Source organism: Zea mays, chromosome 4, assembly GCF_902167145.1.
Source record: "Zea mays cultivar B73 chromosome 4, Zm-B73-REFERENCE-NAM-5.0, whole genome shotgun sequence".
In the NCBI taxonomy this organism is placed as follows: Eukaryota; Viridiplantae; Streptophyta; class Magnoliopsida; order Poales; family Poaceae; genus Zea; species Zea mays.
This window is the reverse complement of record NC_050099.1, coordinates 59,004,743-59,076,831: the sequence shown is the minus strand read 5'-3', so window position 1 is coordinate 59,076,831 and position 72,089 is coordinate 59,004,743. Positions and strand designations below refer to the sequence as shown.

Here is a 72,089-nt window from a genome sequence, read left to right as displayed (position 1 = left end):
CAGATGACGAAGCTTATAACAGGAGGATAGAAGCAAGAGCTCGACCATATGTCATAATAGAAGGGGAATTATACAAGCGGGGGTCTGTTCCCCGTTACTCAAGTGTTTATCCAGAGCCGAAGGCATATAATTGATGAAGGAAATACACGCAGGCCCGTGTGGATCTCACATTGGATCTAGGCCTTTGCTCGGAAAAGTTTTTCGTCAAGGATTTTATTGGCCAAAAGCAGCTTCGGATGCAGCGGATTTAGTTCAAAAGTGCGAAGGTTGTTAGAAATGTGCAAGAGATCAAAAACAACCTTCGTCTTTAACTCAATTAATACAACCCACTTGGCCGTTGCAAAGGTGGGGCCTTGATTTGCTAGGTCCATTACCACCAGCACAGGGGAACTTAAGATATGTTGTAGTGGCTGTGGAATATTTTTCTAAGTGGATTGAGGCAAAGCCTTTAGCAATAATAACTTCGGTTACTATTCAAAAGTTTTTCTGGCAAAATATTGTTTGTCGCTTCGGAGTGCCGAAGGCCATTACTGTGGATAATGGGACACAGTTTGATCCTGAAGCTTTCAGAGAATTTTGCGATCAAATTGGCACGAAGATCCATTTCGCATCAGTTCGACATCCGGAGTCAAATGGACTTGTTGAAAGAGCTAATGGGATCATAATGACAGGAATAATGAAGTTAATCTTCAATCAGCCCAGGGGAAAGTGGCCAGACGAATTAATCAAAGTGGTGTGGAGCCATAACACAACAATGTCAAGATCAACAGGCTTTACGCCATTTAAACTATTGTTTGGTGACGAAGCAATAACCCTAGAAGAAGCCAAAACAGAATCAATAAGAACAGTAGCTTCGGCAGAAGGCGAAGATGAAGCTGATTATTCTGTGGAAAAAGATGCTATAGAAGGGATCAGGCTTCAAGCTGTGGAAAACATCAACAAATATCAAGCTGAAACAATAAAATGGCGTGACAGAAAAGTTAGGTTGAAGAACATTGAACCAGGACACTTGGTGCTTCGAAGAGTAGCCAACCCTGAGACAGTGGGCAAATTACAGCTAAAGTGGGAAGGACCTTTTTTGGTAGTGTCTTCGTCAAGACCCGGTTCCTACAGATTGAAGGATATGGACGGCAACGACATTCCTAGATCATGGAATGCGGATGAGCTTCGGCAATATTATGTTTAGCTTGATGTAATTTTTTCTATTATTTTTTGTGGCACCCTTTTCCTTTCCAAAGGGGGAGAAAGGTTTTTAATGGGGCCACAACATGTAATTTTTCTTTTCCTCATTTCAACTCTATAAGAGTGATATCCCCCCAAAAATGTAAATGTAAACGCAAAGGAAAAAAGAAAAGAGAACAGGGAGAAGCTCAAAAGTCGTTCCTAAGGGAATGCAGAGCTTACAGCGAAAAATAAACGCTGATTCCGCTGAAAGTAAAAGGCGAAGAAGCTCCTAAGGGAGGCTTACAGCGAAAAATAAACGCTGATTCCGCTGAAAGTAAAAAGCGAAGAAGCTCCTAAGGGAGGCTTACAGTGAAAAGTCAACGCTGATACACCGAAAAGTAAACGGTGAAGCCGAAAAGTAAACGGCAAAAAGATTTGAATCATTCCCAAGGGGATGAAGGGCTATGATTATGGTTTTTGAATATGTATTCCGATATTCATTTGCACGATACATTACATCATGTCATTTGCATTCATAAACATTCATTTAGACACATATAGAATCATCATCATCATACCACACAAAAAAGACAGATGCTTCGGCAATGAGGAAAAACTTCGAAGAAAAAGGAAATTTTCATGCTTCGTTGTGTACGAAAAGAAGGGAAGGTGTTTTTCGCCTTCGGCTCAAAGGAGAAGTTTTGTCCACAACAAAGCAGATTGTACACGGGTAAAGGAGACAAGATACATTGCAAGGTATGTACAAATTTACATAAGTTTTTTCCACAATTATATTACAAAAATCTCTCTAGAATTTTTTACAGGAAAGTCTATTATAGCAACTATTAAGCTTCAGGCCGTCATACTTCAGCTTCGTCATATTTCAACTTCGTCATACTTCAGCTTCGTCATCCCGCACATATTAAAGAACAGAATAAGAAAGGTGCAAATGTCAAGGAGAAGGTAAAAGTAACAAATATAAGTTTCTCACTGGCTTAAGGTGGCTTCGAGCTTCGTCACCAGCCATTTTTCGCCCGCCATTTACCCAAATTTGGGTCATAAATCTATTTCCGATGCTTCGGGCTAAGCTTGGGATATCAACCAAATCTGCTGCTGACAAGCTGAAGTTTGGCCTATTCACAATCTTTCCGTGTGTACAGCCAGCCTTCAGAAAAGCGGTAGCTGTGCCTCGAGAAGCTACCAGGGCGCAGAATTCGGCAAGCCAATAACTTCGTCAAGAGCATCAACCTCGCCTTCAATATGTTCCAAGGTGCTGGGCAGGTTTTCGGCTGAAGGTGAAAATTTTTCAGAACTGGCTCCGATAGAGTGAAATACGTCCTTCAGCCGCTGCACGCATCGGCTGCCGAAATTTAGGCATTTCTCTTGGAGATCCTTCAATGATTTTTGCAAATTTGAATTTTTCTCGACCTCAGTCTTGAGACTTGCTTCAAGCTTCTCCTTTTCTTGCTCATATTTTTCTGACTTTTTGAGTAATTCATTCTTTAAACTGTCATTTTCGGCTTGGACTTCAACCAAGGAGCCTTCCATAGACTGAATAATAAAGTCTTTCTTTTCTAAGACACCTTCGTGTTCTTTAGCCATGATTTCAAGGTCTTGAATGGTGAAGTCTTTCTTCTTCAGAACAACTTCGTAATTTTCAACTTTTTCTTCTAAATCCTTGATGATAGCTTTATTCTTCTCATCTTCAAGATCTTGTTGCATTTTTAGCACTTTACTTAACAGTATACTCTGCCAAAACAACCTTCGTCAGAAAGCGACATAAAAATAATAATAATAATAAAATAATAATATTTTTTACCTTAAAATTAGCATAGAGCAGGCTACCGGCGATATGTTGTCGCTGGTACCTGCAAAGGTCAGCTTCTATCTTCGGTAGGCCAACGCTTTTGGAGAAGGTCCTAACAACTTTGGCTTCGGTGCGATTCCGAAGGCATCTTAGCTTCCCTTCGTTGACCCCACCAAATAGCATAGACCCTGGTTTATATCCGCAGGATATGGCATATTTCTTCAGCTCTTCTTTTTCAGCACTTGTTAAATCTTGTCCAAGTAAATCTTGAAAGTTAAAATTTTCTTCCTCCAAAATGTCTTCAACCTGCTCTTTTCCCTTTTCAGTAGCCGTGTTCACCGTAGCCACAGCAGCTTCTTCTTCAGCCATTTTCAGAAGAATATTGTCAATAACTTCCAGTGTGGTTTCCAGGTTTGAATCTTCGGTGGCCTCGGCTTCGGCTCTGGTAGCTTCGGCTCCGGTAGTTTCGGCGGCTTCGGCTCCAGTAACTTCGGCTCCGGCAGTTGCAATTTCAGTGGTTTTAGCCCTGGTAGCTTCGGCTGCGGCGGCTTCGGCTTCGGCAGTCTCGGCAATAACAATTTTTGACGCCGATACCGGTGGCGGCGTCTGATGAATCACATCTGTCACTTGGATAATTCTGCGTTTTTTCGGCTTTGCAGGACTTTCTGCTGCCGAAGCTTTTTTGTCCTTCTGAAAAAACTTTGTCAGTTCCGGTGCCAGCGGACTTAGCTTGACAGGCAAAGATTCAGTCATTACCTTCAGAATTTCTTCTACTTCGACAGCAGAAGGTGTCGCAGGAACTTCCTCATCTTGGACCAATCTCTCTGGTTCTGGAGATGCAGGCTTTGGAGATGCAGGCTTTGGAGATGCAACTTTTCTTTTTCTTGGAGTAACTACCTTCAGTTCAAACTTTTCTTTCTTATTTTTTAGTTGATCTTCGTCGTCTTTAATTAAAGTGCTAGCTACTCTTTTCCTTTTCTGCCCTTCGGCACCCTTGTCTAGCCGCTTGTAGTCAGGGTATTCAAAGCCTATAGCATCAAGCACTCTGTTTAGCCTTCGTTTCGGCCGGGTGCCGAAGGCTGCTGTCATCAATTGATCCTCTTTTTTAGAATAATTCCCAAGAATTTCAGTACTCATTACTTCGATTGTTTCGAGCCATTCTTGGCAGGGTGCTTTAAAATATTTCTTGAACTTATAGTGGTAGGGCAAGCGGACAAGCTCCCCCTCCTTCTTCTCTCTTTCGAGCTTCGGCATACCCCATTCCTTCATAGTTGGAAATATCTTGAAAGCCAAAAATTCCTGCACTAAATCTCTAGTGCCAATGTGCTCTGCAATAATCCTGAATTTAGCCAACGCGATTTGCGTTGGACCTTCTGGTGTCATACTGCATCGGGGTCTGGTCTCTCCGAAGATTAGTTCAAGCGGACTCTGTACCAGCTTCTCCTTGTCATCGTCAACCTTGACGTAGAACCATTCCGATTTCCAGCCTGCCGGCCACTTGCTTCGGTAGCTGATCACAGGAAATTTTGTACTTTTCCGAAAGGCAAAATTATAACAACCAAAATTTTCATGTAACCCATCTTTTCTGGCTTTGGTTTGGTAATGTAGCTCATGCACCCGGCAGAAACCTTTGGAAAATGGTTCCACCCCCTGGCTTCGGAGAGCCCAAACATAAACACTAAGCCTAACAATAGCGTTAGGAGTTAGTTGATGAAGATAGATCCCAAACTTCTTTAGCACATCAGCAATCATCCTATTCAAAGGAAATCTCAAACCAGCTTTGAGGAAACTCTTGAAAATCACTATTTCATCTTTCTGTGGCTTCGGGGTAGTCTCTTCTCCACCAAAGCGAATCAGCTTTTTCTCATCTTCGCTAAAGTAGCCCGACTTCACCATCTTAGGAAAATCAGCCTTAGAGATGGTTGATTTTCCGAAGTCCAGGTGGCTAGGCTTGCTTGGTACTGCGATACTGTGATCACCTTCAGAATCAGTCTCTTCAATATCTGCTTGTTCTGCTTCGGCAGCAGGGGTGTCTTCCGATGTCACCAACCCAGATCGCCTCATTGCTTCCGAGATGGGAACAGTTTCCACAGCTTCGACTTCGTCTCCTTCGCGCTCAGCTCTAGCAGTAGAACACACTCTGGCCATTTGATTTTGAATTTCTTGAAAATTGCTTGGAAATTAATAACCTTCCTTCTGAAGCTCTTCTTCTGACGAAGCAAACACTAAACTGGAGCTTCCTTTGAATGCGAAAGTCAAGCTTCGGCTATGGTTAAAATTTTTGGCAGCAAAATAGTGCAATAGCAATGAATGCTGTGGTAACTTCACACCTACCCGCCTGTTTATATAGTGCTGCAGGTAAGAAGGTGAATCGTCAGGATTTTTACACCAGGCAAACAGTTGCTCGCACCCGCTGCACGGTGGGCCGCAAAAACCAAAAGAGTGAACCTGCATGGTGGGACCGCTACGCGCTCGAAAACTGTATCGTTTCTCGACAACGAGCTCAGGGAAGGTGTTTTTCGGACCTTCGGCTTCCTGAAGCCTAAGAGACTTTTTTCACGGATCAAGCTCGTTACGAAAAACAATCTAGCACCGCGAAGGGGCTACTGTTGGGACCATGCTTCGTCGCCGAAGGCCCTGCGGAAAGGAAACAACTTCGGCTGAAGCTGCTTGAACGTAATGACGAAGGTATCATTCATGAAGCTTTGGTATTACAACATGTCCGAAGGTGAGGGATCGAACCGACTTTGAGATAGAATGACCTTTTAGTCCATAAGGGTCTGAGTCAATGTTGTAAACTTTTATGAGGGGCATGATTGTAATTCCTCACAGGCCGTGTCCTGTGCCTATAAATAGTGAACAGTATTCCTTTACTGTTCACGCATTCCTGTAATTGCAACCGCATCACTCGGGAATTATTGTTTGTCAAGGCAAAGGTATAAATGTACCTAAACGTTATATTGAAACATCTTAGATTCATATAATAAGATATGTGAATGATGTCATTTATTTCCAATATATTTATCTTTAATGTTTCACGTTTTACATTACTTTGTATTATCTTTATAAGTCTAATTACGAAGGTGAAACCTTCGTAATATTATGCTCGTGACCTTCGTCCGAAGTTCATTAAATCCTTGTGGAGATAATGCTTCGGCGGACGAAGGGCATTGATATTTAACATTTTATGTTGCCTTGTTCTTAATTCATAGCATTTGAAAACAAGTCCCCAACAAGGTCTAATTCAACTTCGTCTTTTGACACAAAGTTTGCTACTAAGCAAGGCTTTGAAATTGCAACAATATGATGAAGATAGAAAGAACGAATTCGTTCTCAACGGTTTAGAGAAGAAGATTGAAGAGCTTGAAAATTCTTTGAAGTAAAAAGACACCTTGCTTAGCTCAGTCGAAGACTCTCTTGCCAAAGCTCGGCTTCAAAATGAGAAGCAAGGAACCTGATTTCAAATCAGGATATACGAATTGAAAAGTTGAGTAAAGAATTGAAGGAAACAAAAATAATTTTGGAAGAAAATACAAGACGATTTAGTCATGAGTCCGAAACCTTAAATATGAAAATCAAGGCCGAAGCTGATAAAAGTTTTAAGCTTAGTGAAACACTTAAAGCTCTTCGGGATAGATGCTTTGGTTTTGCAACGCAATGCTCTGCTCGACTGAAAGATATTTTCAATTCTATTGGAGCTACATCTGAGGAAGCCAGCCATTCTGTCGAAGATATCCGAGGGGCAATCAGAAGGATTGAGAAAGAGATTGAAGATCATGACAAAGTCATAATCGACTACGACGACTTTTGCGCACTAGTCGCTGCCCGTGGAATAGCTGCTACTTTTGCCAAGGCTGGATGCAACCACCTCAAGACCGTTAACAAACCAACCTTCGGCCTTTCATCATCAGATTTAGTCGACATCCCGGCCGAAGCAAGAAGCATGGGCAATAAGTTTATTGCTCAGATCTGGACTAAGGGTGACCGAGAAATTGCTGGAGACGAAGCATGAGCATTAATTAACAAGGTATGGAGATTTTCTTACTTTCACACTTAGCTTCTTTGAGTTTTCTCACATTATGCTTCATAATACCTTTGTCTCATTATTTTTAGGGCGATGTTGATGAAGACTAACAAGCCGTATTATTCAACAACTTTGAAGAATGCCTTGAAGCTGTCTTTTCTTCTGCTAGTAGTCCTCAAAGATGCTATTAAAGCTCTTTGTAAAAATCATTATATTTGGCAAAAAATTTGTTGAAGAATGTAAAATCTTTGTAAACATTTATTAGTACCTTGTAATATTACCTTTCTTCCAGTGTTACTTGCTTTGCTGTGGACGAAACCAATGGTTCCAGTTTTTTAGCTGAAGGCGAAAAACACCTTCCCTTCTTTTCATTCACAACGAAGCATGCTTGAGCTGAAGCATCCACTAATTATCTCGTGCAATGTATCATGGTGCGATGAAGCTAAAAATGTCTAATGAATGTTTGTATGAATGCAAAGTATAATGTGATGAAGTATGCAAGTGCATGCCAAAGATAGCAAAACCAACACAAATACACACACAAACTTTGTATCCCTTAGGAATGACTTTGGAGTCTCTTCACCTCTTACTTAGGTAGTATTTTAGCTTTGCATCCCCTTAGGAACGACTTTGGAGCTAAGCTCTGCATCCCCTTAGGAACGACTTTGGAGCTTCTTCACCTTTTACTTAGGTGAAATTTTAGCTCGGTATCCCCGTATGAATGACTTTGGAGCTAATTCACCTTTTACTTAGGTGGCATTTTAGCTCTGCATCCCCGTAGGAACGACTTTGGAGCTTCGTCATGTTTTTACACTCGATGGTGTAATATCAGATCTTTACATTTTACATATGGGGGAAATTTGCCCTTGTATTGGTCAGGTCTTGCGAAAAGAAAATTAAAATTACAATCTATGGCCCCATTAAAAACCTTTCTCCCCTCTTGAAAGGAAAAGGGTGTCGTAGAAAACAAATTACATGACTGTTACACATAGTATCTCTGAAGCTCGTCTGCATTCCAAGATCTTGGAATATCATTCCCATCCATGTATCTTAACCTATACGATCCTGGCCTTGACGAAGATACTACCAAGAATGGGCCCTCCCACTTGAGTAATAGCTTCCCACTATTTCTAGGTTGGCTATTCTTCGAAGCAACAAATGCCCTGGCTTAATATTCTTTAATCTCACTTTCCTGTCCCGCCACTTTGCTTTTTCGGCTTGGTATTTATTGATATGAACTATTGCATGAAGTTTGATCCCTTATATGGAGTCTTTTGATACTTTGCAAATGTCTTCGTCCTCTGCCGAAGCTAAAGTCCTTATTGATCCTGCATTTACTCCTTCCGGTGTTATCGCTTCATCTCCGAACAAAAGCCTAAATGGGGTGAACCCTGTTGATCTTGAAACATGTAAAACCCAAAATTGGTATGTGCAAAAATAATAAAATAAATAAATAAATAAATTTATAAGTGGATGTTTTGGGGATTCCTTGACTTCCTTTTTTTTCTTTGCATACTCAACTAATGACATTACAATATGCAAATAACAATATTAAAAACAGTAGAATCCTTATTCATATTAAGATTGAGAGTGGAATCTGAAATTTAAAACAAGGATTTAAATTGAGTCGGAATTAACTTTATTAAAATACATGTTTTGTGGATGCACATTAAGAAAATATTTGCATAAAAATGGTAAATAAATAGCTATCATAAATTATATTGTGCATGTTGGATTTTTATTGTGCATCTAGTCTAAATTAAACTCAGATTTAAATTTGAAATGAAATAGAAATGCAAAATAGGGAACATAAAATAAAATAATAATAATAAAAAAGAGAGAAATACCCTGTGCCTGGGTCGAAACTCTCCACTGCGGCCTACCTCACTTTTCCCTCCCCTTGGCCCATCATGGCCGGTCGACCCCCACTCACCATTTTCGCGCCGTATCTCTGGTTTGTGGGCCCGCTCGGCTACCGTCACGCTCATGCGCGCGGGTTGCTCCCTAGGCCACTGAGGTGTGGGCCCTAGTCGTCAGCACTGTCGTCCAGCTCGGGTTGGTTGCGGCAAACTCGCCATGCCTGCTACCGAACTCACCGGGTGGTTGAAACAACCTGGCTCGGACTACCCGTTCCCGTGCATAAAACTCGAGCACCGTGCCGAGCGTGTGTGCAGAGTGAAAACAAGGGAGGGAGCAGAGAGAGAGAGAGAAGCTACGCCACAACGGGCGAAACCATAGTGCGCCGCCGTTTAGGGTCCAGATTCATGCCAGGGAGCTTCGTGGTGATGTAAGGAAGATGGGCGAGAGAAATTTTGGGTGCTGGGTCATGGGATCGACGCGAATTTGTCACTGAAGCTCGTGCACCGCCATAGAACCCCACTTTGCCGTGGCTGGTGTGTTTGGGGGCGTGAGCTACGGTATGGGTCCCATTGCCTCAAGCTTCTAGTCGTTCTCTTTGTGTTGCACCATCCACGTCGAGGTTAGGAATTCTAGGTGGAGATTTCATGGACTGCGGTGTAACACCCCGGGGTCCACAAACACCCCGGAATACTACTGAACTACACATCTGACATCCATATATAAAATTTCGGCAGCATCTCCTTTGAAAGATTGCATAAACGAGGGGCAACAGTGTATAAACATATATCATGACAAAAAACATACTAAGCATTATTAATCTGCTAGCAAAGGAAAGTTAAACATAATGACATGAACTGAATTAACCAGTGCACACGACTAGAAAAAAACAAACATCATTTGACATCAAGTTTCTAATTAAATCATGGCTGCAACTAGGCAGTGTTATTATAATTGTGAAGGTGGACGTGCTGCTACTTCACTCATTCCCAACATGAATCAAGTACCTGCATTGAGTAATGCAAGAGTGAGATGATACATCTCAGCAAGCAAATTGTTTTGATGAGATATTTAAACCACAAATTGAATTAAACAACATTTTAAAGGAATCACAATTGAGATCAGAAATACTTGTAGATATAGAACTCAATAGTCCCAATATAACTAATACCATCTCATTTCCTCGAACAACCATAATAGGTTGTATAACCCTTCCTTGCTTCAACAATACCTGCAGATATCACTTCAATGTATGCATAGGAATGAAATGTGTAGGTCCTCTGCCCTCATACCTCTGAGAGTATAAAACCACATCATTTGCTAATATCACTTCAATGAATGCATATGAATGCAATGCATATGTCCTCTGCCTTCATACCTCTAAGGGTATGAAGCCGCATCGTACCCCTCCTCGGGCAACGTACGATGCTAAGTTGCACCGGTACGGTCGGACCATAGGTCACGACCAAACTTTAGACACAAATGAATCATGTAATGCATATGCCATGCTGCATTTATCAATATACTTCACTTCCTTCGGATACAAAACAAACCTCAAATAATACTTCATCTGCCTTCAGATACAATAGAAATCTCAAATAATACTTTATCTGCCTTCATGGGTGTAAATTAATCTCATGGGTCATACTTGAACCATAATCATCATCAATATATGATTGAACATCAGTATAATACAAGCAAGTAAAGCATCACCATAGAGTTCAATTATGAAAGAATTCCATAATTCTGAATATTAGAGTGTAGGCGAAAAAAACCAACAAGTCAAAACGGTAGCAACCACCGCTACATTCACTTGCCTTCATCGAAGAAGAAAAATGTACTAGGCATGATCCGGAGTGTAGCCACCTGCTAGAGGGCATAAAACTTAGTACAAATATTTCACAAACATTTGCCAACAATCAACAAATCGCTCCTACACTTGAAACCAAGACCCGTTGGAAAGACTCCCACCCTGAACCACATGCCAAACAGCAGGAGCGCTGTTTGTTAATTTTGTATCTTTAAAATTATAACAGTGGTGATATCAAACAAATATTGTAGGAGTATCTACACAAAATACTCTACAACTTCGGTATTCAATGGATAATTAAGTTCTGCCATCTATAAGTTCTAAAACATCTGATAAGATAACTGTCTGAATCTGTTTCAGACAACAACATAGTTAACTTCAAAATTCAATATCTCTCAAACTACTCAACAAACAATTATGAAATTCTGCTGGCAGTAAGAACTTTTATCTATCTACAAATGTCTCCATAGTTGGAACAGCCAATTCTGCTATTTACTATATGCAACCCACCAGTGAACAACCCCACTCATTTTTATCAGACAAACAGGAACAACCACAGTAAAACAAACATAACTGGAGTTTTATAATTCATATGAATACGCTCTTTAACAATCTGGAAAGCTTATAAAATTGTATACAACTTCTTTTAGAATCCTAAAGTTTAATTCTGTTGATAAAATTGTCTAAATCTTAAGAGAACAGATTCTGCACAGAATTATGAGACTAAAAAACTGCTATAATTAAACTGCAATAACTTTCTAATCTGATGTCCAATTGAGGTGTTCTTCGCAGCCACGGAAAGATCTACAAATTATCTACGACTCATAGATAGACTTTTTATTTTTTTGAGGCCACTAAGACCACGGAAAACTGGCATGAACAGAAACTGTTGAATCTGGCATTCTACAGAAACTAATTTCGAGATCAAAATCTAATCCCCCATCTAATCCAACCAAAAAATGTTAATTGCAGGGCCTAAAACTCATCCAAAACAAGGGAAAACATTCATCAAGTGGAGAAAAGAGAGAGGAAAGGAAATCCAACCAATTCTTGGAGAGGAACGACGATGATGGGCGACGGTATGCCCTCATCTCCCCTCTCTTCTCTCCCTTTTTCTTCCTCTCTTCTCTTGGGGCAAGGCACAAAAGGGTGATGGCTGCTAGGGGTGGGAGGACGTGGATTCTAGGGTTAGGGAGGTATAAATAGAAGAAAACTTCTACAATCCTAATATCCAATGGCTCAGATCAACCGACACTCGAAAAGACTCATCCGGACTCCAAACAAGGCAAACTAGTGATTGATCGGAATCATCTTGATGAGATCTATACATATACGACCTCCGATCATCCGTAGGACACTCCATATTTGGATTATAAATATGGTTTAATTTTTAGGGCGTTACATTCTACCCCCTTAAAAAGAATTCATCCTCGAATTCGACCACTCCAAGCAAAACATCCAAGATACCCCAAATAGCACCACCATTCAAAACATGGGTCCATTATTGTTATTAATAAACACAAGAACTTCTAGCTCGAACTAATGGTCTAAGGAAGCTACACAACCAGACAACAAACATGAAACAACCTGCAATGAAGCTCAAAGCAAGTCATAGATGCAACCAACACTACGATTTCACAACATCGAATTTGAATGCAACCATACATCAACATCAATGTCTTAAAACGACACTCTTTTATGAAGGGGTAATATGCACTAAGCACAACCCTTACTAACTTCAACAATTCATTTTAATTCAATGGTGAAACATCCACACCAGATGAACGTATAAGAAGATCAAACACCTCACCTCACAGCACCACAAAACAAGTAGTTCTATTGAAACAAAACTCCTAATCTTCCTAAACCCCGTTCTTGCCATCATAAAAAGATAATCATGTAATCTAACATTCTTTGCACCCCACAAAAGGGAGAAAGTCTACAGAACTAATGGAGCAATAAAGCCAACAAGAAGCCCATAACATTCTGCGTGGCACATTTCATCGAAGAAATGCCAAAAACTCCACAAAGAGCATTGATAGCATAACAACAACACAATACTTGCTTAACCAATGTCATTATACTTCATCCAACAACTCAACTAAGAAAAATATCCAAACTAGTAAGGTTAACCTACACATAATATAAGTCTTCATCTACTGTGGTTCAGAAACTTACATTTCATTCTATCATACGATGCACTCAAAGTACCAGACATACAAGGTCAATAATAACCCTGTAATCCTTCACACATTTGACAAACATCTCAAGTTGATGTAAAAACCACATCATTTAGGAATAGGTGACTAACCACACACAACCAACTCTAGGCTAGGCAATGACTTCATTCAAACCAATAGATAGGTGGTCCAATAATGGCTCCACCAGCATGCATCAGGGAGAGAACCATCTGATCCTCAACATATTAATACATAATCAATGGATCAAGAAAAACAAAGATTTATTCTACAACTAGCATGACTAACATGCAACCACTTTAAACCACCTCTAGGCTTTGTGGCTACTAAAACACACAATAGGAGACAGACATGTAAGCCATTCTGGCTATGTAAAGACTTCCCAAAAATTCATATAAAAGTACCAATATTCATTTCTTTCAGAACTGGTTTCTCGACATAAATAATCATTCTTTGCAAAGATAGATGGAACTATCCACCAACCGCTCAACAACTTAAATTCAAATTGATGGTTACCTTGTAACCCAAAACACGCAATTCACACTCCTCTTAGGAACATCCTCAATCAAGCATATATAACAATATTATTGTAATAAAACTCAACCATGAAAAACATGATGAAAACAACATAGACATACTTGTATATCACAAGCATAATAACAACTTCAATCTCACCAAAGACCAGCGATATCAATCGCATTAATAAAACAATATAAAGATTTAGAGATAAATCATATTAGGCATTAAGTCATAAACAACTTACCACATCACCGTAAAGGAATAGGGAGGGGTGAAATTATTGTCATCTGCACTTCAAAGACACTAATATATATCAAAGATATTTGAACCCATACAATTCCTATATGTGCAAGTATGTCAAATTTATCTTCAAATTACCAAGAATCTAAAGCCTATGCTTTGATACCAACTGTAACACCCCGGGGTCCACAAATACCCCAGAATGCTACTAAACTACACATCTGACATCCATATATAAAATTTCGGCAGCATCTCCTTTGAAAGATTGCATAAACGAGGGGCAACAGTGTATAAACATATATCATGACAAAAAACATACTAAGCATTATTAATCTGCTAGCAAAGGAAAGTTAAAAATAACGACATGAACTGAACTAACCACTGCACACGACTAGAAAAAAACAAACACCATTTGACATCGAGTTTCTAATTAAATCATGGCTGCAACTAGGCAACATTATTATAATACTGAAGGTGGACGTGCTGCTACTTCACTCATTCCTAACATGAATCAAGTACCTGCATTGAGTAATGCAAGAGTGAGATGATACATCTCAGCAAGCAAATTGTTTTGATGAGATATTTAAACCACAAATTGAATTAAACAACATTTTAAAGGAATCACAATTGAGATCAGAAATACTTGTAGATATAGAACTCAATAGTCCCAATATAACCAATACCATCTCATTTCCTCGAACAACCATAATAGGTTGTATAACCCTTCCCTGCGTCAACAATACATGCAGATATCACTTCAATGTATGCATAGGAATGCAATGTGTAGGTCCTCTACCCTCATACCTCTGAGAGTATAAAACCACATCATCTGCTAATATCACTTCAATGAATGCATATGAATGCAATGCATATGTCCTCTGCCTTCATACCTCTAAGGGTATAAAGCCGCATCGTACCCCTCCTCGGGCAACGTACGATGCTAAGTTGTACCGGTACGGTCGGACCATAGGTCACGACCAAACTTCAGATGCAAATGAATCATGTAATGCATATGGCATGCTGCATTTATCAATATACTTCACTTCCTTCCGGTACAAAACAAACCTCAAATAATACTTCATCTGCCTTCAGATACAATAGAAACCTCAAATAATACTTTATCTGCCTTCAGGGGTGTAAATTAATCTCATGGGTCATACTCGAACCATAATCATCATCAATATATGATTGAACATCAGTATAATACAAGCAAGTAAAGCACCACCATAGAGTTCAATTATGAAAGAATTCCATAATTTTGAATATTAGAGTGTAGGCGAAAAAAACAACAAGTCAAAACGGTAGCAACCACCGCTACATTCACTTGCCTTCATCGAAGAAGAAAAATGTACTAGGCATGATCCGTAGTGTAGCCACCTGCTAGCGGGCATAAAACTTAGTACAAATATTTTACAAACATTTGCCAACAATCAAAAAATCGCTCCTACACTTGAAACCAAGACCCGTTGGAAAGACTCCCACCCTGAACCACATGCCAAACAGCAGCAGCACTGTTTGTTATTTTTGTATCTTTAAAATTATAACAGTGGTGATATCAAATAAATACTCTAGGAGTATCTACACAAAATACTCTACAACTTCGGTATTCAATGGATAATTAAATTCTTCCATCTATAAGTTCTAAAACATCTGATAAGATAACTGTCTGAATCTGTTTCAGACAACAACATAGTTAAATTCAAAATTCAATATCTCTCAAACTACTCAACCATAAATTATTAAATTCTGCTGGCAGTAAGAAGTTTTATCCCTCTACAAATGTCTCCATAGTTGGAACAGCCAATTCTGCTATTTACTATATGCAACCCACCAGTGAACAGACACACTCATTTTTATCAGGCAAACAGGAACAACCACAGTAAAACAAACATAACTGGAGTTTCATAATTCATATGAATGCGCTCTTTAACAATCTGGAAAGCTTATGAAATTGTATACAACTTATTTTAGAATCCTAAAGTTTAATTCTGTTGATAAAATTGTCTAAATCTTAAGAGAACAGATTCTGCACAGAATTATGTGACTGAAAAACTGCTACAATTAAACTGCAATAACTTTCTGATCTGATGTCCGATTGAGGTGTTCTTCGCAGCCACGGAAAGATCTACAAATTATCTACGACTCATAGATAAACTTTTTATTTTTTTGAGGCCACTAAGACCACGGAAAACTGGCATGAACAGAAACTATTGAATCAACCATTCTACAGAAACTAATTTCGAGATCAAAATCTAATCCCCATCTAATCCAACCAAAAAAGTTAATTGCAGGGCCTAAAACTCATCCAAAAACAAGGGAATTCATTCATCAAGTGGAGAAAAGAGAGAGAGGAAAGGAAATCCAACCAATTCTTGGAGAGGAACGACGATGATGGGCGACGGTATGCCATCATCTCCCCTCTCTTCTCTCCCTTTTTCTTCCTCTCTTCTCTTGGGGCAAGGCACAAAAGGGTGATGGCTGCTAGGGGTGGGAGGACGTGGATTCGAGGGTTAGGGAGGTATAAATAGAAGAAAACTTCTACAATCCTAATATCCAATGGCTCAGATCAACCGACACTCGAAAAGACTCATCCAGACTCCAAACAAGGCAAACTAGTGATTGATCGGAATCATCTTGATGAGATCTATACATCTACGGCCTCCGATCATCCATAGGACACTCCATATTTGGATTATAAATATGGTTTAATTTTTAGGGCGTTACATGCGGCCATGGCACCACCGCCGTGGTCGGGCGCACCACCGGGGCTGGCGACCGGAAGAACATGGTCGACTCGGACTGTCGATCCGTGTGCATGTGGCCTGGATTTGAACTTCGTACCGGCTCGGCTGGGCTCAATCCTGACCGCTGATCGCTGTGTGGGCGGGCTAGGTTAGATTTGGCACACTTTGAATCTGGTGCGTTCATCTGGGATCGTGCGGTCAGGAGGGGCGTACCGGTTCAGGCGCGTGGCTGATAAGATCTATGCGGTTTGATGATGATCGGACAGCTAGGATTGGCCGATACCTCTTCGGCGGGTGATTTTCATAAAGAGCCCCTGCTCTTTTTTGTATTTAACCCTCCGTCCACATCGGTAAGTGTATCCTTGCATCCAAGTCCTTAGTTTTACGCTTTAAACCCTACCCTCTCTCTGAATTTTGTACCCGATGCCCCTAGACCTTAGTAAATCATTTAATTAAATCTAGAAAAGTGATTCTTAGTAGAAAAATAAACTCATAATCTTGCAAAATTCATATCTTCTTCGTTTTTACTCCGATTTGTCCCGTTCAAGTTGCGATAGTCTCATAATAAAAATACCTACGCATTGATAGGCATAGTTTTGTTATATAACATACTTTTATAATTAGGAAACTAGTTTGATCAATCTATGTTTATTGCATTAGCCTCTCTAACATTAATATAATATTCTAATCTTACAGATATAGTTTGACTAAAAGATAACATTCCATGTGTTACTTAGGGTTTCTCCTCAGTACCCACATTGTGACCTATTATCACATGTGCTTTAGTTGGAGCAAAAGGGCACCAATCTTGAGGAGCTAAAACTTAATCGAGTCTTTTTCACCTTAACAATCATACCCTGACCATATGAAGCTTAAGGAAGATGGGAAATGCTAAAACCCTAACAATCCTTTCTTTAGAGCAATGGAGCACTGAAAAGAAACTCAATAAAAGACCAAGAAAAACATGTTGTCATGACTTGGGCTAATTATAAAAGTTGTAAGAGGACATATCTGGTGCACATGGAAGATTGGTGCACATGGTGCACATATTAAATCATCACCACTCATTTTAGATCTAACGTCTCTAGTTGATCATTCAATTTACAAATAACACCTTCCACCACTACACACCACCACGTCGGAGGGTGTCCTTAGCAAAATATACCAAACAACTAGAGACGTTAGATCTAAAATTAGTGGTGATGTTTTAATATGTGCACCATGTGCACCAATCTTCCATGTGCACCAGATATGTTCTCAAGTTGTAATACAACTAATAACCTACAAAAGATAGTAAGAATGTTGGCTCAAAAAGATTTTGCAAAATCCCTAAATAAGCCACTCAAGCCGAGGGCCCCAAAGCAAATCAGGATTTCTCCTAACCGAAATTCAGCCCTCTTACAAAGATTGCCCGCGTTCATGAAGATTTTGAATTCAAAACCATGGGCTCCCATTGACAAATTTGTGTTAAACTAACCCCTCTACCACATATCTGAAGATGGCATTGGGATTCGGGCCTTAGACACGACAAAACCAGGGATTTGCCTCGGGCTCGGGCTGTGAGACAGATCCTACTTGAGTGCTTCATATCTATAGATCTAGTAGGCCAAATCCTTTGACCACCACACAAGATCGGTAGCTTGAGGGAAGGGGAAGTGGTTTTGTGCACTGACCAAGGCAGGAGTAGGCATGGACGAGTGACTACACGCGCCATAACTTGGGCAGAAACAACGTGCACACGTGTTTGACCCTGGTCGGCACGCCAATGTTCGCCCAACCCGCGCACTCGCTCCCTCCCGCGCACGGTCAGTCCGCCGCGCACCCACGCATATAAAGGCCATTAGCCCTTGGATATCCTTGCCTCAGCCTCGCACACTCACCATGCTCAATCACTGGAGCCTTGGCCGTGAACCGAGAGCTCCACCGCCCGTAGAGCCGCCCGAGCTCCGGCCACCGCGGCCAGCTCACCTCAGCCACCCCTCACCCACGCCAGCTGCTCGGGTAGCTTCACCAGAGACCCATGGAGCTTCCCAAGCCCTCAGACCGAGCGCAACCCCACCGGAGACGCCAGACCACCCTCGCCGGACTTCCTCCGCTCACCGGAGAGTGTGGACCGGGTAAGCCACTGCACCATTTTCAAATTCCTCGGGTGCACCGCTTCTGCGTCACCTGGTAAAGCTTCCCGAACCGACCAATTGAACTCTACCGTCGTATTTAGGCTGGACTCCTCGCCGCCGACGAGCTCTTCCGCCCCCGCGCACGGCCAGAGCGACTCCGACCACCTCCGACCGCCATCTGCCCATCGATGTGTTCGCCAGGACCTTCCCGACCTTCGTGGACACTTCGCCGGAGCTAGATCACTGCCAGTAAGCCCCGTTGCCCTTTCTTCCGCCACGGTTACTATTCCGGTGAGGTTAGGAGCGTGGATTAGATAGTTCACAAGCCTAGGTGGTTTTCTGCAATTTCAGTGACTCAGCTGAATAGTAGCCCGGGGACCTGTCTGTAAGGAACACAGGGAAAATATGCCAGGGACCCAAGCTCAAAGTGGATTTCGTTTTCTATTTAAAATTCAAATCCTTTTTAATCAACAACAGACTTAGAAAAAAGCATAACTTGAGTATTATTCATCCAAAATTTGTCAAACCAATTTTGCTAGGCTCGGCATAATGTAATCTACCAAGTAAAAATAGTAGAACTCATATTTCCTATATTACTTTTTAGAGTTTTGATTTAAATAGAAAAACCACTTAAACCTTGGAAATACGGAAAAGGGTAGAAAAACTTTTAGACTAGGCTTGAGAAAATTTATGGAGATACTTGACCAGTAGTTGCACTGTTTAAAAATGTTAAGTACCGCAGTACTCAAGATTAAACAAATTTTATCCCCTAGGGTATGTTTTTACTCAAACCTTGGAAAAATAAAAAGGGCACTAAAAATGGAAACCAGAGAGCAATATTATTTTTCCTAGCATAACTAAATGATAAAGTTCATGGGAAAAATATATGGAACCCTAGTCCAGTAATGATCTGGAATTTATGATTTTATTTAGGTATTGAGTTTTTAAGAAAAATAATGATTAAAAATAATAGTACATATGCAACAGTGATGAGAAAAATTTAGTAGACCTTTGACCACTATTGTACCACTGTAAAAATAGTAACCACTGGAGAATATCACAATAAGTGGGTTAAACAAATAAAACTAGGAAATTGCCAATACTTCAAAAAATTAAAAAGAAAGGCTAAAAGTGGGAAACAGTAAGCAACCGTATTTTTCCCTAAGTAATTATGATGTGTAGTGTAAGGGAAAAATATAAAACTAAGTTAGTTGTATAGTGGAATACACCCCACTCCGTGCCCCATGAGAAAGATTATATATTCTAAGAAATCGTACAACCCATCCCCTATAAGTAAAAATAATTAAATTTAGGAATGATTGCTCTTGTGCAAGGAAGAAACTAGAAAAATTGGGAAATTTGTTGTTTGACATTTTTCAAATAGAGTGGTAGTAGAAAGCACCCACTAAGCCCCAAACTTTAGAAAATCACCATTAATTAACCATTAGGTATCTTTGGCTAAAATTCGGCATAGAAGCATATTATCACCCACAAACACCAGCAAAAATAAGTATTAGGGAATAAGCCATTTCTACTCAAGGGTTGTAGTTCAAAGTACCCCCTCTGCCCTAGATTTTAATATTTTTGTACAGAGAAAACCTCTCCCATTTTAGGCCTCAATTTTTGAGACAGACTTGTGTAAGCCAATAGGAAGCCACTGTAAGTTTTATAGAATTTTCGGAAATTTTTTAAAAGAGAGGCGTAGTTCAACCTACCCTATAAAAGACCTTAAAAGTTAAAAAGAAGAAGAAATCCTTGAAACCTAGTATGCACTTTAGACATGAACAATTGGATAATTATGTTGCATTCATACTGATACATTTGCATTCATTACATTGCAATCTCGCGGACAGAGAGTACGTCTTAATTCAAGAGCCAGAGGCACATCAAGAGGAAGCTCGGGAACCAGCTCCCGAACTCGTTGCCGAAGAATCTCCCGCTGCAACCGCAATCGAAGGCAAGCCTTGGTTTTATGCATAACCGTTTATATATGCTATTTTACTACACTTAATGTTTGTAGGGTTGTAATGTGCACTTAAGTGTATGAGTTGGTTGAAACTCTAGTTGCATGAACTCATGATTCCTTTTTGAGATGGATACTAGTATGCTAGGTTGAGTAGCTGCTTTGCTAATTTAGGGATTTCAGTAGAAGTCGAGTGATTTTTCTAGCACACGCGAGGTCAGGAATTGATTGTATTCATCTTGATAATGGGATCTATGATGGTCTATGGACTTGGATCCAGGGTGGATGGGTCTATGAGACAGGAATGGAATTAAGGATTAATGTGCGGATACCTGAGTCAAGCGTTTGAACGTACTAGACACATGTCGGGAAATATGGTAACCGATAAGCCTAGCATCTCATTGAACCTGCCCGCGGACTTTACTCCTCACTAGACCTAAGACAGAGTCTCCCATGCTAGCTATGGTGGGTACAAGTGTGGCCGTTGCACAGCGGCAGCTGGGGACAATTGGAGCATTGTACGCCAAGGCCGTGAGCCCTGTTCTGTTGCTAGGGAATCGACGGGGATGACTGATATGTGTGGGGACTAAGTGCCCCTACATGTCGTGTGTTTAGGTTTACCTTACAAGGTTAAAAACTCGATTCAAATCGTCTGCTTCTCGCAGCTAATGAGACCGCTTGACCCCTTGTACTGCATCGAGTAAAAAGTGAAATGAGGTTTCTTGTGATAACATGTTGATTGCACTAAATGATTGTTACCATGTATGCTTAGAGAGGAGCAAACCTAGCTTAATTAAATATGCTAGAACTGGAAAAGCTAAAACTGTTTTTAGACTCAGCTATTGCTTTTGGCAAACCAAACCCCTCAGCCAAATAGCTTCATGATCTAGAGGTAGAGGAGTAGACTCCTCACACCGGGTAAGTCTAGCTAAGTATTAGTATACTCAGCCTTGCTTGTGGCATATTTTTATAGGTACACTGCAGGACATGATTGATGGTGTGACTTGGCCTTCCACCCTGCCACCAGGTTGGACGGTCGAGTGGGATGTCGCCTCGGAGGGAGAGGACCAGGAGGAGTAGTGGGCTAGGCCTTGCCCTATTCCTCAGTGCCGACGTTGTTCATTATCCGCTGCACTATTAAGAACTTGTTATCTTTTATCAAACTCCGATTTATGTAATAACTCCAGTACTTTAATTTGTGGTTTCATGTTTATTGTATTCTCTCTGAGTATCACCATCGTGTGAGCTAATGGTACTCGATCCTTGGTAAGTGGCACTATCGGACGAGATCCGAAGAACTAACGAGTTATTCCGATTTAAGTGTGTTGCTGCCTTCAAGGTGCGACTCGGGCACTTAAGATGGAATAATTCGAGTGGTTCTACCACACCCAAAGAAATAGTGAAGAAATTCATGAAGTGGGCAGTTACCATCGCTCTAGTGGCGCACCGGACAGTGAATAGTACCTGTCCGGTGTGCATCGGACTATCCGGTGTGCATCGGACTGTCCGGTGTGACACTAGACAGTATGCGCAGAGAGCCCGCAACTAGGGACTCTCGGGGCTGTAGCACCGGACTATCCTATGTGCACCGAATAGTCTGGGCAACGGTTGGATCCAACGGTCGACTGCTATAGACCTCAACAGTCGACTGACGTGGCCAGGGCACCGCACATGTCCGGTGTGCACCGGACTGTCCGGTGCGCACGACGACTGAGCAGTCAGCTTTTTGTCCAACGACTATAATTGTGAGGGAGGTTATAAATACCCCACCAACCGCCATTTGATGGTGTGGGAGCCCAAGCAATATACTAAGACATATTGTAGACATTTCCAAGTGCTCATACACCCAAGTGCTTAATAGAATCACTCGGTGATTAGCGTAGGTGCTTAGGTTAGTTAGACTGCTTATACGCTTGCTCTAGGTGAATACTAGTTAATTGAGTGAGTTTAAAAAAACCACACAACCCCTCGGCTCTCACGTGAGCCGCTGTAATTGTACGGAGTGGGGCAAGAGTCTTGCAAGACTGTGACAACCGAGTTTGTGTCACGATCGCCACCGTGTACTGGAGGGAATGAGACTCGTGATGTTTTGGCCAGAAGCTTGATTGTGGAGACGGCGGGGAGTGTCCGAGAGGAGCCGAAAGCGGAGCACCACTTTCTTGTGGAGAAGGCCCATGGCTCTCTACGGAGTTACTCGACCTAGGTGCTTGGCCCTCGCGTGGGCTTCCCTTTGTGTAGGGGCACCAACGAGGATTAGTTGGAACCTTGTGTGGTTTCGGATACCTCGGTAAAAATACCGGTGTCATCCACGAGAGTTTGCATCTCTACCTTGCTCTTTACCTTCCGCATTTATATTAAGTATTTAAGTTTCAATCTCTTCTTTCTAGTTAGATTATTTAGGATTGAAACCTAGGCTTTGCTGTAAAAATAGCAACACTTAAACAAAACCTAGTTTGCACATTCTAGATTGTTTATTTGCATATGTTTTGTTCAAGGGATTTATTTGTGGCCTAGTTTAGAAGAAATTTTTAGAAGTCCTAATTCACCCCCTCTTAGGTGTCACCGTTTCCTACAAGTAGTATCAAAGTCCAGTTTGGCTCATTTGAAACGTTTTAGCTTCACCACTAATCGAGCCGACACTTTTTAGAGGAAGGGGACGGATACCCATAGGCCACCGCACTTCGACGACACTAACTTCTCATATTATGGTGCTAGAAAGGCTTGTTACATAGAAGCCGTTGATCTGGGTGTTTGGAGAGTCACTCGTGATGGGATAAAACCATCTAAGAATCCCGAGAGGCTCACCACGAGTGAGGAAAAAGAAATTCATTTGAATGCTAGATCCAAAATTGCTTGTATGAATCTCTTAGCATGGAAATTTTAATCAAGTTTTTACATTAAAAACTGCTAATGAGGTTTGGCTAAAATTGCATGAGCTCCATGATGGCACATCCAATGTCCATGAGCAAAAACATTGCCTAGTCTTAAATGATTATAATTCTTTTGCCATGAAATATAATGAGCTTGTTAGAGACATGTATTCTCGTTTGAATCTAATCATCAATGAGCTTAATTCTATTGGAATTAATAAGCTAGGTGATGCAGACATTGTGAGAAAGATCATCTCCCTTCTACCACAACAAAGATAGGGGAGCATCATCACCATTCTTCACAACATGGAGGACTTGAGCACAATGACCCCAATAATTGTGATCGGAAAAATTGCGGCATTTGAAATGTTGCGAAAGATGGTGTAACATCCTAGATAAAAAAATGTTAACCAAAAGTGGATCTTCGGTGCATGAATGTGGGAAAGGGTTGTGGGCCGTTGGATGCTAAATCAGAAGTCATCTGAGGCATCGTTTCTTGTCCTCCCCCTAAACCCTAGCCACCCTCCCCCCTTCCCACCTTGCAGCCGCCCCTCTCTCCCACCATTGCAGCTGCCCCCTCTCCTCCCCCATTGCAGTCGCCCCCTCTCCCTCCCCATTGCAGCCGCCCCTTCCCTCTTGGGCTGCTGTCCTTCCATGGAAGCTTGGTGAGGGGAAGAAGAAAGCGGAGGAAGGAAAGAAGGAGGAGTTCAAGTGGGATCTCGCTGTCTATTAGGTAATTCGTGATTCTTGATTTCGAAGACTATCCATTATTCCTAGAACAAATGCCATCATGCTGTCCTGTTGTGGTGGTGGGCGGGCAGCAGTAGTGCCGGCTGTTTTTGGAATTTTTGCGAGGTCAATTAGCTATAATATCTGTGGGATTCATGAGGAGCATTATCATATCTTTCCATAGAGTACTTGTGCGTCGAATTTGGTGGAATATTCTAGGAGTTATTGAATTTCGAGGGTGGTGAGGTTGCTGTCCAAAAACAGAACGCAGTGTATACCTTGTCGGCTGTTTGAGGCTGTCAAGATGTCGAAATTTAATTACTTTTGAATACAAAACTTGTAGAGAATGTTGTGTAGATGTTTCCAGAGTTTTTGTTTGATATCACTGCTGTTATAATTCTAAAGATACAAAATTAACAAGCAGTGCTGCTGCTGTTTGACGGGTGGTAGGAAGGAGTGGTTGTTCACGTCAGCGTCGGGGTTTTGTGTGTAGGAGCGATGTTGATTATTAGCAAATGCTTTGTGAATGTTTGTACTAAGTTTTATGCCCACAACAGGTGGTGGGGCTCCGGATCATACATAGTACCATTTCGAATTCCCAGCGAAGGTAAGTAAATGCAGTTGTGGTTTGCTACCGTTTGGTTTGCATCCTATGCCCGATCATTGAGTATGCATAAGTATTGAATGTGTTAATCATTGAATTCTATGATGAGGTTTTATTTGATCAAAAGTATTAATTCTCAATTGATTAATAATGTGGATGACCATGATTTGGGAAATGGTATATGTGGTTGATTCACATCTTTGATGAAGTTGAAGTATCTATTTTAAGCATGTTATATGAAGTGAAGTGTTGTTGGCATGTCATGCACATTGCATCATTCATCTTGCATTTGAAGTTATGTCGTGATCTTATGGTCCAACCGTACCGGCACTTTTAGCATCGTACGTTGCCCGAGAAGGGTTACGATGCAGCTTCATATCCTTAGAGGTATGAAGGCAGAAGTCATCCTTGCATTTGCAGTCATTTGCACTCATGAGGTATATATGAAGCGTGTCATTGCTATGTTACTATTGTGGTTTCTACCTGCGAGGTGTGGTAACTAGGTGCGTTGTATGTTGTTTTCGTGCTGCACTTAGATAATAAGAAGAGGGTTGTGAAATCAAGTGGTGGTAAAACAATGTTCTTATGTGGTTAAACAGTTTGATATTATTTTACTTGCTGAGATGTGTCATCTCACTCTTGCATTACTCAATGCAGGTACTTGATTCATGTTGGGAATGAGGGAAATAGCAGCAGGTCCACATTCACTGTTATAATAACGCTGCCCAAATGCAGCTATGATTTAATTAGAAACTCCATGTCAAAGGATGTTTGTTTTTTAACTAGTCGTGTGCACTAGTTAATTATGTTCATGTCGTTATGGTTATCTTCCCTTTGCTAGCAGATTGATAATGTTTAGTATGTTTTTTTGTCATGATATATGTTTATACACTGTTGCTCCCTCGTTTATGCAATTTTTCAAAGGAGATGCTGCCTAAATTTTATATATGAATGTTAGTGTGTAGTTCAGTAGCATTCCGTGGTCTTTGTAGATCCCGGGGTGTTACAAACGGGTCAAGAAGAGCCAACTTCTTCAAGGCCATATGCTTTTGCATGTGATGAAAAGAAGAAAGGCAAGAAGAAGGCTCCCACTCCAAGCTCCTCAAGTGAAGAAGAGGAGGAAGAAGAAAGTGATGATGATGATCAACCCTCAACATCATCCTCCGAGCACAAAGAAACGATCCGACGTGTCGGAAAGGTAATGGGGATGATTCGCAAGATTAATCTAATGGGTGTGCCCCTGGAGGTCGAGGATCTTCTCTTTAACATTGACATGAAAAAGCAAAGAAAGAGAGGATGCTTCACATGCGAGGAGAAGGGCCACTCAGGGACAACTGTCCAAATATGGCCGAAGCCACAAAGAGGAGGAGCAAGGGCAAGGTGCTTACAAGTGTCGACTTGGGATGACTCTTCAAGCAAAGATGAACCTCCAAGGACACGCAACCACCGATCCTCATCACACTCATTACGGTCATCACACAAGTACCTTATGGCAAGAGGTAAAATAAGTATCCCATCCTCTAGTGATGATAGTAGTAGTGATGATGGTGAAGGTGAGGGAAAGCCCTCCTTAGATGAACTTGTGAAAGTCCTTAAGTTTTTTTTGAGGATGTTTTCACTAAACAAAAGGCTCAACTTAAAACATTGAAAAATAAGTTGATTAGCTCTCAAAATGATTATAAATGTTTGCTAGAAAAATTTGAAACATTTGCAAATTTGAATTGTGATCTAACAACTAAAATTGAGCAATTAGAGTCTAATGCTTCATCCTCAACTACCGATGATAGCCTTGTCAAAAAGAATGAAAAACTTAAGGCTAAGTTAGCTAGCTCTCCAAAAGCAATTGCAAACTTGCTAAAAAAATGGAAATTCTTACATACACAATAACGAGCTAACTACTAAGCTAGAAAACAAGGTACCACCCAAAGAGCATCTTTAGTTGAAATTCCTGAAATTATTAAGAAATATGCTTCTACCTCTTGCTTTGATTTAATTGATTATTCTAACCCCAGCGACCAAGTTCTTGTTGGGAATGTTGTTATAGAAACATGTTTGAATGAGGTTGCAAAGGAGAATGAGCAATTAAGGCCAGAAGTGGCTCGCCTTGGCAAGGCTCTGTATGACAAGAAAGGCAAAGCCAAACAAATCCAACCTCCTCAGGATAACACCACTAAGGGAGTGAACAAGCCTATGGAGGGAGAAACTGTTATTTGTAGGCTATGCCACAAGGAAGGACACAAGTCTTACCAATGCAAGATGAGGACCAGGGATAAGCAAAAGCTCAAGAAAAAGCCAACAAGAAAAATCTCCAATACCTACATCAACAAGGTGGACAAAAAGGTCGCTACACCATATTTGATTAAGAAGAAAAAGAATGGAAAGGTGATAGCGATCAAGGCCAACAAGCAAGCCAACAAAGGAAAGGGGGCCAAACGCATCTAGGTGTCAAAGAAGATTATCTCAACCATGAAAAGCACCAAGAAAGTTTGGATCCCAAGAGGGAAGTGAGAAGTCTGAAGGACTTCAGGGAATTTGGAGACTTGGCAAAATTGGGATGTATATCATGGGATGCATCATATTGGATCAAGTGTATTGCCAAGTGAGTTAATGAATTCTTTGGATCCAAATTCCCCACCCATGACTAAGGTAACTAGATTTATTGCATTTCTTTGTTTTTAGATATGCATATCTATTCTTTTGTATCTAGTTTTTACCTTACATGCCTAGTTTTACAAGTGGTATTTACTTTTGATTGTAATTGCATGCATCCTAGGTCAATCATATGGTAGGAATGCTCATTTTCAATTCACATTCTTGAGCAAACCTACATGGTTTAGAATGTTTAGTTAGCTTATTTAACATTCCTAAGTAAATGACACTAATGCTTCAAAGTTTATATCCTACTAGCGGTATTCTCCAAATAGTGTCATTTTGACTTATATGTGCCAAAGCTCGGATTATAGATAATTTGCCCCGCTTGATATCAAAATCAAAGTGCATGTCTCCTACAAGTATTCAAAACTTGTATGCACACTTTCAGGGTGAGGTTACTCTATAATCTAAGTCTTTGAGATTTATACTTGTTTTCATGTCTATTATATGTAGTAAGTCCCATTGAAGGAAAATGGAGTCCTCGGAGGAAGACAATAAGCTTCCACTGCAAATCTACAAGAATTTTCTAAATTCTCAATTGGTGCCACAAGCGGTATCATTCCATAATTGGTATCATTTACATGTCTTCTCCAAATTTTTGATTAAACTATATTTCATATATTATGCTTCCCATGTTGCTAAATGCATATGTTGTTAAAATATTTTTTTACCTATGTATAGTGTTGGGAGCCTTCTTCTCCGCCGAAGGTCCTCTAAGCAAAAACACCTTCGGCAAGATAACAAGCAAGCAGACGTGATATGAAGTATGTCGAAGCTACAACTAAAAGAGCTTCAGCATGATGACACGATTGAAACGAAGGGTGGCACCGACTTAAAGAATAAAAGACTGCATAGTCCCTGTTAGCTTGTGTTATAGTCATGGTTAGTTATCAAGGGCATGAATGTAATTTTGTCTGGGCTGTATCTCGTGCCTATAAATAGATGAACAGTGCCCCCGTACTATTCACACTGGCTTGTAATCACTTGCACGTTACTCTTTGATTTTTACCTTCTGTCAAGCCGAAGGTACAAATGTAATTTGACATTATTAATGTTTGTTCATGATTATATAATGAAGAAACAGATAATCTAACGATTCAATATGATTATTCATGTTCTTTATAGGTTTCCTATGTTTTTGCTTTCATTCTTACATATGGATATGATGAAGGTATGTCCTTCATAAGCTTCGTATGAAGATCATTATATCCTAAGGGAGATAATGTTTCGAAGGACGAAGGTCTTTAACCATTAACATTTGTGTTGTCTTGTTCTTAACTTATAACATTTGAGAACAAGTGATCAACATTGGCGCCCACCTCCGATGAACTCACTTCCACTATTAAGGCAATGGCTTCGTACAACGACCAAGCTGTAGCCCCTTCGGTCACGAAGCTGGTACTCCCAATCACAGGAGGTTCAAGCTTAGAGCCAGGCAGCCAGCTAACAAGAAGCAGAAGAAGGAAGCACAAAGGAGAGTACAACATGTTGGGGTGCAAGGACCCTTCATCAGATCCAAATGGTCTCACATCCCAATTACTTTCTCCCAGGAAGACCTTCAGCTTAAAGACTATCCTCACAATGATGCTATGGTTATATCTTGTGTCATCAAGGGATTTTTGGTCCACAATGTTCTGGTTGATACAGGCAGTGCAACAGACATCATCTTTGCAAAGGCCTTCAGACAGATGCAAGAGCCAGAAGACAAAATACATGATGCAACACACCCTCTTTGTGGCTTCGGAGGAAGACAGATTGTGGCACTTGGTAAAATGGCAATGTCAGTCACCTTCGGTTACGTCCACAACACAAGGTCTGAACAAGTTGTCTTTGACATCGTTGACATGGAATACCCATACAATGCAATCATTGGTCGAGGGACGCTTAATGCCTTCGAAGCCATACTCCATCCAGCGTACTTATGCATGAAGATACCATCAGAACAAGGGCCCATTGCTGTTCATGGGAGTCAAGAAGCTGCCAGGAGAGTTGAAGGGAGTTGGACGAATTCAAAGGCAATCCATAACATAGATGGAGCTGAAGCTTGTCAACAATATAAGCACAAAAGAGAGAAGGCTGCTTTGGCAGATCAGCCGAAGCCTATGCTCTTATGTGAAGATATAGCAGATCAAAGGGTACTGCTGGGATCTCAGTTATCTGATGAACAAGAAAAGACTCTGCTAAGATTTTTGTTCAACAACAAAGATGTCTTCGCTTGGACATCCAACAATCTTCGTGGTGTTAACAGAGATGTTATTGAGCATTCACTCAACGTGGATCCATCTTTCAGGCCAAGGAAGCAAAGACTTCGGAAAATGTCTGAGGATAAAGCCGAAGGTGCTCGGAATGAAGTAAAGAGACTTCTTAGTGCTGGTGTTATCAGAGAAGTAACATATCCAGAGTGGCTAGCCAACACTGTTATGGTGAAGAAGGCTAATGGGAAATGGAGAATGTGTATTGATTTCACAGATCTCAACAAGGCATGTCCGAAGGACGAGTTCCCTTTACCAAGAATAGACTCCCTTGTAGATGCAGCAGCTTCTTCGGAACTCCTGAGCCTATTGGACTGCTACTCGGGCTATCACCAAATTTGGATGAAGAAAGAAGATGAGCCAAAGTCAAGCTTCATAACTCCCAGTGATACTTATTGTTACCTTTGGATGCCCGAGGGGCTCAAGAATACTGGAGGAAGCATCAGCAGAATGACAGCCAAGGTTCTTCACTCTCAAATAGGAGGGAATGTGCTGACTTATGTTGATGACATCATAGTAAAAAGCACGAAACAAGAGAATCATATTGTCGACTTGCAAGAGACGTTTGCCAATTTCAGGCAAGCTGGTCTTAAGTTAAATCCAGAAAAGTGTGTTTTTGGAGTAAAGAAGGGCAAGTTCCTTGGTTGTCTGGTATCAACGAAGGGAATCAAAGCTAACCCAAGTAAGATCGAAGCTATCCTTCGGATGGAGCCGCCAAATTCAAAGAAGGGGGCTCAGCGATTGGCAGGAAGGTTGGCATCGTTAAATAGATTGATATCAAGATCAGCAGAAAGTAATCTGCCATTCTTTGAAATATTGAAGTCACCCGAAGTTTTTCAATGGGGTCCGTCTCAACAAAAGGCTTTCAAAGAGTTAAAGCAATACTTGATAGACTTGACAACTCTAACTCCACATTCATCAGGAACTCCGTTACTCCTGTATGTGGCAGCCTCTCATTCTGCAGTCAGTGTGACACTTGTACAGGAGAAGCAAGATGGCCAAGTAAAAAGACAAGGACCAGTATACTTTGTATCCGAAGTACTCAGTTTATCAAAGAAAAAGTACACAGAATTGGAGAAGGTGCTATATGCTGTGCTAATGGCCTCCAGAAAGCTTTGACATTACTTTCAAGCCTATCATATAATAGTCCCTTCATCACAACCTTTCAAAGACATAATGAGAAACAGAGAAGCTACAGGAAGAATTGGAAAATGGGTTGCGGAGCTCAATGAATTCACTATTGACTATGTACATAAATCTTCAATTCAGTCTTAGGCGTTAGCAGATTTCATTGCTGATTGGACGCCAAGGGCTCAGGGAGAAGAAGCAACAAAAGACGCCAAAGCCTGGACAATATTCTGTGACGGTTCTTGGGGAACTTTCGGCGCATGAGCGGCTACTGTTCTAGTAGCACCCTCTAAAGTCAGGACTTGCTACGTAGCAAGGCTGGACTTTAGTTGTACAAATAATATTGCTGAATACGAAGCCCTTCTGTTAATGATTCAGAAGCTGAAGGCAATGGGAATAAAAAGGGCAGTCCTTAAAACTGATTCTCAAGTTATTTCTGGTCATGTAGACAAAAGCAGCAAGGTAAGGGATCCGAAGCTTGAAAAATATTTGGATACAATCTGAAGATTGGAGGCCTCTTTCGAAGGATTTTCTGTAAAAAATATTCCAAGAGGGGAAAATGAGCATGCAGATTTGCTAGCCAAATCAGCGGCACAGGGGCTCCCTTTGCCTTCGGAAGTGTTTTTTGAGACAATAAAAGCACCTTCAGTCGAACTTATGGAGAGGGCAGTGCTTGCAATATCACCTGTACATAGTGAAAATTGGAGGACTGAAATTATATCTTTCCTCCAAGGTAATTGTCTTTCGGATGATGAAGTTTATAATAAAAGAATGGAAGCAAGGACAAGACCATATGTGATAATAGAAGGGAGTTATACAAACATGGAGTCTGCTCTCCATTAGTTAAGTGTTTATTCAGAACCAAAGGTCAAGAGCTGATGAAGGAAATACATGCAGGTTTATGTGGATCTCATATTGGGTCTAGGCCTTTGCTGGGGAAGGTTTTCAGACAAGGATTTTATTGGCCGAAGGCAGCTTCGGATGCAACAGATCTGGTTCAAAAGTGTGAAAATTGTCAAAGATGTGCAAAAGACCAGAAACAACCTTCATCTCTAACCCAGTTAATACAGCCAACTTGGCCACTGCAAAGGTGGGGTCTGGATTTATTAGGTCCACTTCCACCTGCACAAGGAAATTTGAAATATGTCATTGTAGAAGTGGAATATTTCTCTAATTGGATCGAAGCAAAACCTTTAGCCACAATAGCTTCGGCCACAATACAGAAATTCTTTTGGCAAAACATTGTTTGCCGCTTCGGCGTGCCGAAGGCAATAACTGTGGACAACAGAACACAATTTGATGCTGAAACATTCAAAGATTTCTGTGATCGAATTGGTACAAAAATTCATTTTGCATCAGTAAGGCATCCAGAATCAAATGGGCTAGTAGAAAGAGCAAATGGCATTATAATGACAGGAATGATGAAGTTAATCTTCAACGAGCCCAGAGGAAAGCGGCCAGATGAGTTGATTAAAGTGGTGTGGAGTCACAACACAACTGTGTCAAGGTCAACGAGTTTTACACCCTTCAAGCTTCTGTTTGGTTACGAAGCAATGACACCAGAAGAAGCAAGGACAGGATCAATAAGAACAACAACTTCGGCGGAAGACGAAGCTAATTATCAAACAACAAAAGATACTATCGAAGAGACCGGACTTCAGGCCATAGAACACATCAATAAATATCAGGCCAAAACAATAAGATGGCGTGATAGGAAAGTCCGATTGAAAAACATCAAGGCAGGGCATTTGGTGCTTTGGAGGGTGGCCAACCCAGATACAGTGGGCAAGTTACAACTGAAGTGGGAAGGTCTTTTTCTGGTAGTATCTTTGTCAAGACCCGGTTCTTACAGATTAAAGGATATGGACGACAATGACATACCCAAATCTTGGAATGCGGATGAGCTTCGACGGTACTATGTGTAATTTGATGTAATATTTTTTCATTCTTTTTCCATGGCACCCTTTTCTTTTCAGGAGGGGAGAAAGGTTTTTAATGGGGCCATAGCTTTTAATTTTTTTATTCTTATTTAGCCCTACGCAATACAAGGGCCAAAATCCCCCAAAGATGTAATATGTAAAATCAGAGCTTGCACCATCGAGTGCAAAAAGAAAACAGGGAGAAGCTCGAAAGACATCCGTAAGGGGATGCAGAGCATGACGAAGCTACAAAAAGTCGTTCCTAAGGGAGCGCATAGTAAGTTCCAAAGCTCAGAAGTCGTTCCTAAGGGAATGCAGAGCAAATACCATGGAAATAGAAGGTGAAGAAGCTCCAAAGTCGTTCCTAAGGGGATGCAGAGCTTAAATGCCACCGAAATATAAGGTGAAGAAGCTCCAAAGTCGTTCCTAAGGGGATGCAGAGCTTAAAGACTCCAAAGTCGTTCCTAAGGGGATGCAGAGTCTCGGTGTGGCTTCGTGTGTGTTCGGGACATTCATTTGCACATTACATTACATCATTCATTGCATTCATACACATTCATTTAGACATTTGTAGGATCATCATCATCATAACATGAAGCACGAACAGAGATACTCCATCTTCGACGACAGTGCTTCGATGAACACAAAGAAGCTTCGTTTCAAACGTATACATGTGACGCAACAGGATGCTTTGTTGTGTACAAAAAGAAGGGAATGTGTTTTTCGCCTTCGGCTCAAAAAATACAAGTTTCGTCCACAGCAAAGCAACTTGTACATGGATGAAAAGGTAAAAATATATTACAAGGTATGGACAGTTATACATAACATTGTTCAATCCTTGATTACAGTTTTTTCTACAAAGTTAATACAAATGTTACTAAGCTCTACACAGGCAGGCCTAAGAGAAGCTTCAACAGCCTTCGGAACGTGCTTCGGACTATCAATCTTCGGCACCGCCATCCTGCAGATAAACAAACGGTGTAAGGTAAAAAAGAAAAATTACAAGACATAAAGCAAGCAACAGGTATAAGTTCTATACCGGCTTAAGCAAGTTTCGGGCTTCGTCACCAGGCAACTCTCGCCCACCCTTAGCCCAAATCTGAGTTATAAACCTGTTCCCGATGCTCCGGGCTTCACTGGGGATATCAACCAAGTACGTTGGAGACAGACTGAAGGTTGGTCTATTTACTATTTTTGCGTGCGTGCAACCAGCCTTCATAAATGCTGCAGCTGTGCCGCGAGAAGCTAGCAAGGCACAGAGGTCACCGTGCCCGGCTATTACTTCATCAAGCGCCTCAACTTCATTTTCAGTATGTTCGAAGGTGCTAGGTATGTCTTCATGAAAGGGAAATGTGCCCTTGGGCAATTTCTATAATGTTTTGGTGATTAAGTGCCCAACACATTTAATTGAGTTCTAATGTGCAAAATAAAGTGAGAAGTGCAAATCAAGGAAAAAGGTATGTTTCTAGACTTGGTGAATTGTTTTGTGTACTAACATGGTTATCCAAGTGCTAGAAACAGTGACTAAAGAAGAAGAAAGGAAAAGGGAAAAGCTTGGCTCTATGTAGCCAATCCTCAGCTCGGTCTGGCACACCGGACTGTCCGGTGGTGCACTGGACAGTGTCCGGTGCGCTAGGCTGGTCCGCGTGAAGTCGTCGCTCTCGGGACTCAACGGCGGCGTACGGCTAAAAATCACCGGACCGTCCGGTGGTGCACCGGACAGTCCGGTGAGTCGTTCGCGGCGAACTCGTCGCCCTCGGGAAAAGCAAAGGGTGTGGAAGCCCTCCCAAGTTATCGGGCCCACATGCACCAATCCTTCCCTTGATGGCCTCAGATGGCTATGCACGTGTACCAGGTAACTTAATAAGGCTATCACGAGTTCAACAATTTGAACTCATCATCCCAAGGATCTCCCACCATACATGCATACTACAGTAATCACATTCGATACACACACTTCGGAGATAAGAGCGGAAGACTTTACAAAACATTCTTTTCATTTCTAAAACTGAAGTTTATTACATAGGAAGAGTTACATTTATTACAAGTCCTGATATACTCAAAGTGCATAACTTACTACATTAGCAGGAAGGTAGGACCCCTCCAAAGCTTATACACAAGCCTAACTAATCCTCCTCTAGAACTGAAAGCGCCCTCCAGCCTCACGAACACATAGAGTACTCCTCATCACCTACAACAACATAGGTTCGAAAACCCTGAGTATGGAGTGTACTTTCGCAAGTCTTACCCGACTAAGGAAAAATGACTCTCAAGGATATGCTGGTTAAATAGGAATCAAGGAAAAGGTTTTAGCAAGAATCAACTTAGATACTTTTTGCAGAAATAGCTTACTAAAGTGAGTCCTTACTTTCAATATTTTAACGCCAGATTAAATATTAATAGACTCTGGTTGCATCTAGTCTAATTTCACCATCTCATCAATACAACATCTTTTTTATTCATAATGTTTACATCCTGACTTAGGTTGCAGGGCAGCGATCAAGTCTCCACTCTCCGGGGATATAACGATGATCCGAATCGATTTACTCAGCTGAGGATCTCTAACCACACGACATATGTAGCACTTAACCCTTGCATATGTCAACCGTTCCCACAGATCCTCCACAACGTGAACCGGTCCGCGCTACCCGGGAGCACAGTACTCCTCCGTCCAGCCTCTAGCCAGGAGGGTACACACTACTGAAAGGGAAATGTGCCCTTGGGCCATTTCTAAGTATTTTGGTGATTGAGTGCCAACACAAGTGCTTAAATGTGAATTTATGCTCATGGATGAACAAAATGCAAATCAAGAGTAAAGGTATGTTTCTAAGCCTTAGTACATTGGTTTTGTGTACTAATATACTTGTCTAAGTGTTAGAAACAGAAAGAAGAAGAGAAGAAAAGAGGTGAAAAAGGCGTGGCTGTGTACAGCCAAGACTCAGCTCGGTCTGGCACACCGGACTGTCCGGTGGTGCACCGGACAGTGTCCGGTGCGCCAGGCTGACTCGGCGTGAAGTGGCCGCTCTCGGGAATTCGCCGACGGTGTACGGCTATAATTCACCGGACTGTCCGGTGTGCACCGGACTGTCCGATGAGCCAACGGTCGGCCGGGCCAATGGTCGGCCGGGCGATCTGCGCGGGACACGTGGCTGAGCCAACGGTCGGAAGGGGGCACCGGACTGTCCGGTGTGCACCGGACATGTCCGGTGCGCCAACGGCTCCCAGATCTGCAACGATCGGCTGCGCCGTTTAAGGAAAGAAATCGGGCACCGGACAGTGTCCGGTGTGCACCGGACTGCCGGTGCGCCCGACGACAGAAGGCAAGGATGGCCTTCCAGATTTGCTCTCAACGGCTCCTAGCTTCCTTGGGGCTATAAAAGGGACCCCTAGGCGCATGGAGGATAACACCAAGCAACCTTAGAGCATTCTTGATCATCCACACTCAGTCTTTGCGCATTCATTCGTCATTCTCAGTGATTCGAGCTCCGTTCTAGTGAGAACTTTGAGATAGTCTTTTGAGCTCGTTTCTTGGCCGTGTGTGTGCGCATTTTGCTGTGGATTTGTGTGTGTTGCTTCCCTCCCTTACTCCGTACTTCTTTGTGAAATTCAATTGTAAGGGCGAGAGACTCCAAGTTGTGGAGATTCCTCGCAAACGGGAAAAGATCAAAGTAAAGAAGAACACCGTGGTATTCAAGTTGATCATTGGATCACTTGAGAGGAGTTGAGTGCAACTCTCGTCCGTTGGACGCCACAACGTGGAGTAGGCAAGTTTTGTACTTGGCCGAACCACGGGATAAACACTGTGTCATCTCTGTGCTTGATTTCTTGTGGTTATCGTGTTTGGACTCATCTCTAGCCACTTGGCAACTATTGTGCTAACGATTAACCAAGTTTTTGTGGCTTAAGTTTTTAAGTTTCACAGGATCACCTATTCACCCCCCCCTCTAGGTGCTCTCAATTGGTATCGGAGCCGTTCTCTTCAAGAAGGGACTAATCGCCCGAAGAGATGGATCCTAAGGGGAAGGGAATCGTGATCAACGACAAGGAGAAGGAGTCCTTCGTCAACGAGCCAAAAGATGACAAGCATACCGACTCGGGCTCGGGCCACAAACGAAAAGATGGGAAGAAGAAGAAGACAAGGTGCGTCAAGGAGATTGTCTACTACGATGATAGCGATGAGTCTACTTCTTCCCAAAAGGACGACGACAACGACTACAGGAAGACGGTCAATTCGAACTTTTCATTTGATTATTCTCGTATTCCACATAGTTCGAATTCGCATTTGCTTTCCATTCCTCTTGGCAAACCTCCACACTTCGATGGGGAAGACTACGGATTTTGGAGTCACAAAATGCGTAGTCACTTATTCTCTCTCCATCCAAGCATATGGGAGATTGTAGAGAATGGAATGAAATTTGATAGCTCGGATAGCCCTATGCTTATAAATGAACAAATCCATAGAAATGCACAAGCTACTACTGTTCTATTAGCATCTTTGTGCAAGGAAGAGTACAATAAGGTGAGCGGCTTGGACAACGCCAAGCAGATATGGGACACCCTCAAGATCTCTCACGAGGGGAACGACATCACCATGCTCACTAAAATGGAGTTGGTGGAGGGCGAGCTTGGACGATTCGCAATGATAAGGGGAGAGGAGCCAACCCAAACTTACAACCGGCTAAAGACCCTTATCAACAAAATAAGGAGCTACGGAAGCACGCGATGGACGGACCACGATGTTGTTTGCCTAATGCTAAGGTCCTTTACCGTTCTTGATCCTCATCTCGTAAACAATATTCGTGAGAATCCCAGGTACACGATGATGACGCCCGAGGAGGTACTCGGAAAATTCGTAAGCGGGCGGATGATGATCAAGGAGGCGAGATACGTCGACGACGCTCTAAACGGTCCAATCAATGAGCCTCAACCTCTTGCTCTCAAGGCAACAAGAAGCAAGGAAACGCTACCTAGCAAGGTGGCACAAATTGAGGCGGCCGGACTTAATGATGAAGAGATGGCTCTCATCATCAAGAGATTCAAGACGGCACTAAAAGGCCGCAAGGGGCAACCAAGCAAGACCAAGACAAAGGGGAAACGCTCATGCTTCAAATGTGGTAAGCTTGGTCATTTTATTGCTAACTGTCCCGACAATGATAGTGATCAGGATCAAGGGAACAAGAGGGAGAAGAAGAAGAACTATAAGAAGGCAAAGGGCGAGGCGCATCTAGGCAAGGAGTGGGACTCGGACTGCTCCTCTTCCGACTCCGACAATGAAGGACTCGCCGCCACCGCTTTCAACAAGTCATCCCTCTTCCCCAACGAGCGTCACACATGCCTTATGGCAAGGGAGAAGAAGGTGAGTACTCGAGACTCCACTTATGCTTCTTCTAGTGATAATGAGTCTAGTGATGATGATGACATAGACTATTCATGCTTATTCAAGGGCTTAGATAGATCTAAGATAGATAAAATTAATGAATTGATTGATGCCTTGAATGATAAGAATAGGCTTTTAGAAAAGCAAGAGGATTTGTTGTATGAAGAACATGACAAATTTGTAGAAGCACAAAAATCACTTGCATTAGAGATTAAGAGAAATGAAATGCTTTCTTGTGAGTTGTCTACATGTCATGATTCAATTTCTAGTTTAAAGAGCATAAATGATGATTTAAATGCTAAACTAGAAAGATCTAGTAAATTAACATCTTGTGTAGAACATGTTGTGATTTGCACTAGGTGTAAAGATTTTGACATTGATGCTTGTAGTGAACACCTAGTCTCAATTTCCAAATTAAAAGATGAATTGGCTAGTCTTAATACCCAACTTAAGACTAGCAAAAGTGATTTTGATAAGCTAAAATTTGCAAGGGATGCCTACACAATTGGTAGACACCCCTCAATTAAGGATGGACTTGGCTTCAAGAGAGAAGCCAAGAACTTAACAAGTCATAAGGCTCCCATTCCCGCCAAGGAGAAAGGGAAGGCCCCTATGGCTAGTAGGGTGCAAAAGAACCATGCGTTTCTGTACCATGACAGGAGACAATCTAGAAATACTTATAGGAATTATAATACTTATGATGATTTTAACCCTCATGCCATGTTTGCTTCTAGTTCTTCCTATATGCATGGTAGAAATATGTCTAGGAGAAATGCTATTCATCATGTGCCTAGAAAGAATATTATTCATGCTCCTAGGAAAGTAGTGAATGAACCTTCTACAATTTATTGTGCTTTAAATGCTTCCTTTGCTATTTGTAGAAAGGATAGGAAAATAGTTGCTAGGAAGTTAGGGGCAAAATGCAAGGGAGACAAAACTTGCATTTGGGTCCCTAAGGATATTTGCACTAACCTTGTAGGACCCAACATGAGTTGGGTACCTAAGACCCAAGCCTAAATTTGCCTTGCAGGTTTATGCATCCGGGGGTTCAAGCTGGATTATCGACAGCGGATGCACAAACCATATGACGGGGGAGAAGAAGATGTTCACCTCCTACGTCAAGAATAAGAATTCCCAAGATTCAATTATATTCGGTGATGGGAATCAAGGCAAGGTAAAAGGGTTAGGTAAAATTGCAATTTCTAATGAGCACTCTATCTCTAATGTGTTTTTAGTAGAGTCTCTTGGATATAATTTGCTATCGGTTAGTCAATTATGCAATATGGGATATAACTGTCTATTTACAAATGTAGATGTGTCTGTCTTTAGAAGAAGTGATGGTTCACTAGCTTTCAAGGGTGTATTAGACGACAAACTTTATTTAGTTGATTTTGCAAAAGAAGAGGCCGGTCTAGATGCATGCTTAATTGCTAAGACTAGCATGGGCTGGCTGTGGCATCGCCGCTTAGCACATGTAGGGATGAAGAACCTTCACAAGCTTCTAAAGGGAGAACACGTGATAGGTTTGACTAACGTGAAATTCGAAAAAGATAGACCTTGTGCAGCTTGTCAAGCAGGTAAACAAGCGGGAGGAACGCATCACAGCAAGAATGTGATGACCACTTCAAGACCTCTGGAGCTGCTGCATATGGACCTCTTCGGACCCGTCGCCTATCTGAGCATAGGAGGAAGTAAGTATGGTCTAGTTATTGTTGATGACTTTTCCCGCTTCACTTGGGTGTTCTTTTTGCAGGATAAGTCTGAAACCCAAGGGACCCTCAAGCGCTTCCTCAGGAGAGCTCAAAATGAGTTTGAGCTCAAGGTGAAGAAGATAAGGAGCGACAACGGGTCCGAGTTCAAGAACCTTCAAGTGGAGGAGTTCCTTGAGGAGGAAGGGATCAAGCATGAGTTCTCCGCTCCCTACACACCACAGCAAAATGGTGTGGTAGAGAGGAAGAACAGGACGCTAATCGATATGGCGAGGACGATGCTTGGGGAATTCAAGACCCCCGAGCGTTTTTGGTCGGAAGCCGTGAACACGGCTTGCCACGCCATCAACAGGGTCTACCTTCATCGCCTCCTCAAGAAGACTTCGTATGAGCTACTAACCGGTAACAAACCCAATGTATCTTACTTTCGTGTATTTGGGAGCAAGTGCTACATTCTAGTGAAGAAGGGTAGAAATTCTAAGTTTGCTCCCAAAGCTGTAGAAGGGTTTTTGTTAGGTTATGACTCAAATACAAAGACGTATAGAGTCTTCAACAAATCATCAGGTTTGGTTGAAGTCTCTAGCGACATTGTATTTGATGAGACTAATGGCTCTCCAAGAGAGCAAGTTGTTGATTGTGATGATGTAGATGAAGAAGATGTTCCGACGGCCGCTATACGAACCATGGCGATTGGAGAAGTGCGGCCACTGGAACAAGATGAACGAGATCAACCTTCTTCCTCAACTATGGTACATCCCCCAACTCAAGACGATGAACAGGTTCATCAACAGGAGGCGTGTGATCAAGGGGGAGCACAAGATGATCATGTGATGGAGGAAGAAGCGCAACCGGCACCTCCAACCCAAGTTCGAGCAATGATTCAAAGGGATCATCCCGTCGACCAAATTTTGGGTGATATTAGCAAGGGAGTAACTACTCGATCTCGATTAGTTAATTTTTGTGAGCATTACTCCTTTGTCTCTTCTATTGAGCCTTTCAGGGTAGAAGAGGCCTTGCTAGATTCGGACTGGGTGTTGGCCATGCAAGAGGAGCTAAACAACTTCAAGCGCAATGAAGTTTGGACACTGGTGCCTCGTCCCAAGCAAAATGTTGTGGGAACCAAGTGGGTGTTCCACAACAAACAAGACGAGCACGGAGTGGTGACAAGGAACAAGGCTCGACTTGTGGCAAAAGGTTATGCCCAAGTCGCAGGTTTGGACTTTGAGGAGACCTTTGCTCCTGTGGCTAGGCTAGAGTCCATTCGTATCTTGCTAGCATATGCCGCTCACCATTCTTTCAGGTTGTTCCAAATGGATGTAAAGAGCGCTTTCCTCAACGGGCCAATAAAGGAGGAGGTGTACGTAGAGCAACCCCCTGGCTTCGAGGATGAACGGTACCCCGACCACGTGTGTAAGCTCTCTAAGGCGCTCTATGGACTTAAGCAAGCCCCAAGAGCATGGTATGAATGCCTTAGAGATTTCTTAATTGCTAATGCTTTCAAGGTTGGGAAAGCCGATCCAACTCTTTTCACTAAGACATGTGATGGTGATTTGTTTGTGTGCCAAATCTATGTCGATGACATAATATTTGGTTCTACTAATAAAAAGTCTTGTGATGAGTTTAGCAGGGTGATGACGCAGAAATTCGAGATGTCAATGATGGGCGAGTTGAACTACTTCCTTGGGTTCCAAGTGAAGCAACTCAAGGACGGCACCTTCATCTCTCAAACGAAGTACACGCAAGACTTGCTGAAGCGGTTTGGGATGAAGGATGCCAAGCCCACAAAGACTCCGATGGGAACCGACGGACACACCGACCTCAACAAAGGAGGTAAGTCCGTTGATCAAAAAGCATACCGGTCAATGATAGGGTCACTACTTTACTTATGTGCTAGTAGACCGGATATTATGCTTAGCGTATGCATGTGTGCTAGATTTCAATCCGATCCTAAGGAGTGTCACTTAGTGGCAGTGAAGCGAATCCTTAGATATTTAGTTGCTACGCCTTGCTTCGGGATCTGGTATCCAAAGGGGTCTACCTTTGACTTAATTGGATATTCAGATTCCGACTATGCTGGATGTAAGGTCGATAGGAAGAGTACATCAGGGACGTGCCAATTCTTAGGAAGGTCCCTGGTGTCATTGAACTCTAAGAAACAAACCTCCGTTGCCCTATCCACCGCTGAGGCCGAGTATGTTGCCGCAGGACAGTGTTGCGCGCAACTACTTTGGATGAGGCAAACCCTCAGGGACTTTGGCTACAATCTGAGCAAAGTCCCACTCCTATGTGATAATGAGAGTGCTATCCGCATGGCGGAAAATCCTGTTGAGCACAGCCGCACAAAGCACATAGACATCCGGCATCACTTTTTGAGAGACCACCAGCAAAAGGGAGATATCGAAGTGTTTCATGTTAGCACCGAGAACCAGCTAGCCGATATCTTTACCAAACCTCTAGATGAGAAGACCTTTTGCAGGCTGCGTAGTGAGCTAAATGTCTTAGATTCGCGGAACTTGGATTGAATTGTAGCATACATGTGCTTATGCCTTTGATCATGTTCATTCTGCATTTTGTTGCTTATTGTGGTGCTCAAGTTGTACAGACATTCCCTGGACCTCACAAGTCCTTGTGTAAGTGATGCACATTTTTAGGGGGAGTTGTGTTACAACTTGACCCTTTGAGACTAACCATATGCTTGAGTTTGCTTGATTCAGTCTCGAAGGAGAATTGAAAAGGAAAAGGTGGACTTGGACCATGAAAGACTTCCACTGCACTCCGATGAGAGGGTAACTTATTCCAAGTTCATCTCATGAACTCTTATTGCCATTTACTCTTAATTGAAGATTTTGGTGAGGCAATGGGGTTAATGGGCCAAGATTGATCCCGTTTTGGTGCTTGATGCCAAAGGGGGAGAAAATAAAGGCCAAAGCAATAGATGGATCAGCTACCACTTGAGAAACTTTGAAAATAGTAGAATAGAGCTTTTGGTTTGTCCAAACTCTTGTATTGTCTCTTTTGTCAAAAGTTGGCCTCTTGTGGGGAGAGGTGTTGATTATGGGAAAAAGGGGGAGTTTTTGAAATCTCTGATCGATCTCTTTTGGGATGACTCTCTTTATGCTTCAACATGTGTGTTTGACTTAGAGATAGAGATTTGAGTTTGATTTGCAAAAACAAACCAAGTGGTGGCAAAGGATGATCCATATATGCCAAAATTGAATCAAAATAAATTTGAGTTTTATTTGAAGTGATATTGCACTTGTTCTAGTTGCTTTATGTTGTGTTGGCATAAATCACCAAAAAGGGGGAGATTGAAAGGGAAATGTGCCCTTGGGCCATTTCTAAGTATTTTGGTGATTGAGTGCCAACACAAGTGCTTAAATGTGAATTTATGCTCATGGATGAACAAAATGCAAATCAAGAGTAAAGGTATGTTTCTAAGCCTTAGTACATTGGTTTTGTGTACTAATATACTTGTCTAAGTGTTAGAAACAGAAAGAAGAAGAGAAGAAAAGAGGTGAAAAAGGCGTGGCTGTGTACAGCCAAGACTCAGCTCGGTCTGGCACACCGGACTGTCCGGTGGTGCACCGGACAGTGTCCGGTGCGCCAGGCTGACTCGGCGTGAAGTGGCCGCTCTCGGGAATTCGCCGACGGCGTACGGCTATAATTCACCGGACTGTCCGGTGTGCACCGGACTGTCTGGTGAGCCAACGGTCGGCCGGGCCAACGGTCGGCCGGGCGATCTGCGCGGGACACGTGGCTGAGCCAACGGTCGGAAGGGGGCACCGGACTGTCCGGTGTGCACTGGACATGTCCGGTGCGCCAACGGCTCCCAGATCTGCAACGATCGGCTGCGCCGTTTAAGGAAAGAAATCGGGCACCGGACAGTGTCCGGTGTGCACCGGACTGTCCGGTGCGCCCGACGACAGAAGGCAAGGATGGCCTTCCAGATTTGTTCTCAACGGCTCCTAGCTTCCTTGGGGCTATAAAAGGGACCCCTAGGCGCATGGAGGATAACACCAAGCAACCTTAGAGCATTCTTGATCATCCACACTCAGTCTTTGCGCATTCGTTCGTCATTCTCAGTGATTCGAGCTCCGTTCTAGTGAGAACTTTGAGATAGTCTTTTGAGCTCGTTTCTTGGCCGTGTGTGTGCGCATTTTGCTGTGGATTTGTGTGTGTTGCTTCCCTCCCTTACTCCGTACTTCTTTGTGAAATTCAATTGTAAGGGCGAGAGACTCCAAGTTGTGGAGATTCCTCGCAAACGGGAAAAGATCAAAGTAAAGAAGAACACCGTGGTATTCAAGTTGATCATTGGATCACTTGAGAGGAGTTGAGTGCAACTCTCGTCCGTTGGACGCCACAACGTGGAGTAGGCAAGTTTTGTACTTGGCCGAACCACGGGATAAACACCGTGTCATCTCTGTGCTTGATTTCTTGTGGTTATCGTGTTTGGACTCATCTCTAGCCACTTGGCAACTATTGTGCTAACGATTAACCAAGTTTTTGTGGCTTAAGTTTTTAAGTTTCACAGGATCACCTATTCACCCCCCCCTCTAGGTGCTCTCAGCTACTCCCACCATCTCCCATGCCCAGTGCGCGGTTGTCTTTTCACGTATGGAATAGCCGGGTTCAAGCTTACCCTGTCCCATATCCAGGGCATGTGGCCAGTTAAGATAGTCCTTGATCATATAGGCCTACATACGCATCCAATCCTTAATTAACCTGGGTGGAGCATCACCTGTTCCTAGCCCAAGTATCGATTTAAGTACTTCCACCCTTAGGATTGTTTTGTGTTCCTAAGGATGAAAAGAGCATTATAGGGAACTTTGCAGTAAGATCCCACCATGCTCCCAATGAAAATATTCTTGCAGGTAGAAGCCATCCTTCCTCAGGATAACCCTGAGCTAGGCATTAATTCAAAAGACAACCTCTATCCATAAGATCTAAGCAGGGCTAAGCATTTTTGTAAATCATATTTTGATACTTCATCAGAAGTATCTATAAAGGCATGGATTCAAGGTAGTCGATGCATCAAATAGTTTTCAAACAATACCTATAAACTTAATGCACATTTCACTAGACTTAAAGTGTATAAAAGTCTTTTAAAAATACAAGGAAGGGGCAAATGCACCGGGGCTTGCCTTTATTGCAGTGAAGAGGCTTAAGACCTTTCTACCCAATAACCAGTTAGATAGCTCCATCCACTTGCTGAATAGGCACTGGAGCAAACTCCTCTTCCACAACCACTTCGTCTTGAATTTACACTCCTTCTGCTCGGAGCTCTACATGAAATGATATGAACATAAATGCATATACTTGTGCAACTACAAAGAAGATACTTTAAAGCAATACAAACTACACCTTACTAAAGGTGCACACAAAACTAACCAAACAACAGGGGAGCCAAACATTCTAATATCATCACTAAGCTCTCAAGCCACACAAGGGAACTCTACCTCCATAACCAAGAACTCTATGCTTGCCTTAAGTAAGGACTTACTTCTCTGACTTGAATCCTACAACTTGAACTTCTAGAGGATTAGAACAATCTTCAAACTACGCCAAAAATCCAGATCCTACTAGGCACTCTTGCTTCTTTATCCAAAGATCAGGTTTCACTTGTTAAACTTGTTCCTTCTTCCAAATTTCTAATCCACATGTGATTATATTCTTCTTATTATTCCAATTAGGGACTCTACAAGGATTTCTGAGCAAATGGCTTACAAACAGTCCCAAACTTTTACCAAGAGTTTATCTTCTGATAACAAGACTTTCCACAAGTTTTCACAATTTGTTGTGCTCAACTTTTATTTCTAAAATTCCAATAATCCTTCCAAACACATCTTTAATTCACTTAAAATTTGCTAACTGATCTAAAAATCCTAAAACCAACTTTACCAGAGGGCTCTTGATTTTAGACATCCAACAAAATTTGTCCCACAATTTTTGGATTTTTCTACAATTTTTGGCATCATTTCCAAGTTGTCGGGTAATTGAATAAAAGGAAACAACTAAATCTAGGCTGAAATCACATAGAACAAAAATTATGGGACACAAAAGCAGAGCAAAAACACTAAGAGGTTCAGTTTCAGCTGAAGTGAAACAGTCCCCCAGACAGTCTGACAGAGGAAGTTTAGGTGCATTTTACTCTAAATTTGTTAAGCACCAAGTCAGACCCACATAGCAAAACATGTACTTCTTTACATGGTCTCCAACCTTGTTACATAGTTCTTAGCCTAGCACCTGGTGGAATGGTCACAAAAGTGTTCCCAAACTGGCACCAAACAGTGCAACTTCAGCTTTCAGGCACTGATTGAAATTCAGTTTCTGTAACTGACAGTCCCAGTTTTAAGCAACTATTACTCCACTTTTCATGCAGTACAAAGTCAACCTTACTTAAGAAAACTTGTTCACTATTGTATGGTCTTCCATTTTACTATAGAAACCATAGTCCATAACCCCATATATTAGCCACAAGAAAGCTCCGAAGTTGAGCAAAACTCACTGAAATTCAGTTTTAGATAACTGAATCAAGTCTGAAATTAAAGTCTGACAGCATGTTTTGGAACGCAATTTTCTCCCTGTTCTAAGCATATTCAAGGGCATGATCCTTACCAAGGGTTACTCCCCCAACATTTATCTCCAAGTTTGCTACAGAAACTAGAGCCTAAAAGCACATGGATTGATCACAGAACAAACATAGTACGATCGTGTACCTTGCTGAGTTGTCTTGGCCACGGCGACATGGCCAAACTGACCGGCGTGGTCACTACTGGCAGACCGATGGTGTGCCAACACTTGTGCAGAGCAAACCTAGTGGCTGGGAAGAGACTGGCATCAACTGGAGCACAAGGACTTCCACACTTTTACACTGGTCTAGGGCTAGAATCCGAAGGCCAGGTGAATCCTTCACTGAACTAGATTTCAGAGCCACCATATATATAGCAAACGTCCCTAGACATGGCCAACATGCAGTGAAGCAGTGTGTCCTAGAGCGCCAGCACATATGGACTTCAACACGTGGCTAACATGCTCTCATACCCCACCAGTACACAACCTTGGTTAGGACACTGAACCTGGTCCATTTTCTCCACACAAATATCAGTTAGGGATATGCTTTAATATGTCCAAGAACTGAATATTCTTTCCAGCCGAGGGTGGGTTCTAGACCTCAGTTATACCCTCCACACTTATCTCAACTATACACATATATGTATCTCTTTTGTCCCCTACTGCAGACAGCAAAACAAAACAATTAAATACCTCACTGCCACTGCTCCTAAGTCAGTCCAAACTAGATATTTTCCTAGCAGCAAGTGAGGTCTCTAGACCTTCAGTTAAATATCTCTACTTTACCATTATCCAAAATTCGAGTAACACTAGCAGACAAATCAGCAGGGGGGGAAAGATCTTCTTGAGTCTCCAATTCAGTAATGAACTCCACTGAAACAGCCTTACAGTCCACAGCACACCCCAGTCCAAACTTGACATTTCCCAATTGGGAGGGGCCTCTAGATCCTTGTTCATATACTTCCTCCATATCTCCAACTATACACACAAGTGCAACCATAGCAGGGAGATTCTTCTTCAGCTATCAAACCAACTCTGAATTAGTTTCATCTATCATATTATCCTATTGCACACCTCACTGTTGATCCCCTTTAACCTCCCAGTTTTACATAGCAATAGGGAGAGCATGCTTAATAAAATTTGTCCACCAAACAACCCTCTAGTATTTCTCCACATGTACCTTAGGCTTATACCCCTTGGATCAACCACAAACTAGCTCCAAAGTCTAGAGAAAAACACTGAACAATATTAACAGTCGACTGCATCAGACCTGCAATGTACCTATCTGACCTTACTATTCAGTGCCTTTGATCTCCCAATTTCTTTACTAACAGACCACTCTCCCTTCATCAATATTATTCTCTATTCATAGCTGTTCCTCTTTTATATAGCAATCCATAACTAAAAACATATAGAACAAAAGTTATGGTGATCCAAAGTTAGCCAAATTCGCTGAAATTCAGTTTCAGTTGTCTGAAACAACATACACTAGGTCTGACAGAGGGTTTTGCCACTCCTTTTTCTCTAAATCCTGACCCATATCAAGCCAACTCTCTACATGAAACTTGTTGTCCTTCAGATGATCTTTAACTTATCTACATACAGTAGGGCTCATATTCCATTGATTAATTACCACATAGCTCCAAACAGAGCACCCAACACTGAAATTCAGTCTTCAGTTCACTGAATACAACTCAGTTTCAGTCACCTGATAGTCCAACTTTGAGTCAGTTTTACTCCACTTTTGGTGTAGGATCATGCTATACCCACTTACTGAAAATTATTCACCATCGCATGGTCTTTATTTCATCTACAAATACCATAGCCTAAAACCTTATAGGCTAGCCACAAACCAGATTTCAAACAGCCATCAAAACACTGAAACTCAGTTTCAGTTACTGTTTCCAATCTTAAAATTCAGAAATACAGCAGCACCACTTGGAACCACACTTTTTCTTGAGTTACAAATATTTCTAGGGGCAAGTTGCTTAATAAAGTTTATACTCCTATAGTTCCTCTACAAGTTTGATACAGTGACCATTAACCAAAACCTCTTGGATTCCAAACTACAATAGCCCAAAGTTTGCTCCAATTGCTGAAATTCAGAATCTGAATTTCACTAAGGCCCCGTTTGTTTCCTTTCATTTCGAGGAATTGGAATATTACTAATGGAATAGGCTATTTTTTTGTAGAATATGACATTCCACCACTTTCCAAAGTTATCATATAAGCCTACCTCAAATTCATGAGGTGAGAGATGGAAATGGATTCTATAGATTTACATGCTATTTTTCCGATGTACAACTTATAGCACATTCTTCTACTTGCGCCTCTATAACATAAATGTAGTATATAACTATCTCTCTCATATGATTTAGGATAATATACAAATATATTACATATATAAATATATAAACTTAATTAGTTTTGTCTAAAGTATAATTATTAAAATGGAATTCAATTCCAACGAAACAAACGGGCCCTAAGTCTGAAATCCATATTTTCTAACAGCTCTTCTTTAGACCAGTTCTTCTCCAAATTCCATATAGATTTAAGGCTAGGTTACTTAATCAAAGTCACACTCCTCACACAGCTCTATAACTTTGTTACAATGACAACCTTCAAAATGTTTATAGATCAGAAGTTATAAAGGACCAAAGTTGACTAGTTGATATGATTTTCAGAAATCCTAGTCTGAACCTAAACTGAACTTTTGTGAATCACTCCAAATTTCTCTATAAAACATGGAAACCTCCAAATAATAAATTTATTCACTTTTCCAAGCTCCACAACTTTGATATATGGACTTTTGCCAAATTCTTTCTAGATTTTGAATTCCACTTTTGGGCTAGTTTTAGGGTTTCAAATGAGTTTCACTTGTGTTTCAACTTCTTCCAGGGATTCATCCCTTTAATCCATCCATCAAAACAAAATTACTCTCTAGTCTAAGATCCAACTTTAGTATATGCAGCTCATTCCCAACCAGTCCTCGGTTTAGGAATTATTTTGTTTATCCATAATTCCAAGCAAGTTTTTCAACCTAAGTCCTATACTCAACACACAACATCACACTTTAGAATCGAAAATTTTAACTTAGTAAATGCATTCTAGATGTAACAAGCAAGTTAATGCAAATGCTTATGATGACATGTCAGAGTTTTAGTTCACGTAACACCAGGGGTGTTACAATGGGGCGACATGGATATAATTCACCGGACTGTCCGGTGGTGCACCGGACTGTCCGAAGGCTGCTGTCATCAATTGATCTTCTTTCTTGGTATAATTACCAAGTATTCCATTGCACATGGTTTCAATTATGTCTAGCCATTCCTTGCAAGGCTTCTTGAATTGTTTCTCAAACTTGAAACGATAAGCTAGTCGAACAAGTTCGTGCTTCATCTTCGTTTTTTTCATCTTCGGCATTCCCTAGCCACTTGACGTTGGATACGTCCGGTTGGCCAAATATTCCTGCACCATGTCCCTGGTACTGATTTGCTCAGCCACCACTCTGAACTCTACTTCGGCCAATTGACATGGTGACCCCAGTTGCATGTTACATAGAGGCCTGGTCATTCCGAAGTTCAAAGACAACAGACTCATGACCATTGTCATCAGCTTCTCTCTCTTCTTCTCATCAGCTTTCATGTAAAACCACTCATTTTTCCAGCCGATCGGCCACTTTGTGCGGTAGCTGAGGACTGGTGCCTTCGTATCTTTTTGATATGCAAAATTAACAACCAAAATTTTCGTGAAGACCATCTGCCCTGGCCTTTGTCTGATAGTGCAGCTCATGCACTCGGCAGAACGCTTCGGCATCTGGGCTCATCCCTTGGCTTCGGAGGGCCTAGATGAAGACGTTAAGCCTAACGATAGCGTTAGGAGTCAGCTGATGAAGGTATATTTTGAAATTTTTTAGGACTTCCCATATCATCTCATTCAGGGGAAATCGCAACCCCACTCTGAAGAAACTCTTGAAAACCACAACTTCATCCTTCTTCGGCACTGGGGTAGTTTCTTCTCCAGCGAATCGAACAAGTTTGTTTCAGCTTCTCCAAAGTAGCCCAGTTTCATCATCATGGGCATGTCGTCTTCGGACACAGTAGATTTCACAAAATCTAAATGACTGGGTTTGTGGGGATCAAAATACTGTAATCTTCTTCATCTTCATCAACATTTTCTTCTTCAACAACAATCTGTTCAGCTTTGGCATCAGGAGTACCTTCATCAATAGTTCCCTCTGTCACAACTAGACCTGATCGTTCCATGACTTCTGAAATTGGTGCTGTCCTAGTGACCTCGATTTCTTCTCCCTCACGAGACACCCTTGCAGTTGATCGTGCTCTGGCCATTTGGTTGGATTTTTTGCAGTTTGACGAAGCTAACCCGTTTGACGAAGTTAACCTTAAACGATGAAACTGTTCGCTTCAAGGCGCAGCACACAAAGCTTTGGCTATGGTTAAATTTTTTAACACCACAACAGTGCAATGGCAATGAATGCTGTGGTAACTCTCCACCAACCCGTCTGTTTATATAGTGCTGCAGGTGGGAAGGCGAACCGCCAGATTGACTGCACTCGCTGAATGGTGGACCACTCGACGCTTGGAATATTATAATCATTTCTCGGCAACGATCTCAGGGAAGGTGTTTTTCGGACCTTCGGCTTTCCGAAGCCTTCGAGTTTTTCGCGGATCGAGCTCGTTACGAAAAATGATCTAGCACCGCGAAGGGGCTACTGTTGGGGGCCTTCTTCTCCGCCGAAGGTCCTCTAAGCAAAAACACCTTCGACAAGATAACAAGCAAGCAGGTGTGATATGAAGTATGCCGAAGCTACAACTAAAAGAGCTTCGGCATGATGACACGATTGAAACGAAGGGTGGCACCGACTTAAAGAATAAAAGACTGCATAGTCCCTGTTAGCTTGTGTTATAGTCATGGTTAGTTATCAAGGGCATGAATGTAATTTTGTCTAGGCTGTATCCCGTGCCTATAAATAGATGAACAGTGCCCCCGTACTGTTCACGCTGACTTGTAATCACTTGCACATCAATCTTGGATTTTTACCTTTTGTCAAGCCAAAGGTACAAATGTAATTTGACATTATTAATGTTTGTTCATGATTATATAATGAAGAAACAGATAATCTAATGATTCAATATGATTATTCATGTTCTTTATATGTTTCCTATGTTTCTGCTTTCATTCTTACATATGAATATGATGAAGGTATGTCCTTCATAACCTTCGCCTGAAGATCATTACATCCTAAGGGAGATAATGTTTCGAAGGACGAAGGCCTTTAACTATTGACATTTGTGTTGTCTTGTTCTTAACTCATAGCATTTGAGAACAAGTGATCAACATATAGGGGGAGTTAGTCTAATCAAATTATATCTTGCACCTCTCTTTCTCATGTGCTTTTCCTAAGTAGAGGATCTCCGACAGGGGGAGTATATCTTCGTTTATGACAAATGGGGAGAACACTCTTTTAGGGGGAGTCTTCTTTTAGAACTACAAGTGGTAAATCTCTTAGAGAGCAAGTCTTATTTGCTTCCTATATGCTTTTAATGTCTTACTTTTCGGTGTTTGAGTCCAAAGGGGAGAAGTTTTAGGGACCAAAGCAACTCAAAATATATCAAACACCAAACACTACCCAATTTAAAAATTTAAAATCCCGATCTTACAAGTGGTTTTTGTTCTACAAGTATCTTTGGTCTAAAATAGGAAGTATGTGGATTATGGAGTTAGGGAGAGACTTAAGTCCATAATCTCACGTTGTGGGGACATTCATGCATCCTAGCAAGTAGACTGCATATTTTAATCAAATGTTCGTTATATTTGCTAGCTTTGATTGTGTTGTCATCAATCACTAAAAAGGGGGAGATTGTAAGGAAAATAGACCCTGGACCATTTAGCTAAGTGATTTTGGTGTTTGATTATCAACATAACATGTGGACTAATGTGTTTGCTAGTGTTTGTGTTCATAGTTCACAGGATGCGAAGAGGATTGGACTGAGGCACTGAGGATGCAACACCTGAAAATAAGAACTAAAAGATGCATAGAAGTCAAATACTCAAGAACAAAAGAAGCCCAAAAGAAACAGTGAAGAAATCCATAAAGTGGGCAGTCAGCCAGCGCTCTAGTGGTGCACAAAATAGTGAACAGTGCCTGTCCGGTGTGACTCCGGGCAGTATGTGCAGAGAGCCTGCAACTAGGGACTCTCGGGGCTGTAGCACTGGACTGTCCGGTGTGCACCGGACAGTCTGGGCAACCGTCAGATTCAACGGTCGACTGCTACAGACCTCAACTGTTGGCTGACATGGCTATAGCACTGGACATGTCCGGTGTGTAGCAGACTTGTAACACCCTGAATTTGGGGGTATAAAATTTCTTTCCTAATATCCACCAAATTCAGGTGTTACTCTCTCAGTTCTTCGCTTTCCTTCTCTTTTTCCTAAAAATGAAGAATTATTTTGTTTTATATTGGCGTAAACCTAGCGGAATGAGCCCTAGAGGCACTTTGGTTGTTGCATTCATGTCGTTGCATGGTGTTTCTAAGTGAAAAATGTGTTTAAAACATGTTAACATATCATATAGAAGCGCTCGGCAAATTTTTATATTTTTCGGAATATTTTTCTATTTTCCGAAAACCAAAATATATTTATTTGAGGGACTTAAAATGTTTTTAGAAACTCTAATTATGTTTTTTGAGTTCATTAGGTGCCAAAATATTTATAGGAATTTTTCTGGAACTTTTGAAAGTATCCATAATATTTTGAGCACAAAATATGGATTTCTAGGCTTTTTCTGAATTTTAAAAATGATAAAATCCGAATTTGAACCGAATCTCCATCTCATCTGAACCCTAGATATATATACATTTCCGGCTTCATCTCGTCGAGCCCGTTCTATAACACGAAACATTTTCTCCAAATTCGATCCCTAGCTCCCGGTATTGCTCACCAAAGTTCGGAGCGGTTCCAACTCCGACGAGCAATTACTCCCAATCTGTGCATCGTCTGCGGAATTTGAGGGTACCGCTGTGTTCGTCTCGTCGAGGGCTTCGTCGAGGCGCGTCCGGTTCATCGATCGGACCAACAAATCTCCGTCAATCGAAGATTTCTCCTCAGCTCAGGCGAGGGTCTTCTTCCCCGGTGAGAAACTTCCATTGTTGCACCTAGGGTTTTTTCGTTTTTTTCGTTTTCCCGTCCGTGCAGGGTCTCCCTCACTCTCCTCTCACCTTCCCCGATGGCGGCGCCCCTCCTCCCTCCGTTTCACCTCCCGGCGGCACCCCATCCCCCCTCCCCGGCGGCGGCGGTAGCCGACGGCGGCGACCGCGCTCCTGCGCCCGCGCGCGCCTTCCCGGCAGCGGTGGCCACGCCCCACGCGCCCTGTGCGGCCGCGCCCGCCCCCGGCCGGCCCAACCTCGTCCCCCCCCTGCGCAACCCCCTCCTCTTCCCCTCCTCTCTCTTCCATGGATGGGAGGAAGAAGATGAAGGAAGAAGAAGATGACAATCTCGTAAATTAGTACGCGCGAATTACAGTATGGTTTAAAACATTCATAACTTTTGCGTTTTAAACCCGATTCGATCCATTCAAGTTGCATTAGATTCGTATTAAAATTATCCTAATGTAGAAATATTTATCCCCACTGTTGCACATTTTATTTAATTTATTTAAACGTTTGTTTAACCAATGGTTACTGAAATGACAATTCAATTTTAAAATCTAATTTAGGAGTTCGATTTGCGCATTTATAATTAGTCACCAACATGATTAACCTTAACTAAAATATTTCTCATTAATAATTGTTTAGTTTAATCACGTTGTTTATTTATTAGTTTCACATTGTCGATCCGCGCATGCCGTGCGTGTGCCGCGGTGCTGTTTCGCGCGCGTCTTCGCGTGTCGTTCGCGTGTGTCGCGCGCCTTGCCGCGCACCGTTCGCGTGTATCGCGCGTTGTCCGCACGCAAGATTAAACCGTTCACTTATAATTACTCATGTGAATTAATTAATTATTTATTTAATCATCAACTATTAAAATAGTAAGTTAGTTAAAACTAAGTAGTAGTATTAATTTACATTTGATTAATTTCAATTAATATAGAAATGTCGGATTAAATATTCTAATTAATATTTGCTTAGTGTAAACACGCTAACCCCTCGACCATAGCCTCGTCTATCGTGGTTCTTTACCTCGTTTAATTAATATTTCTCGTTTTTATAACATTTTATCTTGTTTGGTGTAATGTTCTTATGCAATTATATGTTTGCTGGTGCCTGCTTGTATTCGTTGCGCGTCGCGAATAGACTGCGATCCATTTCCGAGCTTCGAGGAATCGACAGTCAAGCTTCGATGACCAAGACATTAAACTCTTCGAGTTCTACGAGGCTAAAGATCCTGAGCATCTGTTTGGTGAAGGCAAGTGTTCTCTGACCTATTATGTCCCATTTACTTTATAATTCATCAACCCGCATACTATGATCAACCTAAAGATTGACTAGTATTCTGTTTTTTGTCCTTGTTTACCCTTTGGGAATTGATTATTATGATTAGTTCTATGCTAGCACTTTACTTTAATCAATGAACATGATGAGATACAATGATGATACTATGATTTTATTCTGGATATAATGATATACTTGTGGCATTTTAGGGGACTCGAGCGGTTTCTCGAGTGCCTCTCCGTAAGGACTGGTTCGTTGGATGACCACCCGGAAAAACAGTGCAACCGTGAGGGTGGTATGGAACGCCCTTAGCTAATTAATTGGAGGAACTGAGGTGTAGTTCGCTTCGCCATCGTGCCGTCAATGGGGCTCGGTTTATGCGGCTCGCTCTGCCGAGGGTGGATTGCCCCTTGGGGAGGAGTGCGGTACATTTAGGAAACCTAACGGGCGGCTACGGCCTTAGGGAATCTTTGTAAAGGCTTCGTAGTGAATCCTTGGCCATTCACCTTAGGAGTGAACAAAGGTCTTGCAAGCCCGGGTTAGAGAGGAAATCACGGCTCGTGGGTAAAGTGATCAACCTCTACAAAGAGTTATGAAACGGATATATCAGCCGTGCTTGCGGTTATGAGCGGCCAAGGGAGCTCCATTGATTAGAGACACATTGAATCAGGGCTACTTTGTTTACAGATGATGATGAGGATAATGTTGGTTTCTACTGTGATTATGATTATGATTATGGTTTCTGGTATTCTTTCCGTTTAGAAAGAGTACGTTTGGGTTAACCACTTGGGTTAATGTTAAAACCTGGCTCTCTACTATTAATAATTACCTGACCAACTAAAAGCAACTGCTTTGAATTTAACCCCACATAAAGCTAGTCCACTACAGCCAAACAGGACATTTGCTGAGTACGTTGATCTGTACTCACCCTTGCTTTCATAAAACACCAGGTTGCCTTTGGTGCAATCTATGCTCAGGTAAAGAAGGTGTCGAGGCGGATCTCCAGGAGTTCTAGGACTTCGACGAGTTCGAGGATTAGGCTAGCGACCTCCCCAGTCAACTGCCTGTGGTGGGTTTGTTTACGTTGGCTACGTATCGATTCTCAGTACTTTGATTTATATTATGTAAATGACTCTAGTCTTTAATATTATTACTTACTCTTTATTGTAATTCGAAGCATTGTGCTATGATGAGTCATTTATGTAATCGCTGTGTACGTGAATTTCTGATCCTGGCACGTACATGGTTTGCATTCGGTTTACCTACCAAAACCGGGTGTGACAAGACTGTTCAGTGCGCCCGACGACAGAGCAATCAACTTTTCTATCCAACGACTACAATTGTGGGGGAGGTTATAAATACCCCACCAACCGGTCATTTGAAGGTGTGGGAGCCCAAGCAATATACCAAGACATATTGTAGACATTTCGAGGTGCACATACACCCAAGTGGTTAATAGAATCACTCGGTGATTTGAAAGGGAAATGTGCCCTTTGGCCATTTCTATAATTGTTTTGGGGAACAGATGCCCAACACATTGTTTTAAGTTTATAAGTGCCAAGATGCAAATCAAGGAACAAGGTATGTCTCCGGACTTAGTAAATTGTTTTTGGGTACTAACATGTTTATCTAAGTGCTAGAGACATGGCCAAGAAAAGAGAAAAAATATTGAATAAGAAGTGGGTGTGATCAGCTAAACCAGCACCAGCCTGGCACACCGGACAGTGTCCGGTGCCCAGGCTGGCCTGGCGGCGAAGTCGCTACTCTCGGGTATCGACGGGGCGATGTGGCTATAAATCACCGGACTTTCCGGTGTTGCACCAGACTGTCCGGTGAGTCATCAGCGCCCGCGCCCAAAACTCCGGCGACGAACTCGTCACTCTCGGGACAAGGAGAAGGCACCGCGACTAAAAATAACTGGAATGTCCGGTGGTGCACCGAACTGTCCGGTGAGCCAACGGCGCCCACGGCCAACGGTCATCTGCGCGATCAACGGGCGAAATGTGGCCGAGTCAACGGTCGGATGGTCACACTGGACTGTCCGGTGTGCACCGGACAGTGTCGGGTGCGCCAACAGGCCCAGAGGACCAACGGTCGGCTGCGCCAAATTTGGAAGGAAATCGAGCACCGGATAGGAACTGGTCATGTCCGGTGGTGCACCGGACTGTCCGGTGCACCACTCGACAGAAGACAAGATTTGCCTTCCAAGTTGATCTCCAACGGCTCCTAGCTGCCTTGGGGCTATAAAAGGGACCCCTAGGCGCATGGAGCAGTACACCAAGCATTCACTAAACATCCTAAGACTCCCAGACTCCACAATCACGCAATCGGTTCATAGTGTTAGAGATTTGAGCATCGTTCGAGTTGTAAACTCCCTGCGCCATGATCTCATGCTCATGTGTTGGCTTTTGTGCGTGTGTTTGCTGCGATTTGAGTCTTGCGTGTGTTGCTTTCCCTCCCTTACTTCTGTGCTTCTTGTGTGATAAACATTGTAAGGGCGAGAGGCTCCAACTTGTGGAGATTCCTCGCAAACGGGAAGAGAACTCTAAAAAGAAAAGACCATGGTATTCAAGTTGATCATTGGATCACTTGAAAGGGGTTGAGTGCAACCCTCGTCCATTGGGATGCCACAACGTGGAAGTAGGCAAGTGTTACTTGGCCGAACTACGTGATAAAAACAGCGTGTCTCTTGTGTTGCTTTTCTGTGTGACTGATTCCATCTCAAGAACTTGCTTTATAACCACTTGGTTTAATCTAACTAACATATTATAAACCAAGTTTGTGTTATTAGTATTGAATTTTGCAGGATCACCTATTCACCCCCCTCTAGGTGCTCTTAATTGGTATCGGAGCCGTACTCTTCATCTAAGGGACTAACCGCCAGATGAGATGGATCCTAAGGGCAAGGGGATGGTGGTCAATGACAAGGAGAAGGAGTCCCACTTCAACGAGCTAAGAGACGACAATCCCACTGACTCAGGCTCGAGTCACAAGAAGAGGGACGGGAAGAGGAAGAGGCGCATCAAGAAGATCATCTATTATGACAGCGACGCCTCCTCTTCCTCACCAAGGGAAGACGACGACGACGACTCTTCGTTGAAAAAGAAAACAGTCAATCAGAATTACTCTTTTGACTATTCTTGCATTCCTTACAATTCAAATGCGCATTTACTATCAATTCCCCTTGGAAAACCCCCACACTTTGATACTGAGGACTATTCTTTTTAGAGTCATAAAATGCGTAGTTATTTATTCTCACTCCATCATTTATTCTCACTCCATCCTAGCATATGGGAAATTGTAGAAAATGGGATGCATTTTGATAGTACTGATAATCTTGTGTATATCAATGAACAAATTCACAAAAATGCCCAAGCCACTACTGTTTTGCTAGCATCTTTGTGCAGGGATGAATATAACAAGGTTAGCGGCTTGGACAACGCCAAACAAATCTGGGAGACCCTCAAGATCTCTCATGAGGGAAATGATGCCACCATGATCACCAAGATGGAACTGGTGGAAGGCGAGCTGGGGAGATTTGCCATGATCAGAGGAGAGGAGCCAACACAGACCTACAACAGGCTCAAGACCCTGGTCAACAAAATCTGAAGCTACGGGAGTACAAGATGGACGAATCATGATGTCATCCGACTCATGCTCAGGTCATTTACAATTATTGACCCCCATCTTGCAAATCTTATTCATGAGAACCCCAGGTACACCAAGATGACGCCCGAGGAAATCCTCGGAAAATTCGTGAGCGGGCGCATGATGGTGAAGGAGGCATGATACGTGGATGACGCCTTGAATGGTCCACTTCTCGTCTACGAGCCGCAGCCCGTTGCTCTCAAAGCAACCAGCAGCAGGGAGGCACTACCTAGCAAGGTAGCACAAGTGGAGGCTGCTAGGCTCAATGAGGACAAAATGGCGCTCATCATCAAGCGCTTCAAAACCGCCTTGAAAGGTCGCAAGGAATACCCCAACAAGAATAAAATAAAGGGAAAACGCTCCTGCTTCAAATGCGGTAAGACTGGTAATTTTATAGCACAATGTCCGATAATGATAATGACCAGGCACAAGAAAAGCATGGGAGGAAGGAGAGAAAGAAGAACTATAGGAAGACGAAGGGCGAGGCGCACCTTGGAAAGGAATGGGACTCCGACTGTTCTTCATCCGACTCCGACGATGAAGGACTGGCTTCCTCGACTTTCGACAAATCTTCGCTCTTCCCCAACGAACGCCATACGTGCCTTATGGCTAAGGAGAAGAAGGTATGTATTCGGGACACTCCCAAGTATACTTCTAGTGATGAAGAGTCATCTGATGATGAAGTAGACTACACTGACTTGTTTAAAGGTTTAGATAGAACTAAAGTAGACAAAATAAATGAATTAATTGATGCCCTTAATGAAAGGATAGATTGCTAGAAAAGCAAGAAGATATTTTGTATGAGGAGCATGATAAATTTATTAGTGTTCAAAAATCTCTTGCTCTAGAAATTAAGAGAAATGAAATGCTATCCTCTGAGTTGTCTACTTGTCATGAATCTATCTATAGCTTAAAGAATTTAAATAATGAATTAAATGCTAAGCTAGAGAAAGTAAGTGCAACTAGTTCATGTGTAGATCATGTTGTTATTTGCAATGGGTGTAAAGATGTTGATTTTGATGAACATGCTACTACTATTTCTAAATTAAACAATGATATTGCAAGTCTTAATGCTCAACTTAATACTTGCAAAGATGATTATGATAAACTAAAATTTTCTAGGGATGCCTACACTGTTGGTAGACACCCCTCAATTAAGGATGGACTTGGTTTTCAAAAGGAAACCAAGAACTTAACAAGCCAAAGGACTTTCGGTCTCAACAAGGAGAAAGGGAAGGCCCCTATGGCTAGTAGTTCTCAAAAGAACCATGCATATCTTTATGACAAGAAGTTTACTAGTAGTACTCATAATGATAGGTGCCATGATCATATTGTTTATCATGATGCTACACTTAATTCTCATGCCATGTTCGCATCTAGTTTCGCTTTTGTTCATGGTAGAAGTAGACCTAGGAAAATTTATGCTACTTATCATGCAACTAGGAAAGTTAGTAATGATCCTACTACTATTTATCATGCTTGCAATGCTTCGTTTGTGCTTTCATGTAAAAACACAAAAGTGGTTGCTAGAAAACTGGGATCTAAATGCAAGGGAGACAAGACTTGCATTTGGGTTCCAAAATTTGTTGTGACTAACCTTGTAGGACCCAACAAGAGTTGGGTACCTAAGACCCAAGCTTAAATACCTTGCAGGTTTATGCATCCGGGGGCTCAAGCTAGATTATCGACAGCGGATGTACAAACCACATGACGAGGGAGAACAAGATGTTCACCTCCTACGTCAAGAACAGGGATTCCCAGGATACTGTTATCTTTGGAGATGGGAACTAAGGCAAGGTCAAAGGCTTAGGCAAGATAGCCATGACGAACGAGCACTCAATTTCAAATGTGTTTTTAGTAGAGTCGCTCGGGTACAATTTACTATCTGTAAGTCAATTATGTCATATGGGCTACAATTGTTTATTTACAAATATTGATGTATCTGTCTTTAGAAGGAGTGATGGTTCATTAGCCTTTAAGGGTGTATTAGATGGAAAACTCTATTTAGTTGATTTTTCAAAAGAGAATACCGATCTAGATGCATGCTTAATAGCTAAGACTAATATGGGCTTGCTTTGGCATCGCCGTCTAGCGCATGTTGGGATGAAGAACCTTCATAAGCTTCTAAAGGGAGATCATGTGTTAGGACTAACCGATGTCTGTTTTGAGAAAGACAGACCTTGTGCAACATGCCAGGCAGGGAAACAGATGGGAAGCACTCATCATAACAAGAATGTGATGACGACATCAAGACCACTGGAACTTCTTCACATGGATCTCTTCGGTCCCGTTGCCTATCTCAGAATCGGGGGAAGTAAGTGTGGTCTTGTGATAGTTGATGATTTTTCCCGCTTCACTTGGGTATTCTTTTTGCAGGACAAATCCAAAACCCAAGGAACTCTAAAGCGCTTCTTAAGGAGATCTCAAAATGAGTTTGAGCTAAAGGTGAAGAATATAAGAAGCGACAATGGGTCCGAATTCAAGAATCTTCAAGTTGAAGAGTTTCTTGAGGAGGAAGGCATCAAGCACGAGTTCTCCGCTCCCTACACACCACAAAAAAATGGTGTGGTAGAGAGGAAGAACAGGACGCTAATCGACATGGCGAGAACGATGCTTGGAGAGTACAAGACGCCTGAGCGGTTTTGGTCGGAAGCTGTGAACACAGCTTGCCATGCCATAAGCTGGCTCTATCTACACCGTCTCCTACAGAAGACCTACGAACTCCTAACTGGAAACAAACCCAATGTTTCCTATTTTCGTGTATTTGGAAGCAAATGCTACATTCTGGTGAAGAAAGGTAGACATTCGAAATTTGCTCCCAAGGCAGTAGAAGGGTTTTGACTAGGATATGACTCAAATACAACGGCGTATAGGGTCTTCAACAAATCATCAGGATTAGTTGAAGTCTCTAGCGACGTTGTATTTGATGAGACTAATGGCTCTCCAAGAGAGCAAGTTGATCTTGATGATGTAGATGAGGATGAGGTTTCGACGGCCGCAATGCGATCTATGGCGATAGGTGATGTGCGACCACAGGAACTACAAGAACAAGATCAACCCTCCTCCTCTACAATGGTGCAGCCCCCAACTCAAGACGATGTACAGGTACCTCAAGAAGAGGGGCAAGATCAAGGGGGAGCACAAGAAGAACAGGTTATGGAGGAAGAAGCACCATGAGCCCCTCCAACCCAAGTCCGAGCGATGATCCAAAGACATCACCCCGTCGATCAGATTCTGGGTGACATCAACAAGGGAGTAACTACTCTCTCACGATTAGCTAATTTTTGTGAGCATTACTCGTTTGTCTCTTCTATTGAGCCTTTTAGGGTAGAAGAGGCCTTGCAGGATCCGGACTGGGTGCTGGCCATGCAGAAAGAGCTAAACAACTTCAAAAGGAATGAAGTCTGGAGCCTGGTGCCACATCCAAAGCAAAACGTTGTGGGAACCAAGTGGGTGTTCCGTAACAAGCAAGACAAGCATGGAGTGGTGACAAGAAACAAGGCTCGACTTGTGGCAAAAGGTTATGCCCAAGTCGCAGGTTTGGATTTTGAGGAGACTTTTGCTCCTGTGGCTAGGTTAGAATCAATTCAAATTTTATTAGCCTATGCTGCTCACCATTCCTTTAAGTTGTTTCAATTGGACGTGAAGAACGCTTTCCTAAATGGACCAATCAAGGAGGAGGTATACATGGAACAACCCCCAGGCTTTGAGGATGACATGTATCCCGGCCATGTATATAAGCTCTCTAATGCGCTTTATGGACTTAAGCAAGCCCCAAGAGCATGGTATGAATGCCTTAGAGATTTTCTTATTGCTAATGCTTTCAAGGTTGGGAAAGCTGATCCAACTCTCTTTACAAAGACTTGCGATGGTGATCTTTTTGTTTGCCAAATTTATGTCGATGACATAATATTTGGTTCTACTAACCAAAAGTCTTGTGAGGAGTTTAGCAGGGTAATGATGCAAAAGTTTGAGATGTCGATGATGGGCGAGCTGACCTACTTCCTTGGATTCCAAGTGAAGCAACTCAAGGACGACACCTTCATCTCCTAAACGAAGTACACTCAAGATCTTCTCAAGAGGTTTGGGATGAAGGATGCTAAGCCCACGAAGACACCGATGGGAACTGATGGACATCTCGACCTCAACAAAGGAGGTAAGTCCGTTGATCAAAAGGTATATCGGTCAATGATAGGTTCATTACTTTATCTTTGTGCTAGTAGACCGGACATTATTCTTAGTGTATGCATGTGTGCTAGATTTCAATCCGACCCCAAGGAGTGTCACCTTGTGGCCGTTAAGCGAATTCTTAGGTATTTAGTTTCTACGCCTTGCTTCGGGATCTGGTATCCAAAGTGGTCTACCTTTGACATAATCGGATACTCAGATTTCGACTATGCCGGGTGCAAGGTTGATAGGAAGAGCACATCAGGGACATGCCAGTTTCTAGGAAGGTCCCTAGTGTCCTAGAGCTCCAAGAAACAAACATCCGTTGCCCTATCCACCGCTAAGGCCGAGTACGTTGCCGCAGGACAATGTTGCGCGCAACTGCTTTGGATGAGGCAAACCCTCTGGGATTTTGGCTACAATCTAAGCAAAGTCCCACTCCTATGTGACAATGAGAGTGCAATCCGCTTGGCGGATAATCCTGTTGAACACAGCCGCACTAAGCACCTAGACATCCGGCATCACTTCCTGAGAGACCACCAACAAAGGAGAGATATCGACATTTACCATATTAGCACCGAGAACCAGCTAGCTGATATCTTCACCAAGCCTTTAGATGAGAAAAGGTTTTGCAGGTTGCGTAGTGAGCTAAATGTCTTAGATTCGCGTAACTTGGATTGATCTACAACATACATGTGTTCTATGCCTTTGATCATATTACATTAAGCTTTATTGTAATATTTGCTTATATTTTGTGCTCAAGTTGTACAAGTCATCCCCGGACCTCACAAGTCCCTATGCAAATAATGCACATGTTTAGGGGGAGATGTGCTACAATTTGACTCCTTTGAGACTAACTTGCTTGTTTGAGTGCACTTGAAGTAGTCTCGAAGGAACAATTGAAAGGGAAAGTGAACTTGGACAAGTAAAAGAGCTTCCACTGCCTTCCGGTACTATTTATTTTGTCCTAAGTTCCATTTTGTGTTCTCAATGCCTTTTTGCTTCAATTTGACATTTTGGTGAGGCAATGGGGTTAAAGGGCCAAAAGTTATCCCGTTTTGGTGCTTCATGCCAAAGGGGGATAAATTAAGGCCAAAGCAAATGGATCAGCCAACCACTTGTGAATTTCAAAAGAGTTAAAATTTGTATTTTGCCCAAATGACTCCTATTGCAAAATTTGGTCTCTTTTGGGGAGAATTTTGATAATGGGATAAAGGGGGAGTTTTTGGAACTTGATCAATTTTACTCTTGGAATATCTCTCTATTTGCCCAAACAAGTGTGTTTGACTTAGAGATAGGAAAAAGAATTTGATTTGCAAAAACAAACCAAGTGGTGGCAAAAATGATCCAAATATGCCAAATACTAAGTGAAGAAAATTTTGGTTTTAAATTTGAACTCCTTAGTTGCTTTTTAATGTGTTGGCATAAATCACCAAAACGGGGGAGATTGAAAGGGAAATGTTCCCTTGGGCCATTTCTATAATTGTTTTGGTGATCAGATGCCCAACACATTGTTATAAGTTTATAAGTGCAAAGATGCAAATCAAGGAACATGGTATGTCTCCGGACTTAGTAAATTGTTTTTGGGTACTAACATGTTTATTTAAGTGCTAGAGACATGGCCAAGAAAAGAGAAAAATAATTGAAGAAGAAGTGGGTGTGATAAGCTAAACCAGCACCAGCCTGGCACACCGGACTGTCCGGTGGTGCACCTGACAGTGTTTGGTGCCCAAGCTGGCCCAGCGGCGAATTCCCTACTCTTAGGAATCGGCGGGGCAACGTGGCTATAAATCACCGGACTGTCCGGTGAGTCATCAGCGCCCGCGCCCAAGACTACGGCGACAAACTCGTCGCCCTCGGGTAAAAATCACCAGACTGTCAGTGAGCCAACGACGCCCGCGGCCAATGGTCATCTGCGTGATCAACAAGCGACACGTGGCTGAGTCAACGGTCGGATGGTCACACCGGACTGTCCGGTGCGCCAACGGGCCCGGAGGACCAATGGTCAGCTGCGCCCGATTTGGAAGGAAATCGAGCACCGAACATGAACTGGTCATGTTCGGTGGTGCACCGGACTGTCCGGTGCACCACTCGACAGAAGGCAAGATTTGCCTTCCAAGTTGATCTACAACGGCTCCAAGCTGCCTTGGGGCTATAAAAGGGACCCCTAGGCGCATGGAGTAGTACACCAAGCATTCACTAAACATCATAAGACTCCCAGACTCCGCAATCACGCAATCGATTCATAGTGTTAGAGATTTGAGCACCATTCGAGTTGTAAACTCCCTACGCCGTGATCTCGTGCTCACGTCTTGGCTTTTGTGCGTGTGTTTGCTGCGATTTGAGTCTTGCGTGTGTTGCTTTCCCTCCCTTACTTCTGTGCTTCTTGTGTCATCAGCATTGTAAGGGCGAGAGGATCCAACTTGTGGAGATTCCTCGCAAACGGGAAGAGAACTCTGAAAAGAAAAGACCGTGGTATTCAAGTTGATCATTGGATCACTTGAAAGGGCTTGAGTGCAACCTTCGTCCATTGGGACACCACAACATGGAAGTAGGCAAGTGTTACTTGGCTGAACCACGGGATAAAAACAGCGTGTCTCTTGTGTTGCTTTTCTGTGTGACTGATTCCATCTCAAGAACTCGCTTTATAACCACTTGGTTTAATCTAACTAACATATTATAAACCAAGTTTGTGTTATTAGTATTGAATTTTGCAGGATCACCTATTCACCCCCCTTTAGGTGCTCTCATGATTAGCATATGTGCTTTGCGAAGTGCTTAGGTTAGTTAGACCGCTTATGCGGTTGTTCTAGGTGAATCTAAGTTAGTTGAGTGAGTTTTGAAAAACCACACAACACCTCGGCTCTTGTGCGAGCCATTATAATTGTTCCGAGTGGGGGAGAGTCTTGTGAGACCATGACAACCGAGTTTGTGCACGGCCATCACCGTGTACCGGAGGGAACGTGTAACACCCCTGGTGTTACTACCACTAAAACTTGAGCATAACATCATGAGCATTAGCATATCATGTGATTGTTACACTTAGAATGCATTCACTAGGCAAAAATTTCAAACAAGTTGTATTGATGTGACTGGTCATGGGTAAAACCCTAGAGTAGGGTACTTAACCCTGAACTGAGCTTAGGGTGTCAATAAAGCCCAAATGAGAGAAAACTTCAAAACTCATGAGAAATAATCTTAAGATATCACCTTTAATAGGATTTGATAGCATCCAAACCCTAGGAGTACCAAAAACCCTAAATAGACCCCTGAAAAACCCTAGATTGAAACCCTAGGGGGTTATATGTAAATGTTGCCCACTTTTGGACCCAAGTGCAAAAATCAAGGTATTAGGGCACCCCAAATCACATGGTTCACACATTTGAGGAATTCCAAGTCAAAAGATATGAATTGGGCTTAATTGCAAAAAGCCACTCAATTCCTCTTATAAGACTAAGTCTGAAAACAGTTGGACAAAGTTGACTTTAGAGCTCTGTAGATCTAAAAATATTAGGAATTTGCCTAGGGTCAACACATAAAATGTCTAGAGCTACTATAGGAGAACAACTTTGCTATAGGAAGTAAGCCTTGGTGCCACAAGAAATTTTGAGATAATTAGATCTGAAGTCGGGTTGTCAGTCAGCTTTTAAACTGAAACATGGTCACCAGTGACACTGGCCGAACTTTAGGATCAAGTTTGAGTAGGATTCAATAAGAATTTGACTAGGGATGCTATAACAAAATTGAAGATGGATTGTAGCTCAACAAATTTGATACAGAGGATGGATCAAGTTGTTACATAAATTCTAGAGCAAATCATTCCCAAATATGCTCGTTTAGGTGCTCTGAATAAGGTTCCCATGGTACAGTAAGTAAAGAAGATCTTCAGATACATCGCCCCTCGCCGCCGGTGACCGTCGCGCCGTGATTCGCGTCGTCACTACGATTGGTGCCCTCTGGTATGGAGATAATCATGGCCGCGTAAAGATCTTGGCACCAGATAAACTCAAAGTTGATCGACGGGGAGTTCGCCGCACCCACTTGGATTGCGGTCGGCCGAATTGGTCCTCGCCGGTGCTGGCCGCTTACCGACCATGCGCCACGTGCCCGGGCGTCTTACCATGTCGCAGTTGGTCACATTAAGCATATCCGATGATCACCGGTGAGTCCGCCACGGTGAAAGCCACTAATCGTTTGCGCCAGTGCCCCTCCTCCTCTCCGACCGCTGCACGTCTCCATCGAATTCACCGGCCACCGCTCAAGCACGCTATAAATTGCGCACACCCTCGGCTCCGCTAAGTAGTCAAGCACCTAATCCAGCAACTCGTGCCTCAAATCATCCACTAGAGCGCGCCAATTTCAAAGTTCCCCCAAATCAGTTTCTGCCACCGTGAAAGCGTCCTCGCCGTGGCTAGCTTGTTCTAGGTTTGTTCATACCCTCTTCTCTCTCGTCTCAGCATATTTAGGCTCTCCTAATGCTGCTCGACCCATTTAATTGAACTAGACTGCCTCAGATCACCGGGAACATGTTTGTTCATCTGTTGTCTGCGCTGTCTCTGTGGACTGGATAATTTAGAGCTCCGCTAGTGAAATTGATTGAGGGGAAACACTTGTTAAGGGTTGAATTAGGTCTTAGCCGAATTAGAGCACCGGTCGTTAAGTATCGTGGCCGGTATGAGCTCGTCGGAGCTCGGTTCTCCGCCGTGCGACATCGTGGACTTCGCGGTGTGAAGGAATAGAAGCGCGGGGGTGTATTTGCAAGTGTCAGTGAGACAAACAAATAGTGCGCGGGTTCCTTACTAGATTTTCAAACCACCGAGGTCTTATGTGTAAAACCGCCAGCGTGGGCGCACGCGCGAGGCGCGTTTCACCTGGGCATGGGCCATATTTAGCCCAAAACTATAGCACCTTTCTCTTTTTCTTTTTCTGCGAGGACTAGAAAATTCCTAGAAACTTGTAGAAAAATGCTAAAAATACCAGGACAATTTTGCTAGACTCCTGATTTTCTGTAGTATTTAATAAAAATAGTTTTAGGATTTTTATTCTAAATAAGAAATTATGGAGTATTTAAAATAGCCAAAACTCATACCCTTGGAATTTTAGAAATTAATTAATAATTTCAAAAATCTCCAAACTTTTTAGATAAGCTTTAAATATTATTTAGAAGCCTTGGATAAAGTTTGGTATGATTTGGACCATGTTTAGTATCTAGAACCCAAAACCCTAGTCTCCTGCCTCATGAACTTCACTATAGACTCCAAAAACCTTGGTTTCCCAGAGATCCGTGAAGGAAAATTATATTCAAGACCTTAGATAATATATTTTCATTATCTTTGCATTTTCATAAGCATTACATGAGCATTCATGATTATATATGGCTATATATAGAAAACAAAGAAGAGATAGAAGTTGAACAAGCAAGGACTACACCACCACCTGAAGAACCTCAAGCAGGGAACTGGTTTTATTTTGACATCTGTGGAGCAGAGCCTGATTCACCTATAACACAAGGCAAGCCCCGGTGCATTTGCTACCTCCTTGCTGTTTTAAAATCTTTCTCACTTGCTTGATGCATTAGGTGATAGGAGTTGTGTGCTAAACCAGTTGCTGCAGTTCCTTCCTTGGATTTGATTACTTCTCCTTAATCCCTTGTTTTATAAAAAGGTTTTTCTTATGCTTAGCTTTGATCAAGAAAAACAAAATGTTTTGTTTTGACAAAAGATGATGCTTCAAGTGCGTGGGATGTTTTCAAAATTTGATGGTGGATCCATCATGGCCGTGATGGGTTCAACATCGAAAAAGATGTACCTCTGCCAGGTACCAAACTTTGGGTTTGAAATGATAAAGCGGAGACCGGGCGGTTGACTTGTACGAGAAGGGAGTCTCGGTGTAGTGTCTCCGTCTGAGTCGATTAAGGACCTTGTCGATGTAGGCTTGATGATCGAGGACACTTTAACTGGTAACATGCCTCATCATGGGTAAGCTTTGCCTCGGGGAGACTAATACGAGAATAAGATAACATCCAATGGGAGTGGAGAGATGGCGAGAGTAGCGTGTACCCTCCGTGGCAAGAGGCTGGATGGTGGTGTATATGTGCTCTCGGTTGGCGTGAACCTGATCTGGTCTTAAGAACCTCAGTGGCGAGTTGACATATGCAAGGGTTAAGTGCTACATATGTCGTGTGATTGGAGATCCTCAGCTGAGTATTAGTCGATTCGGATCGTCATTACTTCTCGGACATGAAGACTTGGTCACTGCCCTACACGTAGCAATCCAGTGAACAAGAAGGGTTGATAAGAAGTTGGCTAGTATAGGTCAAGTGCTTGAACTAGGGTAGAAAGAACTCTAGAACTCAGGTAATGACTTGACTTGCTAATAAAACTGGACTTTTAAGGATCCACTATTAGTAAGCATTTCTGCAAACAGAGTCTTTGATTATTGATAAGCCATACCTTGATTCCCAAAGGCCAGCATATCCTTGAGAGTCTTTTATTTTGACGGGTAAGACTTGCAAAAGTACACTTCGTACTCAGGGCTTTGTCCCATGTTGTTTTAGGTGAGGAAGCATCAAATTTTTGTTGCTTTTGTTCCAAGGTGGTGCCTAAGGAAGAAAATCAAGACTGAAGCCTCAGGAGGAAGTGTCCTCCTTTAAGAAAAACTTTTTACTGTTTATCAGGAGGGGTTTTTGCCTCCCAAGTTATGTAATAATATTACTCCAGCACTCTTATATTTGCTCTGGTCTGTAATAATACTACTCTTTATATATTTTAAAATAAAGTAAGTTATTGTAACTAATTCCGCATTCTCCTCCCTCCGATGTGTTGTAATATCTGCGTGACGGGTGAAACTCTATTGGGCAAGGTGAAGAATACAGATACCGAACTTGTCAAGTGATTAGGTGCACCTGCACGGTTGTCTGAGGTTCGTTGGACAAGGACAACTGTAGGTGGGCCTAATGACTTGGGAGGTTCTGTCACAGCTGGTATCGGAGCGAAGCCCATCTCTACAGATGTTATGAGGCATTTCCAAAAAGAATTTTCAAAGACTTATCTAAGAAAATTTCTTTCCTTCTTATCTAACTACCTTCTGAAGTACTTATTTTAAAGACCAGATAGTAGAGTGTAATGTATAGAAGGTTGTGAATCAACTAAGGTTGATTCTGTAATTATGCATGCATCATGTTAAAACTATAATAATAAGATCTTCCCCCTTATGGAGATATGCCGCCGCGCACAAGGAAAACCACGCGCAAATCCACCGGACCGGTTGGCGTGCCTCGCCATCAACTAGCTCCAAGGCATGAGGATAGTAGCAGCGGCAACAATGATCCCATCGGAGATCTGGAAGCTCAGGTGGAGCAGCTTTGAATGGAATTGCGTAATAGAAACAGTGTGTGGGTCGAGGATGGTCAGTGCATAAATGAGTTAAGAACAGACATCCGACATCTGCAAGATGAGTTTGCCGAACGAGATTTGGCACTCGATTGGGTCGTCAACTCGCGTTCCATTGCTTGGGACCGGGAGGCCAAAGCTCGAGCCCGAGTGGCGGAGCTTAGCATGGCCGTGGATAACTTGCAGGTGTACTGCAATACATTGCATGAGGAAGTTCATGTATTGTATTCGCAACTGCACCTTGACGTACCTATAGATCCTATTGGAATGGGAGCTGGACCTTCTGGAATAACAGGTGAAGCTTTTGGCGAAGAACTGGATCTTTTCAAGCCCCCTCCTTCAATGAACCTGGCTGATGAATGGACTCCTACACCCAACAACGAAGCTGCTAAGGATAATAAGTACTAGTAGTAGTATAGTTTAGAAATAATGTTAATGTAAAATGGGTAATGATGTCATGTTGTACATTGAGTTTGTAACATTACCTCTTAAGTAATCTAAAATGATGGTATGTATCAGCATGTCATATTTTCCAAATATTTCTTTGCTTCAGATGCCATCTCGAACTCGTGCACATGACGGCGTGGGAACATCCCGTGGCCAGGATGATACACCAAATCCACCGCCGGTTCCACCCACGCTGGCCAAGGCTATCGCCGCCTTGGTCACCGCGACCGCTGACAACACCCGCTTCCTTCGCGAAATGGCGGAACAGCAACTACAGCAGCAAGGCGGGAGAGCTTATCCGCAAGGACCCCGCGAAACTTCATATTTGGATTTCTCGGAAACATGTCCCCCACTATTCGTCAAGGCCGAAGATCCCCTTGAAGCTGACGAATGGATTCGGGTCATTGAGCAGAAATTTAGGCTCATCCGATGCACGGAGACCCAGAAGCCATTATTTGCGGCGCAGCAGTTAAGAGGCCCTGCCAGCACTTGGTGGCGAAATTATGTGGCCATTCAGCCTGCCGGCCATCAAGTCACCTGGGACGAGTTTAAATTGGCATTTCAGGAGCACTACATTCCAAAAGGAGTGCTCCATTTGAAGCAAGAAGAATTCATGAAGCTTAAACAAGGTGGAGATACTGTTACACAGTATCTCAACAAGTTCAATCATTTGTCCCAGTACGCCATTGACCAGGTCAACAATGACCTGAAGAAGAGAAACTATTTTATGAGAGGCCTTAATGACTGGCTACAACGGAAGATGGCTACCTTCCTCGACCTCTCCTACAGCAGGGCTATCAACACCGCTGGCAGTTGAAGCCAAGTATGCTGGCCCAGGCAAGACAAAGGGCTATGGAGGTGACAGGTCCAACCAAGGGCCTGAAAAGCGACAAAGGTTGGTAATCCGACCTTTCAATCAAAATCGTTCTTCACCTCGTCCACCCTCCTACCCCTTTAAACAGCCTGTATTCATTCGCCCTGCCACTGCCCCCACCTCAACAACTCAGCCGAGTGCCCCTGGTACTCATTTCCCTGCACTCCCGAGTTCATCTAATGGTTGCTTCAATTATGGGAAGTCTGGACATTTCATCAAAGACTGCCCATATCCGAAGAGGAACAACTCCAATAATCAGCAGAACCTGGGAAGTTCCAGTCAAGGCAAGGGAAACACAACAAATAATGCATGGGCAAGAACATGAAGAAAACTGGGCGAATCTATTATACACAAGTGGCCACTACGCCGGAGGGAGAACCGGTCATGATGGGTATGTTTCTCGTGGCCAATCACCCTGCAGTCATTCTCTTTGATTATGGTGCTTCACATACATTCATAAGCAAGAAGTTTGTGGAGAAATATTGCATTCCATGCATTGAATCAAGGAAGGATTCATTATTCATTCGCCTGGGGGACAAATATTCACTAAAGAAATGGCTTTCCATGTGCCCGTAACATTGGCTGAATGTGACTTTCCCACAAATATGATTGTTCTGAAAGGCCAAGATATAGATGTAATTCTGGGTATGAATTGGTTAGCCCAGCATAAAGCTATCTTCAACACTAATCTAAGAACCATCAGGTTGAGCTATGGCCAGGAAGATGTTCTCTTGTCCATTCCCGTAGCTACTACCGCTAAACCATTTGGCAGAGTATATGAAGCCATCATACCGGAGATCCAAGATATTCGGCCGGTAGTATATGATTGCCTCCAGAGATAGATGTAGAATTTGTGATTGAG

The 72,089-nt window shown here is 42.4% G+C and overlaps 1 protein-coding gene across 2 annotated transcripts; it reads right to left on the bottom strand.

The window, feature by feature from the left end:
* Window positions 1–33,274: 33,274 nt before the first annotated feature.
* Window positions 33,275–46,670, bottom strand: LOC100277749 (uncharacterized). Of its 2 annotated transcripts, none has more exons than NM_001364101.1 (3): window positions 46,400–46,594; window positions 44,825–44,965; window positions 33,275–33,558 (listed from the first exon to the last, which is right to left on the bottom strand). In NM_001364101.1, exons 1-3 carry the CDS (start codon window positions 46,427–46,429, stop codon window positions 33,538–33,540), a joined length of 192 nt encoding a protein of 63 aa, NP_001351030.1. In that variant the 5' UTR covers window positions 46,430–46,594; the 3' UTR covers window positions 33,275–33,537. The 2 variants fall into 2 exon arrangements, with proteins under 2 accessions (NP_001351030.1, XP_035822743.1); XM_035966850.1 differs by lacking the exon at window positions 33,275–33,558 and adding an exon at window positions 34,582–34,788 and having other exon boundaries at window positions 46,400–46,670.
* Between the last annotated feature and the right edge of the window lie 25,419 nt (window positions 46,671–72,089).

Coding starts and splice junctions, on each gene's coding strand:
- LOC100277749 (XM_035966850.1), bottom strand. CDS start 46,429: ATGTCGCCGTGGCCAAGACAACTCAGCAAG. Junction 44,966..46,399: donor GGCCAAGACAACTCAGCAAG/GTACACGATCGT, acceptor CATTTCATGTAG/AGCTCCGAGCAGAAGGAGTG. Junction 34,789..44,824: donor GCCTCTTCACTGCAATAAAG/GCAAGCCCCGGT, acceptor ATGTTGTTGTAG/GTGATGAGGAGTACTCTATG.